General features: G+C 42.4%; 2 protein-coding genes across 2 annotated transcripts in view; both read right to left on the bottom strand.

The window, feature by feature from the left end:
• Positions 1-19,436: 19,436 nt before the first annotated feature.
• On the bottom strand, positions 19,437-29,664 carry LOC134576947 (protein kinase C theta type-like). Its single transcript, XM_063435611.1, has 11 exons — positions 29,535-29,664; positions 28,858-28,940; positions 25,654-25,824; positions 25,450-25,541; positions 24,378-24,513; positions 22,838-23,005; positions 22,103-22,231; positions 21,491-21,895; positions 21,068-21,247; positions 20,402-20,581; positions 19,437-19,550 (listed from the first exon to the last, which is right to left on the bottom strand). Exons 1-11 carry the CDS (start codon positions 29,662-29,664, stop codon positions 19,437-19,439), a joined length of 1,788 nt encoding a protein of 595 aa, XP_063291681.1.
• Positions 29,665-70,832: 41,168 nt separating this feature from the next.
• Positions 70,833-72,089, bottom strand: part of LOC134576946 (protein kinase C delta type-like) — a 9,090-nt gene continuing 7,833 nt past the window's right edge. Inside the window, exon 11 of the mRNA XM_063435610.1 lies at positions 70,833-70,904. Coding sequence (XP_063291680.1) covers positions 70,833-70,904 — 72 coding nt within the window. The remainder of the gene's footprint in view (positions 70,905-72,089) is intronic.

Genomic DNA, 72,089 nt, shown 5'->3' with positions numbered 1-72,089 from the left:
AAAGGCACATCGATAGGTCAAAACACCTGCCACAAAGAGACTCGAATATTTTCTGAGTCAGCTCCTGAATGCACCAAGGTTCCGGATCCCAAGGGGTAATAAAGGAGTGAGTTCTGGATAAGGTTGTCCCAAATAGAGTAAGGATAGAGTTATAGGGGCTCCGTATCTCAATGGTGATCCTCACATGTAATTGTAGAACATCACACCATTTCTTTTCTCTTATACGTTTATCACGTTTTTTGGGAGTTAACCGGGGTGTTGTTGACAACTAGGAGACTCACTATACTTCTTGTGCTTTTCAACCAATCTAACCATGAAATATCATTCATGTAGATAAACTCCATTAAAAAAAATGTCACAATGGAGAGCAAACACAAAAAAGCTAAAAAAAATAAATATAAAAAACATTTTGCTCCCTTCTGCTTATTCTTTAAATATCAGTTATAATTGGTATTTAATTGATTAAATTAACTGAACCCGGTGCCAGTACATTTTACAATGCTGCGGAATTTGTTGGCACTTTATAAATAATAATAATACAATACCTTTTGTACTTGTGCAAATTCAAAGTATGCAAGTTAGATGCCCCATTCATCAATACATATTCAAATTAGATGCTTAACATGAATATTATATATAAGCTATACGTTCCCTTATTATCTACTTGTGCATAATTAACAAATATTTATTATTAATTCTTATTTATAATCATTTTCATATAAACACCAATACATATGCATACATCCACATACGTACATAATTAGTGCTATATAATGAAAATAAATACCAAGTGCTTGTAATTTCTTAATTTCTTATCATTTGATAATTTATAGTAGAGTTACCGTATATACTCGAGTATAAGCCGGCCTGAATATAAGCCGAGGCACCTAATTTTACCACAAAAAAACTGTGAAAACGTATTGACTCGAGTATGAGCCTAAGGTGGGAAATGCAGGTACATCAAAAGGCCAGGTTATGTACAAAAAGCAATTCTAAAGGCAAAGTTCTGAAAGTGAAGCTATAACCATGGAAACCAACAAAATGTTCCACCTGATTTTTTCACTTGAAAACATGCCCCACAATTGCACTTTACGTAAAACCCACATTATGTGACCTACGGAGGAGGCCACCACTAAATCATAAAAATATAAGGATATAGCGATCAATATAAAAAGGTGCTAATCTAAGAGAATGTTTTGAATATTGAAACTTATTTTATTGATTTCCAGAGTAGCGTCTATCTGTACCATGGTCCAAATCAAACTACTCTTATTACAAAGGTTTCTTTGGGATTTAATGATTTCATATTGTGTTAAATAATTGCCTCATTCTGGCTTCATATTTATGGTTTAAGGATAGTCAGTACTCGGGACTCCTGAAAATGTGAACGCGAGTGCTATGGGAGTTAGGCCCATGGCTGCGGGAATGTCTGAGATTCTTTCTATCTCCAATACATTTCCAAACAAGGGGACATAAGCAAACTACCTGCTGCTCATCCACTCCTACAGAAGTGATAGATGGAGAGCACTGGGCTTACCCACTTCCAATGCTCTCAGCGTGACCGGGCCCTTTGCTTTTCGGCAGCCGGCTGGGAGGAAGTGATGACCGCGCGTCACTTCCTCCCACAAAGAGAGGAGTGTGCACCAGAGGGAAGAGTAGGAAGATTGGAGGGGGGCAGACTGCACCAGAGAACAGGTAGGTGGGACCCTCACTCGAGTATAAGAAGAGGGGGGCTTTTTCAGCATAAAAAAATGTGCTGGGGGGGCGAAGCCTGAATGCAGACATGATCAGATGCCATAATCTTGAGCTCCTCCGGAGTTACCCTAACCCGCCTGAGAATAGCGAAACTTACCCCAATCCAGCCTGAAAACCCACAGCAATAGAACCAGCAAGCAAAGCTGAGTCGGCTGATGCCTTTTTTCCAGCCTCAAAAGCAAACTAAGCGGCGCCGCCGGGTTGAGGCCTACCGCCCGCTGACGGCCACAGACCTCGAGGCCCTCCTGTGGAGTAACTTCACAGACCACCCAGGAGCGGAGTTGCCGACACACGAACCGGGTATGGGCCGCAGATCGCAGAAACCCGCTGCAGGGTCTGATAATAGAGACATAGGGACTATGCTGCAACGGACGGCACCACATAAACCACCACCGGAGGACCAACAGAGCGAGACCGAAATTGGGCCGGACAGACAGGAACCGTAGGCAGCACCAGCCCCTCTGACACTGCCGCTCCCACCCGCGGACACCACCGATGACTCCACGCCAACCACAAAGGGCGACTTGAAAATTCTCCTTGCCAACATCCAGAAACTTCTGGAGGCAGACTCTGCTAAGCTCAAAACAGAGCTGCAGGAGGTCAGAGAGAAAGTGGGAACAGTGGAGGAAGGCGTGGCAACAGCACACACTACACTTAATGTTCTGCAGGGCACCGTCCACCAACTGCAACAGAACCAGAGAACCCTTATGGGAAGGCTTGCAGTCATGGAAGACCGACAACGCCGCACGCATATAAAAATCAGGGGGATCCCCGCAGCAGTAACTGCAGAGGAACTGCCTCACTACATGAGGCGCCTCTTAGCTACAATACTGCAGCCAACCGCAGCACGCAAGCTGACAGTTGATAGCATATACCGCATTCCTACAACAGCTCACACAAAATCTAACGTGACTCGAGACGTTATTCTACGCTGCAGTTATGGTAGGGTGTGGAACTGCACTCTATCCCTTTAAGCAGTATGTAGCTGGGTGCAACTCAGACAGTCTCAGTACCAGAGACCAAAATGCTGAATAACAAAATAGAAAAGTCGAGGCACTCCAAGGTACAAATCAGGCAATTTTATTGAACCCACTCCAATGCGATGGAGTGGGTTCAATAAAATTGCCTGATTTGTACTTTGGAGTGCCGCGACTTTTCTATTTTGTTATTCTACGCTGCATCACGGTCCAAGAAAAGATACAGATAATGCAAGCCATAAAGGGTAAAACACCACTTGACTTTGAAAACTCAACACTGTCCTTCTACCAAGGGCTACCCTGCTGTGGAGAAAATCCTGTGGACCCATTACCACCCAACTACGTGCGGCAGGCCTGCCATACAGGTGGGGGACGGGTAACTCCATTATGGTTGTGTGAGCTGGTACCACGCATGTCCTGCACACCATGGACGAAGCCAAACCCTTCCTACAACAACTGGGCATACCTACCTTACCATCAGCTCCGGGGCCAACTGCAAGATCCTGGGACCCAGCCACGTTAACACCCTTTGTCCCGCGCACCAGAGAAACGCCACCACCGGACACATGAAGAACCGAATTGAGAATGCCCGGATAGCGAAGATCCTCCCTCCGGCGAAATAACAGGGACTCTGATAAAACCATACGAGACTGGCTCACACCAATTTTCCTTTTTGTGTTTTCTTTAACCTCTATTCCCTCTCCCTAAAAGTTCTGATTTGTTTTGTTAACACTAACTCCAATGAGACCTACATCTAAAACTGTACCACAGCCTCCAACCTGGCCGCCCGACAGGAACCGACAGGCATTAACCCCACGTACAAGAGATTAGCAACCTAGAATCACCCACTCCTCCAAGGGCACACGCCAGACCACTCAGGCCAAATGGTGTCACTCCTCCCCACCCCCCACAGCCTCCTTCGAGTAGGGGACTTTCACCCACCCGCATCTGCACTCACCGGGTTACGCCAAACACAAGGCCACAGAGCCACCACCGCCCCGACAACCCGCATTGCTCACCTGGTAGATCCCTTACACGATGCGACTAAACCCTGGAAACGAACATAACCCACACACCGGCATGGATCAATAACCGCCTGACCTGACACCCATACACTTACACATCCCTCATTGACCATCCATAAACACCCACCATAGGACCATCACACCAGTGACAAATATATGCCTGCTAACACTGCAACTAAACCCCAGGTCACTTGCTTGCCCTATGTGACTGACAACCCTGATGAACAAAATAAAAAAAAAGAGTGCTCACTGTCCAACACGTATGGCAGATGCAAACTCCACTTCGCACTACATGGAAAACGCTAGCCTTCACCACTCTAAACCTATACCATACAAGATGTAATGCTGTCATGTTCACGCATTTGTTATACTATGTCTGATTACCTGACTGCACCTGTTGTTGTGGCAGCGCAGTCACAAATGTTTACCTTATGCACTAATAAAATAAAGAATAAAAAAAAAAAATGTGCTGGAAAAGTTGGCTTATGCACGAATATATACGGTAATTAATTAAGGTGCTTTATGATGATGATAAATTATCTTATGCTTGTGCTTTCTTAATTTCTCATCACCCATACATTTGACGTGTAATAGTGAAAAATTTGCCTTTTTTAAGTCAAATGTATTGTCACATTTTTAACCTTATGAATTGAATTCCTTATGTAGAGTGTACGTATATTTTATATTTTAAAGTGCCAAATGGTGAAAAATATGGGAAGGAAGAAAGAGGAGAATGAAAGAAAAATAAAGGGGAAGGGGGTCTTTTAATAAAGCGGCAGCTATCATTTTTAAAGGGACATCATAGACACACTGACAACTTCAGCTCATTGAAGTAGTTTGTGTGCAGTCTCCCAGGTTCCTTAACCCTACAACGGTAATTATTGCAGTTTTTAATAAACTGCAATAATTACCTTTGAGGGTTAACTCCACCTCTAGTGGTTATCTAAGTTATCTGGTTATCAGACAGCCTCTAGAAGGACTTCCGGGTCTTTAGGTGACTTTTGGCCTTATACAATTCTTTCCTATCAGGAGGTCCTAATGCGAGCACCGCCATCGCCAAGCATGCGCATTAGGTCGCCTCTGCCGGCTGGCGTCGGCAGGGAAGCAGTGGAGGCGGAGCCTGAACTAGCGTTCAAGGACATCGGCGCTGGAATCAGGTGAGTTACAGAGGGGGTGGTAGGCGCGTGACCGAGAAGGCACCATAGGGAATTATAGTGCCAGGAAAACAACTTTGTTTTCCTGGCGCTATAGTTTCCTTTAAGTTAATTGGTCAAAGTTAATCTACATCAGGATATCAGGTTTGGTGTAAGTTAGAGGTGGAGTAAAGATCTGTACTCAAGATCCAGTCCAAAGTATGATATCTAGAAATCGTATTTTCAGTTTAAATATTACATACCTTTCCGTAATTGCCTTCTCCTCCGTATATATGATCATTTATTACATACTGTTGTAATAACTGTATTCAGTGAAATTAGGAGTTCTGCATTATACTGCATTATATTGTCATTGGTTGTGCAAAGTTTAATCATTAGTTCCCCTACTTCTACCTCTAAGCTAAAAAGGAAAACACACTGGGGAAGATCTAAAGTGTTTTGCTCTAAAAGTGGCCTAAAGTACTAAAAGTGGGGCTGTCACCATAGAAACCAGAAGAACAACCAGGCACATGCCATCGGTGAATCGTCCAGTTTTACAATTTTGCACCACTTTTAGAGCACAGCTTTTTGATAAACCCCCCTCAAGGACCATGAAATGTGTAAGGGGCAAACTATTCAATGGAAGTGATGGTCAAAACCAATTTACTGTGAGCACTGTGTGGAGTGTACACAATGTATATACAACAAGGATAGTAAATGGGAGTGTCCCAGTGATAAGGCATCGAGTAAACACCAAAATTGACTAAAGACTGTAAATAAGTGCATTACATATTTTATCTTAACTATCCTGTGATCTGGGCATTCAACTAGTAATTGTGGCATTGTGAATATGGTAAGCCTATGGCGGAGAGGGAGCCCTCCATGGTAGAGGCGAGTGTGAAGTGGGGGTGGCTCTGTTAAATGCACTATAAGCTAATACGGAGCAAGGGCAGCGTGTATGTAATATTAAACTATTACTATCTGCTAGATTGCTGTATTTTACACCGGAAAATCTAATTCATGGATAGTGTCAGTGTGCAATATTTGTATTTATTTCATGTGCCCTACACTATAACTACACTATTTATTACTCTATGCTCTAACACACCCAGCGATGCTCTAAAACGTGCAGATATAAGATAAAAGTAATTATAACCTTGCAATCTAATAGTCACTGGATCTACAGGACAGTAAGGCCCTAATCCTAAGAGCTTACATTCTGCTGGAATGTGTCACTGCAGGATATATGGCATTACATGGCTATCGCTTTATGTAGTTTGCATTGGGATGGACCAATACTTTGTTAAATTGTTTTAGATGACAGTATTCACTATATGAAATATAATATGATTATTTCTTTGATTCTCACCTTTGAGGTTCTTATTTCCCGTTTGCTTTCTACTCTTTGCATTTCTGCACGGCAGTTTTCCTCTTGTTTGCTGTTTCTTTGGATTATTAGTCTTTTCCTTCTTTCCCTTTATCTTTTTGTTCTTGCCCTACGTCATTATTGGTTGTTAAATAATTCACCAAAACCAAGACAAATAGGCAAAAAAGCTCAGCAAGAAAATGTCCTCGTTATCACTGTAATTACTCGCCATATGGGGGGGGGGGGGGCGGGGGGAATTAGCATTTGTGGGATCTAACAGAGAGCAGGCTCTGGTGGCCCTTATAGTGAAAGTTTATATACAAAATAGACGGTTGCAGGGGATATTACCGGAGGTACATAGGCAGAAACCAGGCAACAGGTGTTAAAAACAATAGCTTTAGCATGGCTGTGACCACTGAAGTGGTCAAACCAGAGCAGTGCCACCTCTAGCTGTCGTCCAGTGTCTGCTGGGCCTGAATAGGAGGTTCTCTAATGGCTGTTGTTGACTCATAGGGATCTATAGTGATTATAGAATTTCGTCTAGGTACTCAAATGAAACAAGGATAAACATAGAAACAATAAAAACTAAAATCGAACAGTGCGTGTGAGGTACGACACAGGGGTACCAGTCGTTAAGGCGGCTCAGTTTGTGTTCAGGTCCCAGGTCATGGGGCTGTTTGGTTCCGCGGTGTGAAGGGGACTACGTTTGTCGGATCCCAGACATGAGCTTCTCTTTGGCTTCCCGTGTCTTTTGCAAGTAGAGATAGTCCCAGTGCCCTCAGGCTGAAGATAGCCTATGTGTTGTCCCGTTGTGGGTCACCACGAGCGATTGTGGATTAGTCCATCTGTAGGTGACTTCTGCCATTCTCAGCTGGCTTGTAATCTGTGTGCGCAATCTTCGCCACTGCAATGTGGACCCCGAGAGGTCTTGGTAAAAGGACAGATCGGAGCCTTGGAATGAGTACGGGGTCTTGTTCTGTAGAGCCATCAGTTTGGCTCTCTCACTATAGGCACCCAGACCACTTCAGCTCAATGAAGAGATCTGGGTGCCAGGTCTCTCTAGTTTTAACCCTGCAATTTAAAACTAGTTTTAATTCTGCTATGTTTCACTGAGAGTTAACCCAGCCTCTAGTGGCTGTCTCACTGACAGCTGCTAGAGGCGCTTCCGCAATTCTCACTGTGAAAATCACAATGAGAAGACGCTGGACGTCCATAGGAAAGCATTGAGGAATCTGGCTTGAATGCGCGCGCGGCTCTTGCCGCGCATACGCATTCGGAGCTGACGTCGGCAGAGGGAGGAGAGTTCCCCAGCACTGGGCTCCCTCAGCGCTGGGGTACTCTACTCCCTCTGCTGACGTCAGCTCCGAATGCGCAGCAAGAGCCGCGCGCACGCATTCAAACCAGATTCCCCAATGCTTTCCTATAGACATCCAGAAAGGTAAGGTAAGGTAAGTGGCTGAAGGGTTTTTAACCCCTTTTAGCCCAGCGGGAGGGGGGCCCTGAGGGTGGGGGGGGACCTAATGACCCTATAGTGCCAGGAAAATGAGTTTGTTTTCCTGGCACTATTGTGGTCCTTTAACTTGTGCGAGGGTGCAGCACACTATTATGTCGCTCACTGCTGTGGTTAACACTCTAGGCACGTTTGGGAGGCAGAATACGCTATCGAAGTTGGTCTTTTTGGCTTGTGTCAGGGACAGTCTGGCAGTTCTGCAGAGGTGAGGTCTTTTTTTTCTTTTTCCAATCTCTGACTGTCTAGAAAGCTAAGCAGGGAGAGAGGCTGTATCTTATCTCTATGCTGCATTTCTTTCAGCTAGTTAATAAGTGCTGTTTCAAGACATCACTATACCAAGATATAATTACATGGTATATGCCCCATGGCAAATATCTACTATCTTAGATTTTCTATCAGCCTAGCCTCAAATTATGTTCACATACCGTAGTGAACATTCACCATAGAAAACTGACTATCTCCTTCTACCCTTAGGATGCCCCTTAGCTTGGCCAATTTCAAATAAAGCCTTTATCATAGGGATTCCAATAGGGTTAGTTTTCAGTCAGAGAAAAGCAATTTTTGCTTTAGAATTCACCCTGACTCTTATATTTTTGGTTTCATAATTTCCAGACTATATCAACATTTATAAGCAGTCTGTTTGTTCTGTTTTGAATGAGGATATTATGTATAGTTCTTTCTGTTTTTTGCGATAGCCTCCCCATTGTTATTGGCGGTTCTGGTGTGGTGGAGTGCGGTGCACATTCCTGCTCCTGTGCACTCTCATGGTGGAGCCGACCGCAATAGGTCATTCAGGCCGAGGCTTACAGGTATGTAGTAGGCCACTGGCTGTCTCTTCTACTGCTTCTGTCTGGATTTTAAAAAGAACGGCATATGCCGGTGCGAGGAGCCCCCCCAGAGGTGAGTACTGTGCTTGTAATTGTTGGATAGGCTGTATGGGTCTTGATGTTTAAGGGATTAACCAGATTTCTGCCTGAGCTGTGCGAGATGGCGTCTGTTCATCTTGCCTCCAGTATCTTAATGACTGTATTTCCCATTGCCACTATTGCCTATATTTCTTTTTATTACCTACTCATCCTATGTCAATACCTGGATGCCTCCATTTTGTTCTCTTCTGTCCATGATGTCTTCAGTTTGTCCGTCTGTGGGATTCTTTTTCTTTTGACTGATGGATTGTGACTATTCCTCATCAGAACATCTGTACACACACAGGGCTATTAACTAAAGTGAGAATGCTGGGAATTTAAAGTGTATTCCAAGCGAATTTCAATTTGAATAACTCTGTGTTTGTTGAGAACAGAAATCCAAATCCCTTCATGGACGTGGCCGAGTCTGAAACTTTTATACAGCAACAAAGCATCACAGATCACTCTCTGTAGGTTACCACAGACATATTCCACAAGATACTCAATTTACAAACCAACGCAGGTAGTTCATCGATGCTTGTTCCGTGAAATCCGGCGACCAAATTAAAATTCAACTTCACTCAGATGTCACTTACAATTCCATGTGGATACTCCATGAATGGTGACAAAATCTCCCTTTTCAAATGAATTTACTGCTTCTCCTTCCTTTTTTAATTGCCTTTTATTGTAGTGGTTTATTATTATTATTATTTTATTATTTATATAGCGCCATCAGATTCCGTAGCGCTGTACAATGGGTGGACTAACAGACATGTAATTGTAACCAGACAACTGGACGTACAGGAACAGAGAGGTGGAGGGCCCTGCTCAATGAGCTTACATTCTAGAGGGAGTGGGGTATAGTGACACAAAGGGTAAAAGTAGGGGTACGAAGTATGTTGTTAGAAAAGTATTCACTGAGGGCTTAGTAGGTAATTTTTGACAGTTATCACCATGATGAGAGTGGGGGCATGTATACTAAACAAAAATGCCCTTTATGGCTATCATAAAACACTAACAACTGTGCAGCAATTGCTGCCTAGTCGGTAATAACATACAGCGTGGACCTGACACAGGTCCCCCATGGGCATTGGGTGGGGGCTTCATATGAAATAAAAGGGTGTTGACAGATCGCTGTCCACATTCCCGTGTTTCAACTGGAGGGGGCAACTATTAAAATTAAAAAGCTAGAGGACATCCTAATGCCCCTAGTGCCCCTCCTGCCCGTATGACATGGACATTTCCTGAAATATTAAAGGAGAGAACTTAGTTTCCCCCTGCCTCCCACCTGTGGTCAGTGGGTGGGGGAATAATCTGGGGGGACCCTTCCCATAGGAAGTGGGTGGGCCACTCAATTTACCTGGAAATGGTGTCCATGTTCACCCTCCCAACCAGCCAGAGCTCTCTGATTGATTGGTGTTCTGACTGGTATTTATCAAACTATTTTGATATGTTAGAATTAAATCGAGGCCTTAGTTTATCATTACTTTACAGCTGTAAAAATGACTATACCATACATTGTTATCTACTTTTATAAGTCTTTGTGGACAATGAGGCAGACTTTAATTTAAGTGGTGTGGCAGGAGGTGTGGCCAGGCACTGGACTATTCTGGGTGTGAGTGGCATTGTGGCCAGGCATTGAACTGTTCTGGGTGTGAGTGGCATTTTGGCCAGGCATTAAACTGTTCTGGGTGTGATTGGCATTTTGGCCAGGCATTGGACTGTTCTTAGTGTGAGTGGTGGTGTGGCCAGGCATTGGACTGTTCTGGGTGTGAGTGGGGGTGTGGCCAGGCATTGAGGTGTTCTGGGTGTGAGTGGGGGTGTGGCCTAGGCTGAGACTGTTCAGAGAAATATAGGTAAATAGCTGATAATTTGTAGAACTAAAATGTAATTTAGAACAAGAACAATGTATCTTATTCCTAAATACATTTATTGAAGTTTAAAGACACATTATTGTGAGTTTTATTATTTTGGAGCTCTGTTATTTACTCAGACACACCAGCCATATGGAGCTCCTAGAAAAGAGAGACATTAGGACAGAAAAGAGGGATAGAGGATTTATCCTAAAATACGGTCTGTCTTCCTTAGTAGGGATACTCGGGAGGTATGTGTTAAGTTTCTAGTGATACACAAGAAATACAGTGTATAAAGAGTACTTGACTAAGGTTGCTACGGGTGATGATTGTGTGTGCAGTGTAAGCACACTGCACACTGAATAAATAAGGCCCCTTACTTCCATAATAGACAACTGAGATTCAGACTGCCCATGAGTTTTCGAATTATAAAACACAATCTTACGCACTAAATAGTGAATGGGGCTCTGCATAAACGAATGAGTACCAAAGATCCAAATGCTCTTTGGGAAAAAAGATAACTACTTGTGATGGAGCTCTTGTACTGCGCCCGAGTACCTCCACCCTATCCGCTTCCTAGCTGCTTGCATGGACCCTTGAACGCTTCCACCTCAGTTGCCGAAGCTTTACTCTTCCACTAGACCAGGCTGCAGCTCTCCTTTCAGGCAGGTATCCCAGGGCTAAAGGGATTGTGCAGCCAGCAAACAGGTCCAAAGGCTATGTCACTAGGTTCCCTAAAAAAAACCACACAGGACACCCAGATTCAAATGGAACTAACATACAAAATGTTATGTACGGCAACCGAGTACCTCCATCCAGTCCGCTTCCTAGCTGCTTGCAGGGACCTTTGAACGCTTCCACCCCAGTTGCCGAAGCTTGACTGAGGTCTCTTAGGAGCTCTTCCACCTGACCAGGCTGCAGCTCTCTCCTTTCAAGCAGGTATTCCAGGACTAGAGGGCTCGTGCAGCAAGAAAACAGGTCCGAAATCTCTGTCACTAGGATCTTTAAAAATACACTCAGTACACCCAGTTCCAAACTGAACTAAGATACAAAACTTTATTTTAACTTTGGACTAGCCCATATGTTCATTACACTTAGATTGCTGTGACAACTTCAAAAAAATACAAATATTCAAATCATTGCAGACAACATACAGCAACTTATTATAACACAATGACATATTTATAAAGGGGTGGGGAAGAAAATAATTAACACAAACTATCTCTCCGGTCTGCATAATTAGCAAATCTACCCGAATATGCAAATTGACAAAACTTGCTGTTCAGGTAGTGCATATAGGTGTTGCTACCAACAGAGGGTGCTATACAGGAACCATAGCCAAATCCACCTGGTTGGTAGCAAGCATCAGCAGGACAGGAGAGCACACAAACAATCAACAATACACACCTTGCAATTATAATGGGCACAGAGTGACTTTGACATAGGAGAAGTCCAGTGTCCTACATAAAATGTTCGTATGAAGCTCCAGGTGATGATGACTACCATCACACTGCTTATCCGTTAAACCCATATTCTGTAAAGTGATCATGGGATAGGAGCAGTAACCGTAGAGAATAAAGCTTTCTTGATGATTGGAACATCTCATCTTGGTGAGAACGGGGCCTGCCTACAGCTGGACACGTTACATGGTAAACTTTTTTAGTTCAATTTCTGTTTTTGCTAATAATTTTTTTCTTGTCAATCTTTCTTTTATCAAGGTTTTACGGCATGGTACAGACAGGAAAAGAAAAAGGAGGTAGTCTGAATGACAATATATATGTACATAGTAAAATTAGCAGTAAACAGTATCAAAACAGTAGGCAAGACGTAAACCAGTTATCTCCCTCTCCTGGTGCAGTGGCGGATCCAGGGGGGGGGGGGCAACGGGGCAATTGCCCCCCCCCGAGATTCTCCCCTGCCGGCTAATGCAGGGCTGACATTGCCCAAGTGCCAGCCCTGCATTGTGCCTGCAGACCGGGGAGGGAGATCAGTGATCTCCCTCCCCGGTCTGCAGGCACATTACTGACAGCCGACCGGCAGGGGAGGGAGAGAGGACCCGGGAGCTGTTACCAGCAGCTCCTCCGGGTCCTCCTCTTGCGAGATTTGGAGCGTTGCCGCGGTTACCACGGCAACGCTCCAAATCTCGCGAGAGTGAACTCTAGCCCTGGAGCGAGGGCTAGAGTTCACTCCTACCACTGGGACCACCAGGGAATCCCCACTGGGACCACCAGGGAAAGAAAGATGTCCCCCCTCCTCCCAGTAAAGTTAAGAAGGGAGGGGGGACATAAATTATATATTAATTTTAATTAAATGTTAAAAAAAAAAACACACACACATAAAAAAAAAGCCCCCCCCCCCTATCCTTCTTCTACACACACATTGCCCCTGCCCCCCATACACACACACACACACACATACACACACATTGCCCCTGCCCCCCATACACACACACACACACACACACATTGCCCCTGCCCCCATACACACACACACACATTGCCCCTGCCCCCCATACACACACACACACACACATTGCCCCTGCCCCCCATACACACACACACATTGCCCCTGCCCCCCATACACACACACACATTGCCCCTGCCCCCATACACACACACATTGCCCCTGCCCCCCCCCCCCCACACACACACACATTACCCCTGCCCCCATACACACACACACATTGCCCCTGCCCCCCATACACACACACATTGCCCCTGCCCCCCATACACACACACATTGCCCCTGCCCCCCATACACACACACATTGCCCCTGCCCCCGATATACACACACATTGCCCCTGCCCCCCATACACACACATTGCCCCTGCCCCCATACACACACATTGCCCCTGCCCCCCATACACACACACACACATTGCCCCTGCCCCCATATACACACACATTGCCCCTGCCCCCCATATACACACACATTGCCCCTGCCCCCCATATACACACACATTGCCCCTGCCCCCCATATACACTCACATTGCCCCTGCCCCCCATACACACACACATTGCCCCTGCCCCCCATACACACACATGCACACACATTGCCCCTGCCCCCCATACACACACACACACACACACACACATTGCCCCTTCCCCCATACACACACACATTGCCCCTGCCCCCATATACACACACACACACATTGCCTCTGCCCCCCATACACACACACACACATTGCCCCTGCCCCCATACACACACACACATTGCCCCTGCCCCCATACACACACACACATTGCCCCTGCCCCCATACACACACACACATTGCCCCTGCCCCCCATACACACACACATTGCCCCTGCCCCCCATACACACACACATTACCCCTGCCCCCCATACAAACACACACATAGCCCCTGCCCCCATACACACACACATTGCCCCTGCCCGCCATACACACACACACATTGCCCCTGCCCCCATACACACACACATTGCCCCTGCCCCCCATACACACACACATTGCCCCTGCCCCCCATATACACACACATTGCCCCTGCCCCCCATACACACACACACATTGCCCCTGCCCCCCATACACACACACACGCATTGCCCCTGCCCCCCATATACACACACATTGCCCCTGCCCCCCATATACACACACATTGCCCCTGCCCCCCATACACACACACATTGCCCCTGCCCCCCATACACACACACATTACCCCTGCCCCCCATACAAACACACACATAGCCCCTGCCCCCATACACACACACATAGCCCCTGCCCGCCATACACACACACACATTGCCCCTGCCCCCATACACACACACATTGCCCCTGCCCCCCATACACACACACATTGTCCCTGCCCCCCATATACACACACATTGCCCCTGCCCCCCATACACACACACACATTGCCCCTGCCCCCCATACACACACACACGCATTGCCCCTGCCCCCCATATACACACACATTGCCCCTGCCCCCCATATACACACACATTGCCCCTGCCCCCCATACACACACACATTGCCCCTGCCCCCCATACACACACACATTTCCCCCACCCCATACACACACACACACATTGCCCCTGCCCCATACACACACACAAACACACACATTGCCCCTGCCCCCATACACACACACACACATTGCCCCTGCCCCCCATATACACACACATTGCCCCTGCCCCCCATATACACACACATTGCCCCTGCCCCCCATATACACACACATTGCCCCTGCCCCCCATATACACACACATTGCCCCTGCCCCCCATACACACACACATTGCCCCTGCCCCCCATACACACACACATTACCCCTGCCCCCCATACAAACACACACATAGCCCCTGCCCCCATACACACACACATAGCCCCTGCCCGCCATACACACACACACATTGCCCCTGCCCCCATACACACACACATTGCCCCTGCCCCCCATACACACACACATTGCCCCTGCCCCCCATATACACACACATTGCCCCTGCCCCCCATACACACACACACATTGCCCCTGCCCCCCATACACACACACACGCATTGCCCCTGCCCCCCATATACACACACATTGCCCCTGCCCCCCATACACACACACATTGCCCCTGCCCCCCATACACACACACATTTCCCCCACCCCATACACACACACACACATTGCCCCTGCCCCATACACACACACAAACACACACATTGCCCCTGCCCCCATACACACACACACACATTGCCCCTGCCCCCCATATACACACACATTGCCCCTGCCCCCCATATACACACACATTGCCCCTGCCCCCCATATACACACACATTGCCCCTGCCCCCCATATACACACACATTGCCCCTGCTCCCCATATACACACATTGCCCCTGCCCCCCATATACACACATTGCCCCTGCCCCCCATAAACACATTGCCCCCACATACACACACTGCCCCCCATAAACACACTGCCCCCACACACATACATTGCCCCACACACACACTGTAACTGTCACACACACATACTGACCCACACACACACTGCACCCCTGACATATACTGCCGCCCTCACGTACACACTGCAACCTTCACACACACACACTGCTAATACACTGTCCCCCTCACACACACACACACACACTGCACCCCTCACACATTGCACCACTCACACATACCACTGCTTCTCTGCCCTACTACAGCCCCATTCCCAGAGGACCTCAGGTAAGTTGTCAAACAGTTCTTAAACAGTTTGACTACTTACTCTGGGAGGGGGTCTTGGCATTATTGGCACTATAACCACTACACTGAGCTGTAGTGGTTATTGTGTCTGGATTATTTATTTAAATAATCTACAAGTGCCCCTCCCGAGATCAGGCTCTGGATCCGCCACTGTCCTGGTGGTGGTGGCCTCTTTTAAAACATTTATTTTATAGGGGTTTTGTAAGTAAAGGCATATAACCGATTTAAAACTAATGTGATCTGTGAACTGGGCCCTAGTGGCCAACTTTGATTACAGCTGCTTGCCTTTTTAGTATGGGTTTGTAACAGCGTTATTCACTACAGCCTGTGCTGCGTGGGTCATTAGGTTGTGCTAAAGCCTTCGGGTCCGTGTAAGCCCTGGCTAATAGTGGAGGGTCTAATATATTTTAAACATAGAGCTGGTTACTGTCCGTGGTGTGGTGTGATGTTGTTGCTAATACATTTTAATACCTTCTCTATGTAATGCATTATTATAGACTTAGTGCAATGAATTGTCAGATATAAGAGTTGTTTATATATATATATAGCAGATTTTTTTTTAAAGGATTAAAGTAAAGAAAAATATTATGCATATTTAAATAGTTGTATTAGTAGGAATTTGACAGATTATATGCACTAAGAGTGATGAGTGAGTAACTGTAGAGGTTAACAGGTTGACATGCAAATAAGCCACTAGGACCAACCCAAATGTCAAGCATAAAATGTAGAAAACATAGGCCACAGAAGCTGCTGCCATTATGAGCATAATGAGAGAATAGTGAGGGAGCCGTCTAGAACGAGGCGTATGTCTCCGCTGTCCCACTCTGGGTGTCACAAACTGGTGAGATCCAACTGGTTTCGGGTCGGGGGTTCTGACAGTGTATGCCTGTAGTGTACTTTCCCTCTCCGCACTTCTTGTAGCTTGACGGTTAAATTTAGCAGAGAATTGCGCCCACAGTCAATGAAAGACCTACGTAATGTGCAACTCATGGAAGGCCCAGGATGTTGTGGTGGCCATCTAGGAATAGTGTTTGACCCGCTGAACTTTTCTCACTCAGGCGTCTTTCAGTCATTTCAGGTTGGCACACTAGTGTAGACTGGGATAACCCCTACTGGTCCAAAGGGAGGGGAAGAATGCTGAAGTTCACAATGTGTAGTACAATGCGGTTTATGGACAGCGGGGGTCCCTCCAATGCCTGTCAAGCTTCAAGGCCGCAAACAGTGTAGAGAGGTTTTCCCAGGTCAGGGAAGCACCGATGATTCACCCGGATCTCCACTGTGCGGTAACATTTGTTTTGCGGTGTAAAACTGCAAATTGGCAGGTATTAAAGTTATTTGTCTGACTTTGCTCAGAAGCCCATCTAGCATGTATCTACTCTGCTTGCCCATCAGCCCCACCCCCCTATGATAATACATTTTAATAGTAAAACATCTCAAGTTTTATACAGATATATATATATATATATATATATATATACATTTATTTTTTTTAAATCCATTTTGTTCCACTCTTCAACTCTTTTTTTTTTTCTCCTTTTCTTTGCACTCAGTGTAGATGACTTTCCTGGAAATTCTGCCTCCAGGTGTATTGGAGAAGATGCATGTTCTGTATATTCTCCTGAAAGACAATTAATTAAAAATAGAACAGTTAATATCATCCCTAACTATAGCCATTTAATATTGTCGGATACATTTCCAAATTTTTTAATATTTTTAGATAAACGTTTAAAATTATTTTTTTTAGCAATAAAATCTAAAAGTGCCAAGAAAAACAAATAACTAACAAAATTGATAATTCCTGTTGGTCTCCAAAGGAATGGAAATGTAGAAAATGCTCTAAACCAATAGTATATATCTTCTACAACCACTATATGGATATCTACTCCATGTTTTAGGTTTTAGAATTGATTTTCTTTTTCCTGTGTATAATATTAAATGGAGGCCTATGTATTAGACAGCAGTTATAATAGCTATGCATGGTATTTTATAGATGTTTATCCAGAAAAAAGTTTAATAACTGACATTACATACTATTTGTCATTACATTATATTCAACCAATTAATATAATAACTGAGAATAAAATCAGCCCACTCCCACCTTGTGATCTACCCGATGCCAGAGCTCCGACACTCTCAACTAATCATTAAAATCCAAGGATGGACTAACTATCACTTGATAAGGTAGAAGTGTAGTTTCTGTATTCCCACTACAGCTGCAGAGGGGGCAGATATAGATAATGCGGAGAGTCTTTCTTTTGTCAAACAACTCCATACTAGACAAAACCATGGAGACTGTTCCCATATGCTCATAGCACATAACCATTACAATGACCTGTAGTAGTTATTGTTCTTACAGTTTACCTCATATATGCCCACCTTTCTCCTATCAGCCCACACTTAACAATATCAACATACCTGTTCGTGCTTCTTCCACACAGAAAGCACACAATTCTAATTTATTGAAGAAATGTTAATAACACCTTATTGTCATACCTTTTGTGTGGCAATATTGGATGTTCTTCCTACACCTGTTGTCTCCTTAACAAAGTCCTAAACGGTTCTTCCAGTTCAGATTTTCCTTATCTTTTTAAGACTCACTCTGGTCCTCCTTCTTTTTCTTTCTTTTATTGTCTCTCTATGCTGATGATACTTCTGGGATTGTCGTCCCCTGCTACAGGGGAATAGAGGATGAGAATTACTGCAAACCGTCTACAATGAAAAGCAAAACCCGTATATTTCAGATTTGGGTCTTTATTGGACAGTATCCTGATTACATATCAAAACAAATGTGCAAGATTTCAGGGTCAAGTTTTAAAATAGTTTGTTATTTATATTAGAAAGCCCAGGATTCTAATTAATTAAAGCAATGCTAATAACATCTTATTTTTGTACCTTTTGCGTGGCAATGTTGGATGTTCTTTCTACACCTGATGTTCTTCCTGCTCGGCCAGTTCAGATTTTCCTTATCTTTTTAAGACTCACTGTGGTCCTCCTGCTTTTTCTTCCTTTTATTGTCTCTCACTGCTGATGATATTTCTGGGATTGTTGTCTCCTGTTACAGTGGAGAAGGGGATGAGATTTACTGCAAACCGTCTACAATGAAAAGCAAAACCCGTATATTTCAGATTTGGGTCTTTATTGGACAGTATCCTGATTACATATCAAAACAAATGTGCAAGATTTCAGGGTCAAGTTTTAAAATAGTTTGTTATTTATATTAGAAAGCCCAGGATTCTAATTAATTAAAGCAATGCTAATAACATCTTATTTTTGTACCTTTTGCATGGCAATGTTGGATGTTCTTTCTACACCTGATGTTCTTCCTGTTCGGCAAGTTCAGATTTTCCTTATCTTTTTAAGACTCACTGTGGTCCTCCTGCTTTTTCTTCCTTTTATTGTCTCTCACTGCTGATGATATTTCTGGGATTGTTGTCTCCTGTTACAGTGGAGAAGGGGATGAGATTTACTGCAAACCGTCTACAATGAAAAGCAAAACCCGTATATTTCAGATTTGGGTCTTTATTAGACAGTATCCTGATTACATATCAAAACAAATGTGCAAGATTTCGGGGTCAAGTTTTAAAATAGTTTGTTATTTATATTAGAAAGCCCAGGATTCTAATTAATTGAAGCAATGCTAATAACATCTTATTTTTGTACCTTTTGCATGGCAATGTTGGATGTTCTTTCTACACCTGATGTTCTTCCTGCTCGGCCAGTTCAGATTTTCCTTTTCTTTTGTAGAGTGAATTCCAACTCACTCTGGTTCTCTCTCTGCTTTGTCTTCCTTTTATTGTCTGTCACTGCAGATGGCACACCTGATACTGTTGTCTCCTGTTAAAGGGTAGAAGGGGATGAGTTTTGCTGTAAAACGTATACAATAAACAAAAAAAAGTCAATTTTAGGTTGGTCATTTGGGTCTTTATTGGACACTATCCTGACTACACTTCAAAACAAATCAAGCTTTAAAATATATTTAGTTACTCATATTGGAAAATGTATTGAGTCACTGCTTATAACACCTGATTTGTACCTTTTGCGTGGTGGTAGGTGATGTTTTTCCAGTGCCAGATGTCTCCTCAGATTCCCTTTTTCTTTTTTGATGCAAATTCGGACTCACTCTCTCTCTTCCTTTTATTGCCTCTCACTGCAGCTGACACACCTGCGATTGTTGCCTCCTGCTGCAGGGGAGAGGAGGATGAATTTTTCTGCAAACCGTCCACAATAAACAAAAAGAAAAAACTTCCATTTTAGATTGTCCATTTGAGTCTTTATTGGACACTATCCTGATTACACATCAAAACAAATGTCCAAGATTTCAGGGTCAAGTTTTTCAAGTATTCATATTAGAATAAAGTAAACAAACAATACAAAGTCCCAGTATGTGAATCCTATTCTGCTCAGCTAGGAAGTGGGATCCCTCCTAATATTCCCACCAGCCTGCACATTGAACCTAACGTTGTTGGCTCTGTACTTGTGAGTACAATACCTATCGAGTATTATATATGTATATGTACCAGACCACATTGCACTAGGTTGTGTCTCTTTATATATTTTCAGCTATCTGTGATACCTGAAACCAAGGTCCACCTTACACTCCACCTAATATGTATGTAAATATTCATATTAGAATGTCCAGGATTCAAATTTATTGAGTCTTTGCGAATAACACCTGATTTTTGTACCTTTTCCATGGTGGTAGGTGTAGTTCTTTCTATGCCAAATGTCTCCTGAGAAGGTCCTGGTGTTGGTTCATCCAGTATAGATTCTCTTTTCTTTTTTGGAGCAAATTCGGGCTCACCCTCTCTCTCTCTTTTCCTTTTATTGGCTCTCACTGCAGATGACACACTTGACATTGTTGTCTCCTGTTACGGGGGAGAAGGGGATGAGTTTTGCTGTAAACCAGCCACAATAAACAAACAAACAAAAAAAACAACTTACATTTTAGATTGTTCATTTGGGTCTTTATTGGACACTATCCTGATTATACATCAAAACAAATGTCCAAGATTTCAGGGTCACGTAAACAAACAATACAAAGTCTCAGTATGGGAATCCTATTCTGCTCAGCTAGGAAGTGGGATCCCTCCTATTATTCCCACCAGCCTGCAAATTGAGCCTAACGTTGTTGGCTCTGTACTTGTGAGTACAATACCTATCGATTATTATATATGTATATGTACCAGACCATATTGCACTAGGTTGTGTCTCTTTATATATTTTCAGCTGTCTGTGATACCTGAAGCCAAGGTCCACCTTACACTCCATCTAATCTGTATGTAAATATTCATATTAGAATGTCCAGGATTCAAATTTATTGAGTATTTGCTAATAACACCAGATTTTTGTACCTTTTCCATAGTGGTAGGTGTAGTTCTTCCTATGCCAAATGTCTCATGAGAAGGTCCAGGTGTTGGTTCATCCAGTTCAGATTCTCTTTTCTTTTTTGGAGCAAATTTTGACTCACCCTCTCTCTCTCTTTTCCTTTTATTGGCTCCCACTGCAGATGACACACTTGACATTGTTGTCTCCTGTTACGGGAGAGAAGGGGATGAGTGTTGCTGTAAACCAGCCACAATAAACAAACAAACAAAAAAAAAAACTTACATTTTAGATTGTTAATTTGGGTCTTTATTGGACAATATCCTGATTACATATCAGAACAAACGTCCAAGATTGCAGCATCAAGTTTTCATATATTTTTTAGATATTTTTATTAGAGAGTCCAGGATTCTAACTAATTGAAGCAATGTAATGACATCTTATTTTCATACCTTTTGCATGGTGGTAGGCGATGTTTTTCCTATTCCAAATGTCAGATGAGAAGGTCCTGGTGTTGGTTTGATCACTTCAGATTTTCTTTTCTTTTTTACAGTGAATTCTGACTCACTCTGTCGTTCTCTCTTCCTTTTCTTTGCTCCCACTGCAGATGACACTGCTGGAGTTGTTTTCTCCAGTTGCAGGGGAGAAGGTGCAGGTCCAACAGATGATCCTCCTCCTGTTGATATTTCTGCAGATTGGGCTGCAGGAAACTTGGCTAAATCAATCCATTTGGGGTTGATGTAACTGAACCCATCAAATAGCCTTTGATCTTCTGAATCAAGGGATTCCTCTGAAGACTCATCAGAAGATAATTCGAGCTCCATGCTCCCAGATTCTTCTAAACTCTCTGATGATGCCTATATACAAAAGATATAAACAATGATGTTCGTATATGTTAGGCAAACATCTTGCCATGCCCCCACTAACTTTAGCTCAACACAATTTGGAGCTCAGAGTTCTCTTAAAGTAAAACCATTGAAGCAGAGGAAGGTCTTTTCAAAAATATGGGACCCCACAAGTGACAGTTCTGCTTTAAAGGTTCAGAATTGTATTCATGTACTTACTCTGCACAGACTTGAAGGGGGGGTAACTCTTCCGGCCTCTAGTTCCTTCCAGTCAATTGACTGGAAAAAGGGATGGTCTCGAATATTGCCGTTTTTTCCCAGGCGTTCAGATGGTATTTTGCACAGAAGCTGTAATGACGGCAAAATAAAGTAAAATCACTTCTGTCATTAATCATATACAACACATGCATTATTTCCATATAATAAAATATCAGTTTAAGTTCTAAATCACTGAAAATAAGTTGTATTTTTAAATGAATTATCTTTCAATAACACGTTGGTAAACATTTGTATTATCAGACTATTTATGTTACCCCAAATTACTTTATAAAGTAAAAAGGAAACATTGAGATAATATAATTAAATGAACACTATACTGTCAGGAATACAAAAGTGTATAAATATAATTTAGGTCCCAGCCCCCCTGTTAGAAAAGTAATAGGTGTGCACACTGTGCAGCACTGAGCCAGGAAGTACCTCTAGTGGCTATTTGAGGAGTTGCCACTAGAGGTGTTCCTAGACTGTAATGTAAACACTGCCTTTTTGTCTGTGAAAAGGCAGTGTTTACATTAAAAAGCCTGCTGGTACGGGCTATAGACACCAGAATGATTACATTAGGCTGTAGTTGTTCTTGTACTATAGTGTCCCTTTAAGGCTTTTTTAGGATATAATAAATGTAATATTTAATATCTTTCTTTTTCATGATATTATCCTATAATATACAATTAAACCCACCCTTTCTAAGATATCTCGTTCCTCAGGGCTGAGATCTGCTGGATAACTTGGTGTATCTTCATCTGAAACACTGCAGCCAAAGACATCATGCCCTGTAATCATCCTATACAAGATGACTCCAAAGGACCACCAGTCAGCACCAGCATCATAACTTTCGAACCTCAGCATCTGTCAGAAATATTGAGAGAAGAATAATTGACAAACTAGACACAGAACAGAACATCTTTCACAGTCACAAAACATTAATATATTGTAGAGCAAAGATACAGAGTGGGAGATTACAATAAGACCTGGTATTTTGTAAAAGAACTGAAATATTATCTAACAGATATACTTCTCTTTTGAAAACTTAAAAAAAATATTAAACCGCCCAGACTCTCCTCATGGACTCGATGGTGCTTGAGTCATGTCCTTATAGGATAAGCCATTAAAAAACATGATTTCCTCCCTTTCTATAATTTATTAGAGATTATTAGTGACCATAACAATAAAAGCAAAAATATGGAAGTGTAACAATATATAGTGCATTAAAATATATTATAAAATGCATAACATTGAAAATGGTAAAAGTGCAAAATTCAAGACATTAATCCATAAAACTATATCCCCATATTAATTAGTGTATGGATTAATTAATTGTGCATATTTACCATATTCTATATTGTGCACTTAATGGTATATTTTTATGCACTACATATCATTGCACGTTTGCATTTTTTGCTCATACTTTATTATATTGTGGCCATTAAACATGTGGTCTCTTTAAGATTGTCCTACTTGTTACATAGCAAATGTAAATATTTATAGCTATTGGGCGTACTCTCTTTCCTATGTTAATCTCTGATACACCTATTCATTGCACAACTATTGTATTGATTCACTTAGGGCTGAGAGAGACCCCTACATGGGTTGAAATGTTTCCCGTATTGTGTTCTGTTACCCAACACATTGGATTGATGATCACTCAAAAAATAATTGGTCCCTTTGTTATTTAGATGCCTTTTTGGTTTTCGGCAAAATCAGAGTTAATTTTGTATCATTGATTTTTTTTTTTAAAAAAGGCTTTTGCTGTCACTTATAGATATACACTGGCTACTTATTGTTATATTTAGTGTCACTTTAAAGAAAATACAATTTCATTTCCCTCCCTCTAAATAGAATGAAAGGTTGTTTGAGCAGGGCCCTTAACACCCTCTGTTCCTCTGCGTCCAACTCGTCTTTTAGCAAATACATGTCTGTTAGTCCACCTATTGTACAGCGCTATAGAATTTGTTGGAGCTTTATAATATTGTCTTGTTAGCCAAATGGTTAGATAAAAACCCGATTTAGCTTTGCATTAATTTGAGCTTTCTAATTGTTTCCACCATGCTGTTGGCATAGCAGTAAAGATGGCATCTAATGGTGCCGAGAGTTGTAGCCATTCAGGTTTTGTTTGTTTTTTAAAGTCAAGGACTTTACAAAGTATTTGTTTTCCCACTGGCTTTATTAGTTAGTTATGTTTCAAATTAACATTTTACATCATTTACAGTTTGTCCCCTACCTCTGGAGCCATGTATCCCATTGTGCCGGCACCGTATGTGTCAGTGTAGTCAAACACATTTTCTATTGCCAGACCAAAATCCGCTATTTTCACGTGACCTGATCTGTCTAATAAAACGTTCTCCGGCTTAATGTCTCTGTAAAGAAAGAAGACCTTACAATGAGTGATAAAGCATCGAGATTGAGAAATAATTACACAAACATTAAATAGAAAGGTAAAACAGATTACCTATGGATTATTCCATTCCCGTGTAGGTATTGCAGCCCACACACAAGTTCAGCGGCAATAAACCTGATAGAAAGAAACATGAATAATCTTTAGCCACATTTCATTTTAAAGCATTAAAAAATGTGCCAATCACAATGCTGCAGCGAAAAGATGGCTACAATATTGCCGGCCTAATGGTTGCACAATTTTTGCAATGCCAATTCTGAGTTGCCAAAATTAGATGATTATATATCTGGATTAAAGCAATAGTAACTAAAAGAGCTTAGTTTTATAATGACTGAATATAATCGATTTCTTTTTGCTATCTTGTATTAATGAATGATGGAGCAGGAGTTGTTTTAAGTAGCAAAAAGGTGATTTTTCTAAAAATGAAAGGAAAAAGTCAGTGGTTAGTTGATCTCCCATTCACCGCACCCACAATGAGAAGAAGCAGGTTTCCCCATACATCCAGTCTGTAGTATGAGTGACCATTCTTCAGTGTGAGGATAAGACATTGCCCTGTCAGCTTATACTAACTGCATATGTGGAGGTAGCAGGCATAGCAAGACTCAGCCACACAGGGCAAAACCACTACAATAAATGGCATTAAAACAAATGTCTGGAGTAGTGGAGGAAAGAGTGATATAATCATATTTTTAGCCACCAGAACCAGACATTGGGGACACTACTTGGGTACTCTAAAGTAAAGGGTGTCTCTGACGGCACAGAAAAAGTCTTCAGAAAAAAATAAATATATACTTTAAACTGTAAATTGCCAACCTATTCTCATACTAGGAGATACTACTGCTCCCCATGTTTCCCTCTATTTCTCTTTTACTTTCATGTATCCCCCTTCAAGCATTACCTCACTGCTTCTCTGTCCAGGTTCCCATGCCTTTCCATGATTTGTTCCAGATGTCCTCCGTTCACGTATTCCATGACAAAGAATAGACGCTTCTGTTTGGAAAGAGCGATCAAACTAGTTAAACGAAGAGTCTACATAAAATCATACGTGTTGTATGTTTCTTGTAATTAACGGGTGGCTAGACATTAAATATTGTTTTCTTACCTCTGTCTGAAAAGTGGCGAAAAGGTTGGTAAGGAAGCGGCATCCAGTTGCAACTTCCAACACTCGGCGTTCTAGTAGAGTGTTGTCCATATCATCATCTAGCAGCATATTCTTTTTAAGAATCTTCACTGCCACACTCTGCTTAGTGACATTATCTGTTGCCAACATCACCTGGAGAAGACACAGAGGAGTTTAGGACTGAAGAAGATTACTGGGCAACTTATTTCAATTATACTTAGCAAAAACTAACATTTTGGAGGATCTTTATGATGAAAGGTAGATCATTGTATATAAAATACAATAACTTCTATCTGGATATTATCAGTATCTGATATATAGACTCTGACCTTTGATTTATCATCCATGAAAGCTGGGTGGGGAACATGGTATAACTAAAACACCTATTGTAGCTAGTTTGGCAATCATTTCATTTAGTAAGAGACTTCACTTGTATGATTAATTATTAGCTACATAGTGTACCCCAAACAGTTTATCTGAATGTGGATTGACCACAGATAGAAGTGCCTAGGCCCTCCTACATTATTCAGTCCGTCATTAAGAATAAATCCAGACATACCTGCCGTATAGCTTCTACGTCTATTCATTATTTTAACTATTTATTGACTTTGGCTAAATCGTTTTTGCTTTTTTAACCCCTTAAGGACTGGACTTTTTTTGCGATGTTGTACATTTGCGACCAGGCATCGTTTTACACTTTTGTGGTGTTTGTGTTTAGCTGTAATTTTCCGCTCTCTCATTTACTGTTCCTATACAAATTATATATTGTTTTTTTCAGGACAAAAGGGGCTTTCTTTACATACCATTATTTATATAATCTCATGTAATTTAATTTTTTAAAAATGAAAAAATATGATGAAAAATTGAAAAAAATACATGTTTTTTTACTTTTATGTGAAAAATCTTTTATTCATCTACAAAAGCGAATGAAAAAAACTGCTAAATAGATTCAAAATTTTGTCCTGAGTTTAAAAATACCCAGTGTTTACATGCTTTTTGCTATTTTTTTGCATGTTATAGGACTATAAGTACAAGTAGGATATTGCGGTTTCAAAACATACATTTTTAAAATGTATCAATAGTGACATTGTAACACTATTATCTGTCATAAATCGCTGAATAACACCCCACATGTACATATTTTTTTTAAAGTAGACAACCCAGGGTATTCAATATGGGGTATGTCCAGACTTTTTTAGTAGCCACTTAGTCGCAAACACTGGCCAAAGTTAGCGTTCATATTTGTTTGTGTGTGAAAAAAGTAAAAAACTAAATTAAACGCTAATTTTGGCCAGTGTTTGTGACCAAGTGGTTACTAAAAAAGACTGGACATACCCCATTTGCAATACCTTGGGTTGTCTTCTTTCGCAAATGGTATGCCATCATGGGGGTAATTCTCATTCCTGGGCTACCATACGCTCTCAAAGGCAACGTAACCAACCTGGCCATTTTCAATGTAAAAATATTTGACCCATATATTTGACCCTGTAACTTTCAAAAACGCTATAAAACCTGTACATGGGGGGTACTGTTATACTCAGGAGACTTTGCTGAACACAAATATTAGTGTTTCAAAACTGGAAAATGTATCACAACAATTATATCATCAGTAAACGTGCTGTTTATGTGTGAAAAATGCAAAAAAAGTCACTTTCACTGACAATATCATCGCTGTGATATGTTTTACTGTTTTGAATCACTAATATTTGTGTTCAGCAAAGTCTCCCGAGTAAAACAGTACCCCCCATGTACAGGTTTTAGGGTGTCGTAGAACGTTACAGGGTAAAATACAGTGCTAGCAAATTAAATTCTCTAGACTTTCGGCCTGGGTTGGCAGGCAGGTCCCTTAAATTGCAATCAATAAAATAACTTAATTATGTAAAAATATTACATAAATACGCACGTAGAATTTAAATATATGTGCATATTTATATATTTGAAGTCTTCATGTATATTTATATAATTATTTATGTCATTTTGTATATGGACATATGAATAGTTCGTATTCTTTTTATTTATTTATATATACATAGATATATATACAATTTCATTCTAAGTGTATTTTGATATAAATATATATATATTAATATCAAAATACAGTTAGAATAACATTTCGTATAGATATATAATTTTTTTTGAATTTTTATTATTATTTTTAATTTTTTTAATTTAATTTAAATTATTTATTATTCGTATTTTATAATAATATATATATACAATATATATATAGTTATTATATATATTATATATATACGTGTGTAAATTAATTATAAGTGTATTTTTATATTAATATATGTACATATTAATATAAAAATACACTTAGCATGACATTATATATATGATATATAGACATATATTATATAGGTATAATATATGTCTATATATCATATATATATACACATATATAATAATATTTTTTTTTTTATTAACTTTCACTTTAAATTTTTTTATGATTTTACACTTGCAGGGAGACTGCCTGTCAGCACAGACAGTCCCCCTGCAGGCAGAGACTAGGACACCTATTGTGACCATGTGGTCGCCCTGTTGGGCGATCACATGGCCCCAGGGGTCCTAATCCGCCATGGGGAGACTGTCTGGGCTGCAGGCAGTCTCCCCACAACGGGAGCAACGCCGATCGCCGCCGGGGGAACGACGGCGATCGGGTAAGTACATTTTAAATTTAGGACGGTTCAGGACCGTCGTCGGTCGGCAAGGGAAAAATGCCGATGACGGTCCTGAACCGTCTTGCGTCCTTAAGGGGTTAAATTAAATTTTCTTAGAAATATTATGGGGACAATTTAACAACACAAAACAGACGCAGTTCCATGTGTAAAGTACTTATTGTTGATAAATATCCTATTGATTTCTATGTGATTGTTCTTATTTAGTATTTTGCCCTAAAAAAGTAGCATATATTTGCGTTTTGAAAAATCTCCTCTGTAGCTATTAATTGATTAATTGATTAATTTATTGATTGATTGATGGATCAACTAGAAATATCCATTTTTATATATGCCATAGCTATTACAATATAATGTTGCTGAAAGCATTCTGAAATATTCCTTTGAGAGTGGGAACAAAGCTAAAAGAAAAAGTTTACACTAGAGGGGGACAAAGTAGAAGTTTGAATATGTTACAGGTTGGAGTCTGGGGACCTGTAGAGAGAGAGGTTTAAATATGACATACCTTTCCGTAATTGCCTTCTCCAAGGAGTTGATGGAATGTAAACCTGTCTAATGAAAGAGCAGGCTGTTTCTCTTTATTTCCATCTATTGTAGGGGGAAAATATGGACATTTTAACAAACGTATATATAGATTCTTTGATATATCCTGAATAATGTATTTAGGCTCCGCATATATGATCATTTTGCTCCAAAAGGGGCCTAAAGTGCTAAAAGTGGTGCAGTCACCATAGAAACCAGAAGAACAACCAGGCACATGCCATCGGTGACTCGTCCAGTTTTACAATTTTGCACCACTTTTAGAACACAGCTCTTTGATAAACCCCCCTCAAGGACCATGAAATGTGTAAGGGGCAAACTATTCAATGGAAGTGATGGTCAAAACCAATTCACAGTGAGGACTGTGTGGAGCGTACACAATGTATATACAACTAGGAGGGTACATGGGAGTGTCCCAGTGCTAAGACACCAAGTCAACACCAAAATTGACTAAAGACTGTAAATCAGTGCATTACATATTTTATCTTAACTATCCTGTGATCTGGGTTGATGACAGTATCTAGATGACAGTATTCACTATATGAAATATAATATGATTATTTCTTTATTAATTTCCCTTTATATCACTAATAGAGACACCTACATCTATATCGTCCCTTCTTCCAATCTATAGATTCTCACCTTTAAGGTTCTTATTTCCCGTTTGCTTTCTACTCTTTGCATTTCTGCACGGTAGTTTCCCTCTCGTTTGCTGTTTCTTTGGATTATTAGTCTTTTCCTTCTTTCCCTTTTTGTTCTTGCCCTTCGTCATTATTGGTTGTTAAATAATTCACCAAAACCAAGACAAATAGGCAAAAAAGCTCAGCAAGAAAATGTCCTTGTTATCACTCAGAGGCACTAGAGAGGAATGTCAGACTACTGCAGCTTTGCATGATGTCAACCAGACTTGACTTGTGATGTCACTGAACAATGCAAGTGCTATGCTGCATCTGGACAATATATTTATCTGTATATATATATATATAATGAAAAAATAGAACTCCTGCGCTCCAACTGTCAAAATGTTGTACCCTGGTGCCAAGTCACAATAATAGTATAAAAAAATAGAAAAAATACCAGCACTCTGGGCTTTTCCAAATGTTGTTCTTTATTTTTCTGTCAATCCAGAGGGTCAACGTTTCAGCTCCAGTTCCTGATGAAAGCTCCGAACAGGGGCTGAAACGTTGACCCTCTGGATTGACAGAAAAATAAAGAACAACATTTGGAAAAGCCCAGAGTGCTGGTATTTTTTCTATTTTATATATATATATATATACCTCTCAAAATTTGGAATTTATTGTATCTGTTGCCCGATAATAAAATAAGCCAAAAAAGATCTGATTTATAGGAATTTACATTTTTCATATAGCTGAGTGCATGTGAATTGACTGAATATCAGCCATAAACTTGTTTTACCAACAGCTGGAAGATGTTTTTGTATCAAATTCTCTTTATTATATTTTCTTTAAACAGTACAACATTTCTCCCACCTTATTTCAGAATGATAAAACAATAAATACCAAAAGATTTTAGCTTCATTACATTACAATTTTCTATTATCAAGACGACATAGAAAACACTAAATTACATTAATTGTACATGTTTTGATTGTCTCAAAATTCCGTTTTATAGGAGCTTAGTTGACATATCAATAAGTATATGTAAGTGATGTAGAATTATTAAAAAATCTTATTGTATTTATATTGAATTGCTGCTCTAACTCTGTATTAACCTAATACTGTGACAAATCCTCCATTTTGTCCTCATAACCTGACTTCTTCATATGAAAACTACATTACATGACAGTATTTCTCAGCACATCTAATACAATAGACAAAGACTGTATTCTCCATAAGGATATGACTAACCCAGGAACTGTTGAATTTCCCCTAACTCGCAACACAGTATAATTTAAAGGCCATGAGAACACAGTAGTAATGAAATGTTCTATTCATAAGAGACCTTGCACCTAACCACGAGATTTGACATCACCGACCGAGTAAAATGACGCTCAAGACCCCTTGTCCCCCACCCGTGTCCGAAAAAGTACCACCTCTTGGTGGGTGGACACGGAACTAACCACTTAGCTTTTGATCCAATTAATTATATTGATAGGTGGACACTAACCCAGACACTTAACAATTAATCCAATTAATGATGTTTATTCACTGATATCTTGATAATCAATGATGACGAAAATGTCTCTTAAAAGGGCCTGCGCGCCCGCTGATTCTGCACTTGCCAATAAATTTCCTCGAAGTTATTTTAACCTGAACTCCGTGTGTCAGACTGAATTACTTCAGCGTATATACGCAATTCAATTCTCTTTAATTTGGACAGGAACAGATAGACACTTAAACATTTTGGTTTACTGAAAAAGTACCATAACAACTTTGGCGCCCGAACAGGGACTCCGGGCTATGTCTGGCCGGTGAGCCGTCCTAAGGAAGACAAGGGTGGACGGAGGAATCCAGGGGGAAGGAAGGGAGATTGATCACCTCCAGATACACGGTAGAGACTTCTGCAGAGCCACCGGTATGTTCCGGCCCCTTTGATTGACCCGTCCACGTGTCTGTGACTGCTTCCCGGGAGGACATCAAAGACAGGTAATATCTTGCCCGGAGTCTTATTACCCATTTGTTACCTGCATTTAGTCTATCTGTTGCCTGGGTGTGTCTAGTTTGGTTGCCCGGGCTGAATGTTTATTTGTTTCCCCTTTTTGGGATAAAGGGGGGGGTGGACCAGTGGTAGTTTGCTTGAGGGTCCTGTGTTTGTCTGTTTTCCCCTTTTTGGGATAAAGGGGAGGGTGGACCCGGGGGATTTGCCTGGAGTCCTGTTGCCTGTTTTACTCCTTTTAGGAGCCACGTGTTTGTGGCTGTAGGGAAAAAGGGGGGTTGACCTGTGGATGTGTTCCTGGGGGTCTTCTTTGCCTGTTTACTTCTTTTAGGAGCCTCGTGGCTGTGGCTGTAAGGAAAAAGAAGTTTGTGGAATTGTGGGATCTGTGTAGAATCATAGTTTCCTGTGATCCAATTTTGTGTCACTTTGATAGCCTAGCTAGCTTCACTGTGTGCTTTCGGACCATCCAGCTCTAGTTGAGTTGGGGACGTCCTGACCCGGACCATCCAGCTCTAGTTGAGTTGGGGACGTCCTGACCCGGACCCTTCGGCTCTAGTTGAGTTGAAGGTCCACTGATTATTTTAACTGTGGTAGGAGACTTAGCCTTGTGGCAGGGGACTCAGTTTCCTGGGGGGATTCAGGCAGGCATTGCTTGTTTTCCGCATCACGTGGTAGTGAGACTTATAGAGTGGGTTTTATAAGGGCACTACGGGAGTGAGGGTGGCGTGGCCACTTTAAGTGGACTGCTGTAACGAGGGAGGCTAGAAAGGATTTCGGACCGGTGTTAGCTGTTATCCTTGGCCGCTGGTAGTGAGACTTGAGGAAGTCATTCTCCGAGCGGGGACACTACGAGGTTGAGAAAGGTGACTTTGGAGTAAGCACATGTAGAAGGAAAGGGATTACTGTTGATTTCATTTGAACTGTGATGCATGCACTGTATTTCAACTGTACTGTTGTCTTGTTTGTTTAATGTGGAGTCATTTAAACTCCTGTATCTGTCTCTAAGGATTTTTCTTCCCTTACTCTTTACCTTTTCTACACTTCCTGTACTATTGTACTATCCACTCCCATTCCTCTTAATAGAGAAGTGATTGGTCACACACTTCTCACCTCGCTCCAATCCGTGTCTACCACCCCGGGTAGGCGGATTCAGTGACTAGTCTACGTTTTGGGAAGACGCACTTGAGAAAGACCCACGATTCTCAGGTGGCAGTCGAGCATTGTAGACGTTCCGGTTCAATTTTCCTTATCTTTCCCTATATCTGGGACGCTGGTGTAGGGGAGAAGGGATCATGGGGCAGGATTTAAGTAAGCCCAGTAAGGGCTGGTTAGCATGTGATTTAGTTGATGACAGAGAGGGTGAGGAGATGGTTAAAGGTGTTGAAAAGATTGCAAAAGTATGTAAAATTGCTGTGCCGACATGTGGTAGATTACAACCAGAAAGTTGGCGTAGATTGTTGATGGAAAAGAAAGGCAAGCTTGCAAATTATGATTTATTAAAAACAGCTGAAGCATGGTACAGAGTAGCAAAGGCTATTCAGCAAGAAGGTTGGGTTGAAGAAGAAATAATTCACAAGGGTGTGAAAATGTTTGTGTACCATAATAATTGTGTTGCTGGGGCTCTTCCTCAGCCAGCGCCCCAAAATGGCGCCCGGGGGATGTCTATCCCAAAGATCCAGTCAGTAATGGGAGATTGCCAGCTGATTAATCCTCCCAATCCCCATCCCGTCACCTCTCCCGTTTGCCCGGTCCTAAATTCTGATGGATCCTACTTTTCCCCTTCTCCCTCCCTAACATTCCCATCATCCTCATCCATCCCCAAGCCACCTTCTGAGTCTAATGCTAACATCTCATCTGCCATTCCTTCCTCACACTTTGTCTCCGTAGATAATCCTACCCTCCCATCTGCATCTGCCCAGTTCACTAACCCCTCCTCTCCTGCCACTGTCAATCTTGCTGATCCCATTCCGGCTCCTCCTCCTTCAGGCACCTTTACTGACTCTTCCCCACCCTCTCCCTCACCCGCCCCGACCACAGCCCAGTTTCCCACCCCCTCTGCTAATCCCTCCCCAACCTCACTGCCCACTCCAGGTTCCGCCCCAACTCCCACCCAAATGGCCTGGCCATACCCCTTCTCATACCCCTATCCTCACTGGCCATACCCCTTTCCCCAAGTCACTCCCCAGGTTCCGGTCATGCCCAGTCCGGTTCAGTCTGCCCCGGATGTGCCCACATCCAACATGGCCGCCACGTCTTCCCTTAACCCCAATGCAACTTCCTTCCCCGCCTCCAATATGGCGGCCCCCAGCCATTCAGCACCCCTGATGCCGGTGCTTCCCGGTGATTACCGGTCCCAAGGTTATGACCCAATGGCAACTCCCGCCTCCGGAGCTCCCTCCTATCCCCCGGCCCTGTCTCCTCAGGTGCTCCCCTCACGCAGAAGGTCCCAGATAATAGAGCTAGATGAGGAAGAGGATGACAGGCTGTCCCAGGGTTCAATGGAGGCTGCGAGAGCCCACCGTTCTATTGAAGATCCCTTCGGCCATCAGGGTCGGGGAGAACAGGCCCCTCCTAAATATGTCGCTTTTAACCCCACACAAGCTAGTGCTTTAATGAAATCTCTCCCTGACCCAGAGAAACAGCCTATGCCTTTTTACCGAGGGATAGTTCAGATACAAAAGACTTATTCCGCCGCCTGGCGTGACCTACTGAGCATTTGTGCTATTAAAGCAGGGGATGCATATTGGCCCAGCATGGCCCGCCACCTCAGTACAGATCTGCTTACAAGTGATGTTGATTATCCCTCCGGAGTAACCTTTTGCAATCAATTGAGAGATTGGGCTAAGGATAAACTTGCAGATCAAGCTGCTGGCCTTACTGATGTTGTGCAAGACAAAGGAGAATCAGTGGAAAGGTTTCATGCAAGATTATATCAAATGTTTACAGATTTGGGATTTGATCTCACTGACAAAATTCATTCACAAATGCTATCAGGTGCGTTTGTCCAAGGTGTTAAAGATTCCATACGCAAGGGAATCATTGCTGCACGCCCTGAATACAAGGTTGTTCCCCTAGATACGTTACTCCTAGTTGCTAGAGGTTTGGAATCTGCCCAAACCCCCAGAAGACCCAATTCAGCTCCTCTCATGGTGGCCCGTGCCACCCCCATCACCCCTGGCACCAAGGGTGTCAAGTTAGAGGACGTAACATGTTTTAATTGTGGGGCTAAGGGACACTACAGAAGTGACTGTCCAGAACCCAAAAGGGAACCGGGGGAGCCCAAAAAGTTTCCTACAGGGGAGCCCAAAAAGTTTCCCAAGCCTGCCCCGGCCCCTAAGACCATGAAAACGGTTCAAATTGTTGAGGAACCAGATGATGATTAGGAAATTGGCAAACCTGTGTCATTAACCCCTGTCATGGCAGTGTTTACAGGGGATAAGGGGGGGGGGGGCACTTGCCACAGTGACTTTACCCATTGAAGGCCAACCTACCACATTTCTTATCGACACAGGCGCAGCCCGAAGTGTTCTCAGAGAACAAGACCTGCCAGACCCATCTTTCTTGTCAAGTATTGATGTCTCCTGTGTTGGAGTGGATGGCCAACCGAGACACAGTCCTCTAACAACCCCTCTGCGGGTTGGCACAAGCTTACTTGCTCGTTTTGTAGTTTCCTCCACATGCCCAATTAACCTGTTAGGCGCTGATGTCCTTTCACGCCTGCAGGCGTCTATAACCTTCACTCCAGATGGACAGGTAGAAATGTCTACACCTCTATCTGTTTCTGACACTTCAGCCCTGTGCTCCTTACCTTTGATGCTGCAATTAGATATACCCAATGAGCAAGCAGCAGAACCTAGGTCCAATTTCCCAGAAGAGTTAAAAACTCAGGTGCCTGCTAAGTTATGGTCCTCAGGCCCAGAGGATATAGGTCATCTAAATGTCCCACCTGTGGTGGTTAAGCTTATCCCTGGAGCTAAGTTACCAAGGAAACCACAATATCCTCTAAAACCAGCACAGGCTGCAGCCATTTCTATTCACATCAAAGCACTCCTGGAAAAGGGTGCTTTAGTGGAGTGTAAATCAGAATGTAATACTCCATTATTTCCTGTGAAGAAGAAGACTCTAAAAGGTGAGCCAGTAAAGTACAGGATGGTTCAGGATCTCCGTGCAATCAATGAAGCCACTGTCCTGGACACCCCTCTTGTACCAAACCCCCATACCCTGCTCTCTGGCGTCCCACCTTCTGCAAAGTATTTCACAGTCATTGATCTAGCTAATGCCTTCTTCAGTGTTCCACTAGATCCATCCTGTCAATACCTGTTCGCTTTCACCCATGAAATGCAACAATATACATGGACTGTCATGCCCCAAGGGGCACAAAATTCTCCAAGTCAATTTGCCAAAGCCATGTGTACTATTCTTGACCCATGGCAAGCTGAACACCCAGAAGTTGTTTTACTCCAGTATGTGGATGATTTGTTGCTCTGTGGAGATGATATACCCACTACTGAAAAATGTTCAATTAGTCTGCTTTGCTATTTGGCAGAACAAGGATGTAAAGCTTCGCTTCTCAAGCTGCAATTCTGTCAACCCTCTGTGATTTTCCTTGGACATTGCCTATCTCAAGGTACCAGACATCTCACTCGGGACCGAGTCAGAACAATTCTGGACATTCAACCCCCAAGGACTTCAAAATCTCTTCATGCCTTCTTAGGCCTCATTTCCTACTGCAGAGCATGGATCCCAGAGGCCTCTCTGCTTATGCAACCTCTCTACGATGCACTCAAGTCAGATCCATTCGGCCTGACCAACGAAGCTCTGGACAATTTCAAATCTCTTAAACGTGCCATTGTCTCTGCTCCTGCCTTGGGCCTACCAGACTATACCAAGCCTTTCAAATTATTTGTCTCTGAAAGACTAGGTCATGCTACAGGAGTTCTTACCCAAACTAATGACTTAAAAGGCCGCCAGAGGCCTATTGGATACTTTTCATGCCAACTGGACATTGTGGCTAGAGGGACCCCTTCCTGCCTTAGGGCTGTTTTTGCTGCAAGAGAACTTATTGAAAGAACTTCAGACCTGGTCCTTGGCCACCCGTTGGTTGTTTTGGCCCCTCATGACATCTCTGCCATTATCAACCAAGTCCAGCTCAAGCACGTGTCTCCCGCTAGACACCTACGTCTGCAATGTCATCTTCTTCTGCCTGACAACATCTCTATACAAAGGTGTCAAGTTCTTAACCCATCCACTCTTCTTCCACTCCCTGAGGGGGGTATCTACTATGGGTTTGTCACAGATGAAACCTACATTTACCTTCTCTGTGGATGTATCAAGAAAATGCATCCACATTTAACTTTTCACGAGGACAAGACACCTCTCTGTGAAGGTCCAGATTACGCCTTCTGTACCATGTGGTACAAGCCAGACATTACTCCTGAACCTTGCTATGAAGATGAGCTCTACCACTGGTTTGAAGTAAAGCTCACTGCCCAAGATTTCTATTGTGACTCGGAAGGCAACAGCATGGTCCTGATCCAACTGCCCCCAGAACTCAATTACCTATACCATCATTGGGATACTGCTATTCCACATATTCCTGTTACCAAGTTAAAGACAAGATCATGGAATGACCTTGGGCCCATGGCAAAATTATGGGCCACCATGGATGAATCACAACTACAGGAAAATGGCATTGCCAAATACCCAGCAACTGACCTTCTTGAAGCATGGCCACGACATTTCCTGGAAAAAGAATTTAAAGACCTAGTTATAACAAATGACTATGACCCAGAAACTCCTCATGACTGTTTCGAACAGATGAAAATGGAAACAGTACACTTACCAACTGTACATGAGAATCCATTACCGGATCCGGATTTTACTCTGTTTGTGGACGGTTCAAGGTATGCTGATGAAGAAGGAAAATACCATACAGGATATGCCGTAACCACAACAGGGGAAGTTCTCAAGTCATCACCTTTACCGCCAGCAATGTCTGCGCAAGAAGCTGAATTGCAAGCCCTGACTTCAGCATGCAAGATTTCCAAGGGAAAGCGTGCCAACATCTATACAGATTCAAGATATGCTCTGGGTGTGGCACATGACTTCGGCCTCATTTGGAAGACAAGAGGATTTCTTACCACTGCCGGTACACCAGTCAAACACAGCTCTGCAATCAAGGAACTAATGGATGCCCTCCTACTCCCTGAAGAAGTGGCCGTTTTGAAAGTAAAGGCACATGGGAAATTGGATTCAGATGAAGCAAAGGGCAACCATTTGGCCGATCAGGCTGCTAAGCAAGCAGCCAGAGATTTGCAGGAAGTGGATGAAGAAGTGTCCGGTCAAGAAGAAGAAGTTCCTATCTTTACCTTACAAACTCTTCCTACCGACCTAAGAATTCTACGAGAACAACAAGCTATAATTACCCCTGAAGAAATCCAGAAATGGAAGAAGAAAGGAGCTGTCCTAAAGGACGGAATTTACTACAACAATTCTAAATTTTGCCTTCCAAAAAACTTATACCCAGCAGTTGTCCAATGGGCCCATGGGCCTGCACATCTGTCAAAAGACCTAATGGCCGCCCTCATTCAAAAATATTATGAAGCACCTGGAATCACAACCCTGATCAACAGCTTCTGCAGGGCCTGTGTCATTTGTGCAAAATGTAATCCAGGAAGACCAATCAAGGTGCCTGCAAAGCACCTAGCAAAACCCATGTACCCATTCCAGAGAATTCAAATTGATCATATCCAAATGCCCAAGAGTGGGTCTCATGAATATGCACTAGTAATGGTGGATATGTTCTCAGGCTGGCCAGAAGCCTACCCTGTAGCCAATATCACTGCAAAAACAACCGCAAGACGCCTACTCACAGACATTGTATGTAGATTTGGACTTCCAGAAGTCATTGAAAGTGATCAAGGCCCAGCTTTTACAGCAACAGTGACTAAAGAAATTTGGACTGCTCTGGGAGTGACCCTAGCCTTCCACACCCCTTACCACCCACAAAGTAGTGGTAAAGTAGAGCGCATGAATGGCACTCTAAAAGCCAGAATGTTAAAAATGTCACAAGAAACAAAAATGCCCTGGCCAGAAAGTCTGTCAATAGCTTTGTTCAGCGTTAGGCACACACCTAGAGGGAAACACTCGTTATCCCCATATGAAATTCTATTTGGGACAGCACCCAGGCTAGGTTGTTATTATCCACAGCAGTTACAGCTTCAATCAGATGTTTTAGTAGACTATGTAACTGAACTTGCAAGTGCCTTGAACAAAATACATGCCCAAGTTTTCTCTTCAATTCCAGATCCTGATCTGAACACAGGTACCCATAACCTGCTTCCCGGAGATTGGGTTCTGGTTAAGAAGTTCGTGCGGAAAAGCACCCTGGAACCAAGATTTGACGGGCCATTCCAAGTTCTCCTGATCACCGCAACTTCCGTCAAATTGGCCGGCAGGCCACATTGGATCCACGCTTCCCACTGCAAGAAGTCTCCTGCCCCAGAGGAAGCAGATACCGCACAACCATGTACCTCTGGTACATTGTCTCCTTAATTAGTTTAATTAAGGCCCAGCAAGTAGCCATCACTAAAGATGCTAGTGGGTACACCTTCTGGTATAATTCATCATGTACCCGTGTGGCTACCTATACCTTTGATTATTGTGACATCGTAGAATGCCCATTCACTACAACACAAATCCAGAATATCTATAGAGATATCCCTCATGTAAAAGATCCATATGTTTGTGTAGTTGACAAACAATGGGGGCATAATTGTGGCCATTGGGGGGCGGCGGGATGGAATGCCGGACCTTCCTGGGGCTACAAGCCAAAAAGTGCCTTATCTAAAGTAGATGATCATGGTAGGTCCCTCCTTCAAAGAATGACTCTGAGAAAGCCTGGAGGAGGCACACCAATGAAATTAATTCTTAATGTTGAGCATCCAAGCCCAACAGATGCAGACCAGTATGTATTGGGAATGTACTGGAAAAAGGGTTCCTATACTAAATTAGGGCATTTCTACCTTAAAGATATGTGTAATTCCCCTGAGTGGCAAGGAGCTACTCATATGGTCACAAACCCATTAAAACCACACATCCAGTCCTTTAAGGACATGATGGCCATTGCTAACCCCACCTTTGAAGATACTATGGCCGCTGAAACAGGTTTTAATGATGTTAACCTATGGTTAGAATGGATGAAATATAATGCCAACAAACATAACCGAACCGCATGCTATGTGTGTGGTGGTGCCCGGCCTCATCTGGGCACTGTACCTTTAACCCTGCCAGTAGATGAAGAAAATTGCATTTTAAGTCTTTTTGCCTACCAATATAATTTCAACAGGTCTCAATGTCAAGCATGGACAGCGGAGTATCCTCTTATAGCCAAAAATGTAAGACCTCCTCATGGTGTTACCGTATATAAAGGTAATTACACTTGCTATGTCAAACATGATGGGATTGGTAAATTTGTGGGTAACTTTCCCGCAGGTTATTGTACTACATATAGAACTGTTCCTGTACGTTTGCTGCAGCAGCACACTAGGTCACTGGGAGATATTTACTGGTTGTGTGGGGATTTACAGTTAAGATCCAGAATGGACACAGAGTGGTGGGGGGAGTGTACATTGGCCAAGGCCATTATGCCTATACACATTATTTCTGACACACACACCAACACCCATGAGTCCAGCCACACTAAGGCCAAGCGTGAAGCCCCAGTAAAAGGAAGTTTTGACCCTCACATTTACATTGATGCCATTGGGGTGCCTAGGGGGGTACCCAATGAATTTAAAGCAAGAGATGAAGTTGCTGCAGGATTTGAATCAATTTTTACCATAGTTACTGCAAACAAGAACTTAAATTGGATAAACTACATTTATTACAATCAACAGCGTTTCGTTAATTACACCAGAGATGCCCTCCAGGGATTAGCCGAACAATTGCAGGCAACATCCCAAATGGCCTTCCAAAATAGAATAGCCCTGGATATGATCCTAGCCGAAAAAGGAGGGGTATGTAAAATTTTGCCCGACACCATGACATGTTGTACCTATATCCCAGAAAACACAGGTCCTAATGGTAAAGTTACATTAGCCATAGCAAAATTAAATGACCTCTCAGAAGAATTAAAAAGGAATTCCGGGATAAAAGATCCCTGGGACAGATGGTTTGGTTGGATGACGGGTTGGAAAAAGGCTTTAATGTATATTGGTATGGCAATACTAATTTCTTTTTTTATCTTTGCTCTTCTCTTTTGTTGTGTCTTCCCCTGCCTGAGGAAAGCTCTCACGAAGACTATTGACCAAGCGGCACCCACTTTCACACTACTTGATGTCGATGACCAAGATTTCCAGGATCTCAACTCACCCTGTTTGCCGCTGCAATCCATCCCTTTTGATGATAAAGTGCGAGAGTTCTAGGAAGGGACCACCTTAGGGACAGCATCTGTCAGTGAATGGTAAAGGCCCCGTGTGGAGAAGCGGTGGGTTAGCTGCCGTGGGATACCCGTGGGTGTGAAGTGTTCGAGAGCCATACTGACAGATGAGCTAGCCTAGTAGGGTCAGAAAATAGGGACAGACTTGCACTTTGCATTAACACCTAGCTAGCGGCCACGGGGTTTCTGTGCCTTTGGGCTAACACGTCTTCTGGTATTAACAAATAAAGTTTTTATCTCTTAGAATCTAACATTTCATAGGGGGGACTGATGTAGAATTATTAAAAAATCTTATTGTATTTATATTGAATTGCTGCTCTAACTCTGTATTAACCTAATACTGTGACAAATCCTCCATTTTGTCCTCATAACCTGACTTCTTCATATGAAAACTACATTACATGACAGTATTTCTCAGCACATCTAATACAATAGACAAAGACTGTATTCTCCATAAGGATATGACTAACCCAGGAACTGTTGAATTTCCCCTAACTCGCAACACAGTATAATTTAAAGGCCATGAGAACACAGTAGTAATGAAATGTTCTATTCATAAGAGACCTTGCACCTAACCACGAGATTTGACATCACCGACCGAGTAAAATGACGCTCAAGACCCCTTGTCCCCCACCCGTGTCCGAAAAAGTACCACCTCTTGGTGGGTGGACACGGAACTAACCACTTAGCTTTTGATCCAATTAATTATATTGATAGGTGGACACTAACCCAGACACTTAACAATTAATCCAATTAATGATGTTTATTCACTGATATCTTGATAATCAATGATGACGAAAATGTCTCTTAAAAGGGCCTGCGCGCCCGCTGATTCTGCACTTGCCAATAAATTTCCTCGAAGTTATTTTAACCTGAACTCCGTGTGTCAGACTGAATTACTTCAGCGTATATACGCAATTCAATTCTCTTTAATTTGGACAGGAACAGATAGACACTTAAACATTTTGGTTTACTGAAAAAGTACCATAACATAAGTAATGTATAAATAATGAGTCCTTATGTTGGATCTTTACTCATTCTATCACACAAGCTAATACCTTATAGATACTCCACCTCTATAGATACGTTCATTCCCATCATCCATCCATTCCCATCATCCATCCATTCCCATCATCCATCCCCATCATCGATCCATCCCCATCATCCATATCCATCGATCCCCATCATCCATCAATTCCCATCATCCATCCCCATCATCAATATCCATCCATCCCCATCATCCATCCATCCCCATCATCCATATCCACCCCCATCATCCATCCATTCCCATCATCCATATCCATCCATCCATCCCCATCATCCATAACCATCCATTCCCATCATCCATATCCATCCCCATCATCCATCCCCATCATCCATATCCATCTATCCCCATCATCCATATCCATCCATTCCCATCATCCATATCCATTCCCATCATCCATCCCCATCATCCATATCCATCCATCCCCATCATCCATATCCATCCATCCCCATCATCCATATCCATCCATCCCCATCATCCATCCATCCCCATCATCCATATATCCCCATCATCCATATCCATCCACATCATCCATATCCATCCATCCCCATCATCCATATCCATCCCCATCATCCATTCCCATCATACATATCCATCCCCATCATCCATTCCCATCATCCATATCCATCCCCATCATCCATATCCATCCCCAAATCCATCCACTCCCATCATCCATATCCAGCCACCCACTCCCATCATCCATATCCATCCACTCCCATCATCCATATCCATCCATCCTCACCCACTCGCCCTCAGTCACCCACCCACACTCAATAAATACGTTTACTTATGGTTTGAATCCTCTCCTCCTCCTCGGTCTTCGGTCTTCAGCCTGTTAGCTCAAGCCACTCCCACAGCAGTGCTGACAACCTCAGCACACAAAGCGCGTTCACAGTGCTTTGTGTGCTGATAGCACGTCTGAAGTATTCACCCATGCGTGAATACGTCAGACGTGAATGAGGCCTTTTTAGGGCTTCTGAACTCGGAAGTCCCTCTGGTGGCCGTCTGATTGACTGCAACTGGAGGTGTTCCAAGCTTCCAATGTAAACACTGTATTTTCATTTAATTTAAATAAGCAAACGTAATGTTTGGTTAGATTTAGCCCAAAAAGGAAGGGGTTACATATATTGTATTTTGTATGTTTATGAACTCCTGATAAGGATCATTCTGTCTTTTGAACTACTGACCACGGCATCCATGTCTCCTGAAATTTAGAAGTAGTAGCACTTTTAGTTCTCTTACTGAATATGACGGAAACATTGCTGAACAGCAGGTACCGTATAATGTTTTTTGCAGGGGTGCAATGTTCTCCATACATCATCGAAGTTATTTTTACTATACAGTTAGAAAATTGCTGTGCTTTTATTTTCAATCTAGGATCAATATTTAGATACACTCTTCTCTAATCCCACTTCTATAAAGCCATTCCAATCACCACCCAGTAGTGATATGCCCTTATTTAGAGTGGCCCATTTATCCATTAGAATATTAGAAAAAATATAATCAGGTATTTATTGGGGGCATAAGCATTTACCAGGATACATTCTATATCGTTAAGTTTAAAGGTAACAATAACATATCTGTCTTTCTCATCTGTTTCATGGTATATATGCTCAAGTTTGATTCGATCTGAGACCAAGATCACTGCTCTTTTATTCCTAGGATTTAAATTAGAACAAAACTTAATAGGATATTTGTTTATACTTCCACAGAGATTCTCCCTCTACAGTCCCAATGTGTCTCCCTAACAAAGCATACATCTATGTGTCTCTGTACCAATCTTCTCATATAGGTATGTTTTCTTCTGTGGAGAGTTCAACCCCCTGGAGTCCAAACAATAAATATCAAAATTATGGCTTGAACAAGCTTCAAAGCCATAATGTGTTATCTCCCCTTCTGGGGGGTCTCGCCTCCTCTAGTCCCACCATAACCTCCATTTGCTGGCATACCACTTCTACATGGAAAAAAACTCTTGAGCTTCTACACTTTTTTTCACACTTAACTTTCAACCAATCTAAAAGGCAAAAGAAATTGTGGTGTGCTGCAATTACATGTGTGAGGATCACCAATGAGATAATATACATACACTGGTTATCGGTCTCTCGAAATATACTGGTAGTATTCCAGTTGGGAAATGATATTCCAGCTTTTAATCACTTAAAAACATAAACATAAATCAAAACATAGTGTATAACTGTTGGTTATAATGATAAACGATAAGGTGATTAATGCACTCAGAAGTGGTCCACCACTAACAGTGGCCAGAAAGGCACATCAATAGGTCAAAAGACCTGCCACAAAGAGTCTAGAATATGTTCTGAGTCAGCTCCTGAATGCACCAAGGTTCCGGATCCTAAGGGGTAATAAAGGAGTGAGTTCTGGATAAGGATGTCCCAAATAGAGTGAGGATAGAGTTATAGAGGCTCCATATCTCATTGGTGATCCTCACACATGTAATTGTAGAACATCACACCATTTCTTTTGTCTTTTATGTTTATCACGTTTTTTGGGAGTTAACCGGGGTGTTGTTGACAACTAGGAGACTCACTATACTTCTTGTGCTTTTCAACCAATCTAACCATGAAATATCACTCATGTAGATAAACTCCATTAGAAAAAATGTCACAATGGAGAGCAAACACAAAAAAGCTAAAAAAAAATAATATAAAAAAACATTTTGCTCCCTCTCTGCTTATTCTTTAAATATCAGTTATAATTGGTATTTAATCGATTAAATTAACTGAACCCGGTGCCAGTACATTGTACAATGCTGCGAAATTTATTGGCACTTTTTAAATAATAATAATACAATACCTTTCGTACTTGTGCAAATTCAAAGTATGCAAGTTAGATGCCCTGTTCATCAATACATATATTTAAATTAGACGCTTAACATGAATATTATATATAAGCTATACGTTCCCTTATTATCTACTTGTGCATAATTAATAAATATTTATTATTAATTCTTATTTATAATCATTTTCATATGAACACCAATACATATGCATACATCCACATACGTACATAATTAGTGCTATATAATGATAATAAATACCGAGTTCTTGTAATTTCTTAATTTATTATCATTCGATAATTTATAGTGGAGTTACCGTATATACCCGAGTATAAGCCGACCTGAATATAAGTCGAGGCACCTAATTTTACCACAAAAAAACTGTGAAAACGTATTGACTCGAGTATAAGCCTAAGGTGGGAAATGCAGGTACATCAAAAGGCCAGGTTATGTACAAAAAGTAATTCTAAAGGCAAAGTTCTGAAAGTGAAGCTATAACCATGGAAACCAACACAATGTTCCACCTGATTTTTTCACTTGAAAACATGCCCCACAATTGCGCTTTATGTAAAACCCACATTATGTGACCTACGGAGGAGGCCACCACTAAATCATAAACATTTAAGAATATAGCGATCAATATAAAAAGGTGCTAATATAAGAGAATGTTTTGAATATTGAAACTTATTTTATTGATTTCCAGAGTAGCGTCTATCTGTACCATGGTCCAAATCAAACTACTCTTATTACAAAGGTTTCTTTGGGATTTAATGATTTCATATTGTGTTAGATAATTGCCTCAATCTGGCTTCATAATTATGGTTTAAGGATAGTCAGTTCTCGGGACTCCAGAAAATGTGAACTCGAGTGCTATGGAAGTTAGGCCCACGACTGCTGGAATGTCTGAGATTCTTTCTATCTCCAATACATTTCCAAACAAGGGGACATAAGCAAACTACCTGCTGCTCATCCAGTCCTACAGCAGTGATAGATGGAGAGCACTGGGCTTACCCACTTCCAATGCTCTCAGCGTGACCGGGCCCTTTGCTTTTCGGCAGCCGGCTGGGAGGAAGTGATGGCCGCACGTCACTTCCTCCCACAAAGAGAGGAGTGCGCACCGGAGGGAAGAGTAGGAAGATTGGAGGGGGGCTGACTGCACCGGAGAACAGGTAAGTGGGACCCTCACTTGAGTATAAGAAGAGCGGGGCTCTTTCAGCATTAAAAAATGTGCTGAAAAAGTCGGCTTATGCACGAATATATACGGTAATTAATTAAGGTGCTTTATAATGATGATAAATTTTCTTATGCTTGTGCTTGACAGGTGTATAGTCGCCATTTGGGCAGTCGGAATCCAGGACAAACCACCCCCATAACCTAACCCAATAACACACGGACACTAAGTATTATGGGGAAATTTGTCCACAGCTTTATTAACCAATAATTATAATAATAATAATAATTATAATAATAATAATAATAACAATAATAAATTAACATATTAAACATGGGTCATTGCCCCCCATACTCCGCCCCCTCGCATCCTGTTCCTTCGGCTACCATACAAAAGGCAATGACCCCCATATAATAACACCTATACATATTTATAACATATTTATAACATACACCAACATTCCAAAGTGCCAACCATCCATTAACCACGGCAGGGGTATACCCGGATACCCCTGCCCCACCAGGTTCTGAGTCACCTCCAGGACTCGAAACCTCTCAACCACCGATGACCACAATCTGTTTATTCCACCTCACGTTCATCCAGGGGAGCCTATTTCCTCTCCTTCGGCTCCCCGTCCCGCCGCTGTGAAAGAAACGGGTTAAATAGACACATAACAAACAAAGGGAGGGTGGGTGGGACAAACTCAACCAGGTAGAAAGTTAGAATGACTCACCTAAAATGGCTGCTCATTTAAATAGCCAATCCTACTTACCCATAATCCAACCCTTGCTTACTTCCTCCTAAGCCCGCCTCCTAACCCCTGTCAAGGCCTTTTTCCGCTTAGCTGCGCTCTAGCTACATGGGGCTACATTCTTAATTTCTCATCACCCATACATTTGACGTGTAATAGTGAAAAATGTGCCTTTTTTAATTCAAATGTATTGTGGCATTTTTAACCTTATGAATTGAATTCCTTATGTAGAGTGTACGTATATTTTATATTTTAAAGTGCCAAATGGTGAAAAATATGGGAAGGAAGAAAGAGGAGAATGAAAGAAAAATAAAGGGGAAGGGGGTATTTAATAAAGAGGCAGCTATCATTTTTAAAGGGACATCATAGACACCCTGACCACTTCAGCTCATTGAAGTAGTTTGTGTGCAGTCTCCCAGGTTCCTTAACCCTACAACGGTAATTATTGCAGTTTTTAATAAACTGCAATAATTACCTTTGAGGGTTAACTCCACCTCTAGTGGTTATCTAACAGACAGCCACTAGACGGACTTCCGAATCTTTAGGTGACTTTTGGCCTTATACAATTCTTTCCTATGAGGAGGTCCTAATGCGAGCACCGCCATCGCCAAGCATGCGCAATAGGTCGCCTCTGCCAGCTGGCGTCGGCAGGGAAGCAGTGGAGGCGGAGCCTGAACTAGCGTTCAAGGACATCGGCGCTGGAATCAAGTGAATTACAGAGGGGGTGGGGAGTGTGGGGGGGGGCAAGAAGGCTCCATAGGGAATTATAGTGCCAGGAAAACAACTTTGTTTTCCTGGCGCTATAGTTTCCTTTAAGTTAATTGGTCAAAGTTTATCTACATCAGGATATCAGGTTTGGTGTAAGTTAGAGGTGGAGTAAAGATCTGTACTCAAGATCCAGTCCAAAGTATGATATCTAGAAATCGTATTTTCAGTTTAAATATGACATACCTTTCCGTAATTGACTTCTCCAAGGAGTTGATGGAAGGTAAACCTGTCTAATGAAATAGCAGGCTGTTTCTCTTTATTTCCATCTATTGTAGAGGGAAAATATGGACATTTTAACAAACGTATATAAAGATTCTTTGATATATCCTGAATAATGTATGTAATGTATTTCGGCTCCGTATATATGATCATTTATTACGTACTGTTGTAATAACAGTATTCAGTGAAATTAAGAGTTCTGTATTATACTGCATTATATTGTCATTGGTTGTGCAACGTTTAATCATTAGTTCCCCTACTCCTACCTCTAAGCTAAAAAGGAAAACACACTTGCGAAGATCGAAGTGTTTTGCTCTAAAAGTGGCCTAAAGTGCTAAAAGTGGGGCTGTCACCATAGAAACCAGAAGAACAACCAGGCACAAGCCATCGGTGACTCGTCCAGTTTTACAATTTTGCACCACTTTTAGAGCACAGCTCTTTGATAAACCCCTCTCAAGGACCATGAAATGTGTAAGGGGGCAAACTATTGAATGGAAGTGATGGTCAAAACCAATTCACAGTGAGGACTGTGTGGAGTGTACACAATGTATATACAACAAGGATAGTACATGGGAGTGTCCCAGTGCTAATGCACCGAGTCAACACCAAAATTGACTAAAGACTGTAAATCAGTGCATTACATATTTTATCTTAACTATCCTGTGATCTGGGCATTCAACTAGTAATTGTGTCATTGTGAATATGGTAAGCCTATGGCGGAGAGGGAGCCCTCCATGGTAGAGGCGAGTGTGAAGTGGGGGTGGGGGCTCTGTTAAATGCACTATTAGCTAATACGAAGCAAGGGCAGCGTGTATGTAATATTAAACTATTACTATCTGCTAGATTGCTGTATTTTACACCGGAAAATATCATTCATGGATAGTGTCAGTGTGCAATATTTGTATTTATTGCATGTGCCCTACACTATAACTACACTATTTATTACTCTATGCTCTAACACACCCAGCGATGCTGTAAAACATGCAGATATAAGATAAAAGTGATTATAACCTTGCAATCTAATAGTCACTGGATCTACAGGACAGTAAGGCCCTAATCCTAAGAGCTTACATTCTGTCGGAATGTGTCACTGCAGGATATATGGCATTACATGGCTATCGCTTTATGTAGTTTGCGTTGGGATGGACCAATACTTTGTTAAATTGTTTTAGATGACAGTATTCACTATATGAAATATAATATGATTATTTCTTTATTACTTTCCCTTTATATCACTAATAGAGACACCTACAACTATATTGCCCCTTCTTCCAATCTATAGATTCTCCCCTTTGAGGTTCTTATTTCCCGTTTGCTTTCTACTCTTTGCATTTCTGCACGGCAGTTTTCCTCTCGTTTGCTGTTTCTTTGGATTATTAGTCTTTTCCTTCTTTCCCTTTATCTTTTTGTTCTTGCCCTACCTCATTATTGGTTGTTAAATAATTCACCAAAACCAAGACAAATAAGCAAAAAAGCTCAGCAAGAAAATGTCCTCGTTATCACTGTAATTAAACCGGCGGGATTATACAAGCAGGATACCGATTGAAAAAGCCTTTCTACAAGGCGAAACGCGTCTCGGACGAGGACTCATCTCTTCACCATTATTTTATGGGACTTTTATTTTGTATTTTATGTAAGTGTTTTACAATAAATTAGTTTTATATTGTTTATATGAGCCTACGACCTGCATCTATTCTCCTGCAAACAAAGAAGAGTAGTGCCCTCTTAAAGGCACATTACTTATTACACTGAGAGCCCAGTTTGGATTTGCTCTCTCAAAGGTGAGCAAGCACTTGTACTTGTTTTGCTGCCACATTGGGTTGAAGATAACACACTAGTGTTATGGTACTTTTTCAGTAAACCAAAATGTTTAAAATGTCTATCTGTTCCTGTCCAAATTAAAAAGAATTGAATTGCGTATATACGCTGAAGTAATTCAGTCTGACACACGGAGTTCAGGTTAAAATAACTTCGAGGAAATTTATTGGCAAGTGAAGAATCAGAGGGCGCGCAGGCCCTTTTAAGAGACATTTTCGTCATCATTGATTATCAAGATATCAGTGAATAAACATCATTAATTGGATTAATTGTTAAGTGTCTGGATTAGTGTCCACCTATCAATATAATTAATTGGATCAAAAACTAAGTGGTTAGTTCCGTGTCCACCCACCAGGAGGTGGTATTATTCTAGACACGGGTGGGGACAAGGGGGTCTTGAGCGTCATTTTACTCGGTCGGTGATGTCAGATCTCGTGGTTAGGTGCAAGGTCTCTTATGAATAGAACATTTCATTACTACTGTGTTCTCATGGCCTTTAAATTATACTATGTTGCGAGTTAGGGGAAATTCAGCAGTTCCTGGGTTAGTCATATCTTTATGGAGAATACAGTCTTTGTCTATTGTGTTAGATGTGCTGAGAAATTCTGTCATGTAATGTGGTTTTCATATGGAGAAGTCAGGTTATGAGGACAAAATGGAGGATTTGTCACAGCATCAGGTTAAAATGGAGTTAGTGCAATAATTCAATACAAGTACAATAAAGATTTTTTAATAATTCTACATCAGTCCCCCCTATGAAATGTTAAATTCTAAGAGATAAAAACTTTATTTGTTAATATCAGAAGACGTGTTAGCCCAAAGGCACAGAAACCCTGTGGCCGCTAGCTAGGTGTTAATGCAAAGTGCAAGTCTGTCCCTAATTCTGACCCTAATAGGCTAACTCATCTGTCAGTATGGCTCTCGAACACTTCACACCCATGGGTGGCCCATGGCGGCTAACCCACCACTTCTCCACACGGGGCCTTTACCATTCACTGACAGATGCTCTCCCTAAGGTGGTCCCTTCCTAGAACTCTCGCACTTTATCATCAAAAGGGATAGATTGCAGCGGCAAACAGGGTGAGTTGAGATCCTGGGAATCTTGGTCATCAACTTCAAGATGTGTGAAAGTGGGTGCCACTTGGTCAACAGTCTTCGTGAGGGCTTTTCTCAGACAAGGGAAGACACAACAAAAGAGAAGAGCAAAGATAAAAAGGAAAATTAGAATTGCCATACCAATATGCATTAAAGCCTTTTGCCAACCCGTCATCCAACCAAACCATCTGTCCCAGGGATCTTTTATCCCAGAATTTCTTTTTAACTCTTCAGAGAGGTCATTTAATTTTTCTATGGCTAAAGTAACTTTACCATTAGGGCCTGTGTTTTCTGGGATGTAGGTACAACATGTCATGGTGTCGGGCAAAATTTTACATACCCCTCCTTTTTCGGCTAGGATCATATCTAGGGCTATTCTATTCTGGAAGGCCATTTGGGATGTGGCCTGTAACTGTTCGGCTAATCCCTGGAGGGCGTCTCTGGTGTAATTAACAAAATGCTGTTGATTGTAATAAATATAATTTATCCAGTTTAAATTCTTGTTTGCGGTAACTATGGTAAAAATTGATTCAAATCCTGCAGCAACCTCATCTCTTGCTTTAAACTCATTGGGTACCCCCCTAGGCACCCCAATGGCATCAATGTAAATGTGAGGGTCAAAACTTCCTTTTACTGGGGCTTCACGCTTAACCTTAGTGTGGCTGGGCTCATGGGTGTTGAGGTGTGTGTCAGAGATAATGTGTATAGGCATAATGGCCTTAGTCAAAGTACACTCCCCCCACCACTCTGTGTCCATTCTGGATCTTAACTGTAAATCCCAACACAACCAGTAAATATCTCCTAATGACCTAGTGTGATGCTGCAGTAAACGTACAGGAACAGTTCGATATGTAGCACAATATCCTTCGGGAAAGTTACCCACAAATTTACCAATCCCATCGTGCATGGCATAGCAAGTGTAATTACCTTTATATATTGTAATACCATTAGGAGGTCTGACATTTTTGGCTAGAAGAGGATACTCCGCTGTCGATGCTTGACAAAGAGACCTGTTGAAATCATATTGGTAGGCAAAAAGACTTAAAACACAATTTTCTGCATCTACTGGCAGGGTTAAAGGTACAGTGCCCAGATGAGGCCGGGCACCACCACACACATAGCATGCGGTTCTGTTATGTTTGTTGGCATTATATTTCATCCATTCTAACCATAGGTTAACATCATTAAAACCTGTTTCAGCGGCCATGGTATCTTCAAAGGTGGGGTTGGCAATGGCCATCATGTCCTTAAAGGACTGGATGTGTGGTTTTAATGGATTTATGACCATGTGAGTAGCTCCTCGCCACTCAGGGGAATTACACATATCTTTAAGGTAGAAATGCCCTAATTTAGTGTAGGAACCCTTTTTCCAATACATTCCCATTACATATCGGTCTGCATCTGTTGGACTTGGATGCTCAATATTAAGAATTAATTTCATTGGTGTGCCTCCTCCAGGCTTTCTTAGAGTCATTCTTTGAAGGAGGGACCTACCATGATCATCTACTTTAGATAAGGCACTTTTTGGCTTGTAACCCCAGGAAGGCCCGGCATTCCATCCCGCCGCCCCCCAACGGCCACAATTGTGCCCCCATTGTTTGTCAACTACACAAACATATGGGTCTTTTGCATGAGGGATATCTCTATAGATATTCTGGATTTGTGTTGTAGAGAATGGGCATTCTACGATGTCACAATAATCAAAGGTATAGGTAGCCACACGGGTACATGATGAATTATACCAGAAGGTGTACCCACTAACATCTTTAGTGATGGCTACTTGCTGGGCCTTAATTAAACTAATTAAGAAGACAATGTACCAGAGGTACATGGTTGTGCGGTATCTGCTTCCTCTGGAGCAGGAGACTTCTTGCAGTGGGAAGCGTGGATCCAATGTGGCCTGCCGGCCAATTTGACGGAGGTTGCGGTGATCAGGAGAACTTGGAATGGCCCGTCAAATCTTGGTTCCAGGGTACTTTTCCGCACGAACTTCTTAACCAGAACCCAATCTCCGGGAAGCAGGTTATGGGTACCTGTGTCCAAATCAGGATCTGGAATTGAAGAGAAAACTTGGGCATGTATTTTGTTCAAGACACTTGCAAGTTCAGTTACATAGTCTACTAAAACATCAGATTGCAGCTGTAACTGTTGCGGATAATAACAACCTAGTCTGGGTGCTGTCCCAAATAGAATTTCATATGGGGATAACGAGTGCTTCCCTCTAGGTGTGTGTCTAACGCTGAATAAAGCTATTGGCAGGCTTTCTGGCCAGGGCATCTTTGTTTCTTGTGACATTTTTAACATTCTGGCTTTTAGAGTGCCGTTCATGCGCTCTACTTTACCACTACTTTGTGGGTGGTAAGGGGTGTGAAAGGCTAGGGTCACCCCCAGAGCAGTCCAAATGTCTTTAGTCACTGTTGCTGTAAAGGCTGGACCCTGATCACTTTCAATGACTTCTGGAAGTCCAAATCTACATACAATGTCTGTAAGTAGGCGTTTTGCGGTTGTTTTTGCAGTGATATTGGTCACAGGGTAGGCTTCTGGCCAGCCTGAGAACATGTCCACTATAACTAGTGCATATTCATGAGGCCCACTCTTGGGCATTTGAATGTGGTCAATTTGAATTCTCTGGAATGGGTACATGGGTTTTGCTAGGTGCTTTGCAGGCACCCTGATTGGTCTTCCTGGATTACATTTTGCACAAATGACACAGGCCTTACAGAAATTGCTGATCAAAGTTGTGATTCCAGGTGCTTCATAATACTTTTGAATGAGGGCGGCCATTAAGTCTTTTGACAGATGTGCAGGCCCATGTGCCCATTGGACAACTGCTGGAAATAAATTCTTCGGAAGGCAAAATTTAGAGTTGTTATAGTAAATTCCGTCCTTTAGGACAGCTCCTTTCTTTTTCCATTTCTGGATTTCTTCAGGGGTAATTGCAGCTTGTTGTTCTCGCAAAATTCTTAGGTCAGTAGGAAGAGTTTGCAAGGTAAAGATAGGAACTTCTTCTTCTTGACCGGACACTTCTTCATCCACTTCCTGCAAATCTCTGGCCGCTTGCTTAGCAGCCTGATCAGCTAAATGGTTGCCCTTAGCTTCATCTGAATCCAATTTCCCATGTGCCTTTACTTTCAAAACGGCCACTTCTTCAGGGAGTAGGAGGGCATCCATTAGTTCCTTGATTGCAGAGCTGTGTTTGACTGGTGTACCGGCAGTGGTAAGAAATCCTCTTGTCTTCCAAATGAGGCCGAAGTCATGTGCCACACCCAGAGCATATCTTGAATCTGTATAGATGTTGGCACGCTTTCCCTCGGAAATCTTGCATGCTGAAGTCAGGGCTTGCAATTCAGCTTCTTGCGCAGACATTGCTGGCGGTAGAGGTGATGACTTGAGAACTTCCTCTGTTGTGGTTACGGCATATCCTGTGTGGTATTTTCTTTCTTCATCAGCATACCTTGAACCATCCACAAACAGAGTAAAATCCGGATCCGGTAATGGATTCTCATGCACAGTTGGTAAGTGCACTGTTTCCATTTTCATCTGTTCGAAACAGTCATGAGGAGTTTCTGGGTCATAGTCATTCACTATAACTAGGTCTTTAAATTCCTTTTCCAGGAAATGGCGTGGCCATGCTTCAAGAAGGTCAGTTGCTGGGTATTTGGCAATGCCATTTTCCTGTAGTTGTGATTCATCCATGGTGGCCCATAATTTTGCCATGGGCCCAAGGTCATTCCATGATCTTGTCTTCAACTTGGTAACAGGAATATGTGGAATAGCAGTATCCCAATGGCGGTATAGGTAATTGAGTTCTGGGGGCAGTTGGATCAGGACCATGCTGTTGCCTTCCGAGTCACAATAGAAATCTTGGGCAGTGAGCTTTACTTCAAACCAGTGGTAGAGCTCATCTTCATAGCAAGGTTCAGGAGTAATGTCTGGCTTGTACCACATGGTACAGAAGGCATAATCTGGACCTTCACAGAGAGGTGTCTTGTCTTTGTGAAAAGTTAAATGTGGATGCATTTTCTTGATACATCCACAGAGAAGGTAGATGTAAGTTTCATCTGTGACAAACCCATAGTAGATACCCCCCTCAGGGAGTGGAAGAAGAGTGGATGGGTTAAGAACTTGACATCTTTGTATAGAAATGTTGTCAGGCAGAAGAAGATGACATTGCAGACGTAGGTGTCTAGCGGGAGACACGTGCTTGAGCTGGACTTGGTTGATAATGGCAGAGATGTCATGAGGGGCCAAAACAACCAACGGGTGGCCAAGGACCAGGTCTGAGGTTCTTTCAATGAGTTCTCTTGCAGCAAAAACAGCCCTAAGGCAGGAAGGGGTCCCTCTAGCCACAATGTCCAGTTGGCATGAAAAGTATCCAATAGGCCTCTGGCGGCCTTTTAAGTCATTAGTTTGGGTAAGAACTCCTGTAGCATGGCCTAGTCTTTCAGAGACAAATAATTTGAAAGGCTTGGTATAGTCTGGTAGGCCCAAGGCAGGAGCAGAGACAATGGCACGTTTAAGAGATTTGAAATTGTCCAGAGCTTCGTTGGTCAGGCCGAATGGATCTGACTTGAGTGCATCGTAGAGAGGTTGCATAAGCAGAGAGGCCTCTGGGATCCATGCTCTGCAATAGGAAATGAGGCCTAAGAAGGCATGAAGAGATTTTGAAGTCCTTGGGGGTGGAATGTCCAGAATTGCTCTGACTCGGTCCCGAGTGAGATGTCTGGTACCTTGAGATAGGCAATGTCCAAGGAAAATCACTGAAGGTTGACAGAACTGCAGTTTGAGAAGTGAAGCTTTGCATCCTTGTTCTGCCAAATAGCAAAGCAGACTAATTGAACTCTTTTCAGTAGTGGGTATATCATCTCCACAGAGCAGCAAATCATCCACATACTGGAGTAAAACAACTTCTGGGTGTTCAGCTTGCCATGGGTCAAGGATAGTACACATGGCTTTGGCAAATTGACTTGGAGAATTTTGAACCCCTTGGGGCATGACAGTCCAGGTATACTGTTGCATTTCATGGGTGAAAGCAAACAGGTATTGACAGGATGGATCCAGTGGAACACTGAAAAAAGCATTAGCTAGGTCAATGACTGTAAAATACTTTGCAGAAGGTGGGACGCCAGAGAGCAGAGTGTGGGGGTTTGGTACAAGAGGGGTGTCCAGGACAGTGGCTTCATTGACAGCACGGAGATCCTGAACCATCCTGTATTTCACTGGCTCACCTTTTAGAGTCTTCTTCTTCACAGGAAATAATGGAGTGTTACATTCTGATTTACACTTCACTAGGGCACCCTTCTCCAGGAGTGCTTTGATGTGAATAGAAATGGCTGCAGCCTGTGCTGGTTTTAGAGGATATTGTGGTTTCCTTGGTAACTTAGCTCCTGGAATAAGCTTAACCACCACAGGTGGGACATTTAGGTGACCTATATCCTCTGGGCCCAAGGACCATAACTTAGCAGGCACCTGTGTTTTTAATTCATCTGGGAAATTGGACCTAGGCTCTGCTGCTTCCCTATGGGGTTCTTCTAATTGCAGCATCAGAGGTAAGGAGCACAGGGCTAAAGTGTCTGAAACAGATAGAGGTGTAAACATTTCTACCTGTCCATCTGGAGTGAAGGTTATAGATGCCTGCAGGCGTGAGAGGACATCAGCGCCTAACAGGTTAATTGGGCATGTGGAGGAAACTACAAAACGAGCAAGTAAGCTTGTGCCAACCTGCAGAGGGGTTGTTAGAGGACTGTGTCTCGGTTGGCCATCCACTCCAACACAGGAGACATCAATACTTGACAAGAAAGATGGGTCTGGCAGGTCTTGTTCTCTGAGAACACTTCGGGCTGCGCCTGTGTCAATAAGAAATGTGGTAGGTTGGCCTTCAATGGGTAAAGTCACTGTGGCAAGTGGCCCCCCCCCCTTTATCCCCTGTAGACACTGCCATGACAGGGGTTAATGACACAGGTTTGCCAATATCCTAATCATCTGGTTCCTCAACAATTGGAACCGTTTTCTCGGCCATAGGGGCCGGGGCAGGCTTGGGAAACTTTTTGGGCTCCCCTGGTTCCCTTTTGGGTTCTGGACAGTCACTTCTGTAGTGTCCCTTAGCCCCACAATTAAAACAAGTTACATCCTCTAACTTGACACCCTTGGTGCCAGGGGTGATGGGGGTGGCGCGGGCCACCATGAGGGGAGCTGGATTGGGTCTTCTGGGGGTCTGGGCAGATTCCAAACCTCTAGCAACTAGGAGTAACGTATCTAGAGGAACAACCTTGTATTCAGGGCGTGCAGCAATGATTCCCTTACGTATGGAATCTTTAACACCTTGGACAAACGCACCTGATAGCATTTGTGAATGAATTTTGTCAGTGAGATCAGTGAGTATGGATAATTTGGATAGGGCATGGACATGGGGTATGGGTAGGGGTATGGCCAAGCCATCTGGGTGGGGGCTGGGGCGGAACCTGGAGTGGGCAGGAAGGTTGGGTAGGGGTTAGCAAAGGGGGTGGGAACCTGGGTCGTGGTTGGGGCGGGCAAGGGAGAGGATGGAGAAGAATCAGTAGAGGCGGGTGAAGAGGGAGGAGCCGGGGTGGGATCAGCAAGATTAACAGTGGCAGGGGAGGAGGGGTTAGTGAATAGGGCAGATGCAGATGGGAGGGAAGGATTATCAACGGAGACAAAGTGTGGGGAAGGAATGGCAGATGAGATGTTAGCATTAGACATAGAGGGTGGTTTAGGGATGGATGAGGATGATGGGAATGGTAGGGAAGGAGAGGGGGAAAAGTAAGATCCATCAGAATTTAGGACCGGGCAAACGGGAGAGGTGACGGGATGGGGGTTGGGAGGATTGGGAGCGGGATACATAGTCAGCTGGCAATCTCCTATTGCTGACTGAACCTTGGGGAGAGACATCCCCTGGGCGCCATTTTGGGGCGCTGGCTGAGGACAAGCCCCAGTGACACAATTATTATTATGGTACACAAACATTTTCACACCCTTGTGAATTATTTCTTCCTCAACCCAACCTTCTTGCTGAATAGCCTTCGCTACTCTGTACCATGCTTCAGCTGTCTTTAATAAATCATTATTTGCAAGCTTGCCTCTCTTCTCCATCAATAATCTACGCCAACTTTCTGGTTGCAATCTGCCACATGTCGGCACAGCAATTTTACATACTTTTGCAATCTTTTCAACACCTTTAACCATCTCCTCACCCTCTCTGTCATCAACTAAATCACATGCTAACCAGCCCTTACTGGGCTTACTTAAATCCTGCCCCATAATCCCTTTTCCCCTACACCAGCGTCCCAGATATAGGGAAAGACAAGGAAAATTGAACAGGAACGTCTACCATCCCCGACTGCCACCCGAGAATCGTGGGCCCTTCTCAAGTGCGTCTTCCCAAAACGTAGACTAGTCACTGAATCCGCCTACCCGGGGTGGTAGACACGGATTGGAGCGAGGTGAGAAGTGTGTGACCAATCACTTCTCTTTTAAGAGGAATGGGAGTGGATAGTATAATAGTACAGGAAGTGTAGAAAAGGTAAAGAGTAAGGAAAAAAAAAAATCCTTAGGGACAGACACAGGAGTTTGAATGACTCCTCATTAAACAAACAAGACAACAATACAGTTGAAATACAGTGCATGCATCACAGTTCAAATGAAATCAACAGTAATCCCTTTCCTTTAATCATGTGCTTACTCCAAAGTCACCTCCCTCAATCTCGTAGTGTCCCCGCTCGGAAGAACGACTTTCGTAAGTCTCACTACCAGCGGCCAAGGATAACAGCTAACACCGGTCCGAAATCCTTTCTAGCCTCCCTCGTTACAGCAGTCCACTCAAAGTGGCCGCGCCACCCTCACTCCCGTAGTGCCCCTATAAAACCCACTTTATAAGTCTCACTACCACGTGATGCGGAAAACAAGCAATGCCTGCCTGAATCCCCCCAGGAAACTGAGTCCCCTGCCACAAGACTAAGTCTCCTACCACAATTAAATAATCAGGGAACCTTCAACTCAACTAGAGCCGAAGGGTCCGGGTCAGGAAACCCCCAACTCAACTAGAGCTGGAGGGTCCGGGTCAGGATGCCCCCAACTCAACTAGAGCTGGAGGGTCCGGGTCAGGATACCCCCAACTCAACTAGAGCTGGAGGGTCCGGGTCAGGATACCCCCAACTCAACTAGAGCTGGAGGGTCCGGGTCAGGATACCCCCAACTCAACTAGAGCTGGAGGGTCCGAAAGCGCACAGTGAAGCTAGCTAGGCTATCAAAGTGACACAAAATTGGATCACAGGAAACTATGATTCTACACAGATCCCACAGTTCCACAAACTTCTTTTTCCATACAGCCACAGCCACGAGGCTCCTAAAAGAAGTAAACAGGTAAAGAAGACCCCCAGGAAACTTCCACAGGTCAACCCCCCTTTTTCCCTACAGCCACAGACACGTGGCTCCTAAAAGGAGTAAAACAGGCAACAGGACTCCAGGCAAATCCCCCGGGTCCACCCCCCTTTATCCCAAAAAGGGGAAACAGACAAACACAGGACCCTCAGGCAAACTACCACGGGTCCACCCCCCTTTTATCCCAAAAAGGGGAAACAAATAAACATTCAGCCCGGGCAACCAAACTAGACACACCCAGGCAACAGATAGACTAAATGCAGGTAATAAAGGGGTAATAAGACTCCGGGCAAGATATTACCTGTCTTTGATGTCCTCCCGGGAAGCAGTCACAGACACGTGGACGGGTCAATCAAAGGGGCCGGAACATACCGGTGGCTCTGCAGAAGTCTCTACCGTGTACCTGGAGGTGATCAATCTCCTTTCCTTCCCCCTGGATTCCTCCGTCCACCCTTGTCTTCCTTAGGACGGCTCACTGGCCAGACATAGCCCGGAGTCCCTGTTCGGGCGCCAAAGTTGTTATGGTACTTTTTCAGTAAACCAAAATGTTTAAAATGTCTATCTGTTCCTGTCCAAATTAAAAAGAATTGAATTGCGTATATACGCTGAAGTAATTCAGTCTGACACACGGAGTTCAGGTTAAAATAACTTCGAGGAAATTTATTGGCAAGTGAAGAATCAGAGGGCGCGCAGGCCCTTTTAAGAGACATTTTCGTCATCATTGATTATCAAGATATCAGTGAATAAACATCATTAATTTGATTAATTGTTAAGTGTCTGGATTAGTGTCCACCTATCAATATAATTAATTGGATCAAAAACTAAGTGGTTAGTTCCGTGTCCACCCACCAGGAGGTGGTATTATTCTAGACACGGGTGGGGACAAGTGGGTCTTGAGCGTCATTTTACTCGGTCGGTGATGTCAGATCTCGTGGTTAGGTGCAAGGTCTCTTATGAATAGAACATTTCATTACTACTGTGTTCTCATGGCCTTTAAATTATACTATGTTGCGAGTTAGGGGAAATTCAGCAGTTCCTGGGTTAGTCATATCTTTATGGAGAATACAGTCTTTGTCTATTGTGTTAGATGTGCTGAGAAATTCTGTCATGTAATGTGGTTTTCATATGGAGAAGTCAGGTTATGAGGACAAAATGGAGGATTTGTCACAGCATCAGGTTAAAATGGAGTTAGTGCAATAATTCAATACAAGTACAATAAAGATTTTTTAATAATTCTACATCAGTACAAGGCGAAACGCGTCTCGGACGAGGACTCATCTCTTCACCATTATTTTATGGGACTTTTATTTTGTATTTTATGTAAGTGTTTTACAATAAATTAGTTTTATATTGTTTATATGAGCCTACGACCTGCATCTATTCTCCTGCAAACAAAGAAGAGTAGTGCCCTCTTAAAGGCACATTACTTATTACACTGAGAGCCCAGTTTGGATTTGCTCTCTCAAAGGTGAGCAAGCACTTGTACTTGTTTTGCTGCCACATTGGGTTGAAGATAACACACTAGGACTCTGGTCCATTGTTCCCTTTCTCTCCCTTTCTTTGAGGATTACCACACAGCTATTGAAGAAGCTTGGTATTTGCTTTAAAATACCTCTGCGTTTATGATCTGAGCCTATCCCTCTCAGGCTCTGAACCATGTGAATTTGTTATATATACAGCTCTTCTCTCTAAGAATACCAAGTCCAGATATACTACACTATTGTTTCCATTTTATTTTTTTCTCTTTAGATTTTCTCGTATTCCATACCCCTTAATATAAGGGTGAGTCAAGTTATTTAGATTAGCGCTCCACTGGGTCTTGTTTGCTGTGACCTTTCTGCTCCACTTTCATTACCCCACTCTTTTGACTGTAATTACTCGCCATATGGGGGGGGGAGGGGTGAATTAGCATTTGTGGTATCTAACAGTGAACAAGCTCTGGTGGCCCTTATAGTGAAAGTTTATATACAAAATAGACAGTTGCAGGGGATATTACCGGAGGTTCATAGGCAGAAACCAGGCAACAGGTGTTAAAAACAATAGCTTTAGCATGGCTGTGACCATTGAAGTGGTCAAACCAGAGCAGTGCCACCTCTAGCTGTCGTCCAGTGTCTGCTGGGCCTGAATAGGAGGTTCTCTAATGGCTGTTGTTGACTCATAGGGATCCATAGTGATTATAGAATTTCGTCTAGGTACTCAAATGAAACAAGGATAAACATAGAAACAATAAAAACGAAAATCGAACAGTGCGTGTGAGGTACGACACAGGGGTACCAGTCGTTAAGGCGGCTCAGTTTGTGTTCAGGTCCCAGGTCATGGGGCCTTTTGGTTCCGCGGTGTGAAGGGGACCAAGTTTGTCGGATCCCAGACATGAGCTTCTCTTTGGCTTCCCGTGTCTTTTGCAAGTAGAGATAGTCCCAGTGCCCTCAGGCTGAAGATAGCCTATGTGTTGTCCCGTTGTGGGTCACCACAAGCGATTGTGGATTAGTCCATCTGTAGGTGACTCCTGCCATTCTCAGCTGGCTTGTAATCTGTGTGCGCAATCTTCGCCACTGCAATGTGGACCCGGAGAGGTCTTGGTAAAAGGACAGATCGGAGCCTTCGAATGAGTACGGGGTCTTGTTCTGTAGAGCCATCAGTTTGGCTCTCTTAAAGAACCACTATAGGCACCCAGACCACTTCAGCTCAATGAAGAGATCTGGGTGCCAGGTCTCTCTAGTTTTAACCCTGCAACTTAAAACTAGTTTTAATTCTGCTATGTTTCACTGAGGGTTAACCCAGCCTCTAGTGGCTGTCTCACTGACAGCTGCTAGAGGCGCTTCCGCAATTCTCACTGTGAAAATCACAATGAGAAGACGCTGGACGTCCATAGGAAAGCATTGAGGAATCTGGTTTGAATGCGCGCGCGGCTCTTGCCGCGCATGCGCAGTCGGAGCTGACGTCGGCAGAGGGAGGAGAGTTCCCCAGCACTGGGCTCCCTCAGCGCTGGGGTACTCTCCTCCCTCTGCCGACGTCAGCTCCGAATGCGCAGCAAGAGCCGCGCGCGCGCATTCACACCAGATTCCCCAATGCTTTCCTATAGACATCGAGAAAGGTAAGGTAAGGTTAGTGGCTGAAGGGTTTTTAACCCCTTTTAGCCCAGCGGGAGGGGGACCCTGAGGGTGGGGGGGACCTAATGACCCTATAGTGCCAGGAAAACGAGTTTGTTTTCCTGGCACTATTGTGGTCCTTTAACTTGTGCGAGGGTGCAGCACACTATTATGTCGCTCAGTGCTGTGGTTAACACTCTAGGCACGTTTGGGAGGTAGAATACGCTATCGAAGTTGGTCTTTTTGGCTTGTGTCGGGGACAGTCTGGCAGTTCTGCAGAGGTGAGGTCTTTTTTTTCTTTTTCCAATCTCTGACTGTCTAGAAAGCTTAGCAGGGAGAGAGGCTGTATCTTATCTCTATGCTGCATTTCTTTCAGCTAGTTAATAAGTGCTGTTTCAAGACATCACTATACCAAGATATAATTACATGGTATATGCCCCATGGCAAACATCTATCTATCTTAGATTTTCTATCAGCCTAGCCTCAAATTATGTTCACATACGGTAGTGAACATTCACCATAGAAAACTGACTATCTCCTTCTACCCTTAGGATGCCCCTTAGCTTGGCCAATTTCAAATAAAGCCTTTATCATACTGATTCCAATAGGGTTAGTTTTCAGTCAGAGAAAAGCAATTTGTGCTTTAGAATTCACCCTGACTCTTATATGTTTGGTTTCATAATTTCCAGACTATATCAACATTTATAAGCAGTCTGTTTGTTCTGTTTTGAATGAGGATATTATATATAGTTATTTCTGTTTTTTGCGAGAGCCTCCCCATTATTATTGGTGGGTCTGGTGTGGTGGAGTGCGGTGCACATTCCTGCTCCTGTGCACTCTCCATGGTGGAGCCGACCACAATAGGTCATTCAGGCCGAGGCTCGCGGGTATGTAGTAGGCCACTGGCTGTCTCTTCTACTGCTTCTGCCTGGATTTTAAAAAGAACGGCATATGCCGGTGCGAGGAGCCCCCCAGAGGTGAGTACTGTGCTTGTAATTGTTGGATAGGCTGTATGGGTCTTGATTTTTAAGGGATTAAACAGATTTCTGCCTGAGCTGTGCGAGATGGCGTCTGTTCATCTTGCCTCCAGTATCTTAATGACTGTATTTCCCATTGACACTATTGCCTATATTTCTTTTTATTACCTACTCGTCCTATGTCAATACCTGGATGCCTCCATTTTGTTCTCTTCTGTCCATGATGTCTTCAGTTTGTCCGTCTTTGGGATTCTTTTTCTTTTGACTGATGGATTGTGACTATTCCTCATCAGAACATCTGTACACACACAGGGCTATTAACTAAAGTGAGAATGCTGGGAATTTAAAGTGTATTCCAAGCGAATTTCAATTTGAATAACTCTGTGTTTGTTGAGAACAGAAATCCAAATCCCTTCATGGACATGGCGGGTCTGAAACTTTTATACAGCAACAAAGCATCACAGATCACTCTCTGTAGGTTACCACAGACATATTCCACAAGATACTCAATTTACAAACCAACGCAGGTAGTTCATCGGTGCTTGTTCCGTGAAATCCAGCGACCAAATTAAAATTCAACTACACTCAGATGTCACTTACAATTCCATGTGGATACTCCATGAATGGTGACAAAATCCCCCTTTTCAAATGAATTTACTGCTTCTCCTTCCTTTTTTAATTGCCTTTTATTGTAGTGGTTTATTATTATTATTATTTTATTATTTATATAGCGCCATCAGATTCCGTAGCGCTGTACAATGGGTGGACTAACAGACATGTAATTGTAACCAGACAACTGGACGTACAGGAACAGAGAGGTGGAGGGCCCTGCTCAATGAGCTTACATTCTAGAGGGAGTGGGGTATAGTGACACAAAGGGTAAAAGTAGGGGTACGAAGTAAGTTGTTAGAAAAGTATTCACTGAGGGCTTAGTAGGTAATTTTTGACAGTTATCACCATGATGAGAGTGGGGGCATGTATACTAAACAAAAATGCCCTTTATGGCTATCATAAAACACTAACAACTATGCAGCAATTGCTGCCTAGTCGGTAATAACATACAGCGTGGACCTGACACAGGTCCCCCATGGGCATTGGGTGGGGGCTTCATATGAAATAAAAGGGTGTTGACAGATCGCTGTCCACATTCCCGTGTTTCAACTGGAGGGGGCAACTATTAAAATTAAAAAGCTAGAGGACATCCTAATGCCCCTAGTGCCCCTCCTGCCCCTATGACATGGACATTTCCTGAAATATAAAAGGAGAGAACTTAGTTTCCCCCTGCCTCCCACCTGTGGTCAGTGGGTGGGGGAATAATCTGGGGGGACCCTTCCCATAGGAAGTGGGTGGGCCACTCAATTTACCTGGAAATGGTGTCGATGTTCACCCTCCCAACCAGCCAGAGCTCTCTGATTGATTGGCGTTCTGACTGGTCTATTTTGATATGTTAGAATTAAATCGAGGCCTTAGTTTATCATTACTTTACAGCTGTAAAAATGACTATACCATACATTGTTATCTACTTTTATAAGTCTTTGTGGACAATGAGGCAAACTTTAATTTAAGTGGTGTGGCAGGAGGTGTGGCCAGGCACTGGACTATTCTGGGTGTGAGTGGCATTGTGGCCAGGCATTGAACTGTTCTGGGTGTGAGTGGCATTTTGGCCAGGCATTAAACTGTTCTGGGTGTGAGTGGCATTTTGGCCAGGCATTGGACTGTTCTGAGTGTGAGTGGGGGTGTGGCCAGGCATTGGACTGTTCTGGGTGTGAGTGGGGGTGTGGCCAGGCATTGAGGTGTTCTGGGTGTGAGTGGGGGTGTGGCCTAGGCTGAGACTGTTCAGAGAAATATAGGTAAATAGCTGATAATTTGTAGAACTAAAATGTAATTTAGAACAAGAACAATGTATCTTATTCCTAAATACATTTATTGAAGTTTAAAGACACATTATTGTGAGTTTTATTAATTTGGAGCTCTGTTATTTACTCAGACACACCAGCCATATGGAGCTCCTAGAAAAGAGAGACATTAGGACAGAAAAGAGGGATAGAGGATTTATCCTAAAATACGGTCTGTCTTCCTTAGTAGGGATACTCGGGAGGTATGTGTTAAGGTTCTGGTGATACACAAGAAATACAGTGTATAAAGAGTACTTGACTAAGGTTGCTACGGGTGATGATTGTGTGTGCAGTGTAAGCACACTGCACACTGAATAAATAATGCCCCTTACTTCCATAATAGACAACTGAGATTCAGACTGCCCATGAGTTTTCGAATTATAAAACACAATCTTACGCACTAAATAGTGAATGGGGCTCTGCATAAACGAATGAGTACCAAAGATCCAAATGCTCTTTGGGAAAAAAGATAACTACTTGTGATGGAGCTCTTGTACTGCGCCCGAGTACCTCCACCCTATCCGCTTCCTAGCTGCTTGCATGGACCCTTCAATGCTTCCACCTCAGTTGCCGAAGCTTTACTCTTCCACTAGACCAGGCTGCAGCTCTCCTTTCAGGCAGGTATCCCAGGGCTAAAGGGATTGTGCAGCCAGCAAACAGGTCCAAAGGCTATGTCACTAGGTTCCCTAAAAAAAAAACACACAGGACACCCAGATTCAAATGGAACTAACATACAAAATGTTATGTACGGCAACCGAGTACCTCCACCCAGTCCGCTTCCTAGCTGCTTGCAGGGACCTTTGAACGCTTCCACCCCAGTTGCCGAAGCTTGACTGGGGTCTCTTAGGAGCTCTTCCAACTGACCAGGCTGCAGCTCTCTCCTTTCAAGCAGGTATTCCAGGACTAGAGGGCTCGTGCAGCAAGAAAACAGGTCCGAAATCTCTGTCACTAGGATCTTTAAAAATACACTCAGTACACCCAGTTCCAAACTGAACTAAGATACAAAACTTTATTTTAACTCTGGACTAGCCCATATGTTCATTACACTTAGATTGCTGTGACAACTTCAAAAAAATACAAATATTCAATTCATTGCAGACAACATACAGCAACTTATTATAACACAATGACATATTTATAAAGGGGTGGGGAAGAAAATAATTAACACAAACTATCTCTCCGGTCTGCATAATTAGCAAATCTACCCGAATATGCAAATTGACAAAACTTGCTATTCAGGTAGTGCATATAGGTGTTGCTACCAACAGAGGGTGCTATACAGGAACCATTGCCAAATCCACCTGGTTGGTAGCAAGCATCAGCAGGACAGGAGAGCACACAAACAATCAACAATACACACCTTGCAATTATAATGGGCGCAGAGTGACTTTGACATAGGAGAAGTCCAGTGTCCTACATAAAATGTTCGTATGAAGCTCCAGGTGATGATGACTACCATCACACTGCTTATCCGGTAAACCCCTATTCTGTAAAGTGATCATGGGATAGGAGCAGTAACCGTAGAGAATAAAGCTTTCTTGATTGGAACATCTCATCTTGGTGAGAACGGGGCCTGCCTACAGCTGGACACGTTACATGGTAAACTTTTTTAGTTCAATTTCTGTTTTTGCTAATAATTTTTTTCTTGTCAATCTTTCTTTTATCAAGGTTTTACGGCATGGTACAGACAGGAAAAGAAAAATGAAGCCCATGGAACAGCGCAGTCAGGGGAGTGGGCCTTGACAGAGCCAGGAGTAGGCAGGGGAGTAACCAGTTAAAGGGGCGTGGTTATTTGTAAATGGGGGTTGGATAATAGGAGTATATTAAGCAGCCATTTTATGAGTAAGGGACATTTTAACTAAACTGACACTTACCTGGTAATTGTCCCTCCCACCCTCCCTGTTGTTTTGGAGTTCCCGTTTGGTCACAGCGGCGGGATAGGGCTTGGGTAATTGGAAGGTAGGAGGAGTATAAATTGGTTAGGCTGGATTAGACTGGAGTGTGAAATGGTTTGTGGGTTCGAGCTCATCGGTGGCTCCGAACCAGGTGGTGTAGGGGGGTCTCGGTACACCCCTACAGTTAAAAAAGTTATGGATATGGGGCCTCTTTGGTAGGCCATGTGTTATGTGTTATTTGTTATTTATAATGTTATTTATTGTTATTGGGCGGGGTCATTGCCGGGGGTAATTTATGTACGGTGGGGGGTGGGGGTAAATTTACATTATGTGGCAATGACCCCAATTTGTTACCTTGTTTATAATAATAAATAAAGCTGTGGACTTTTATATTCCAACAGAAACGCAACTGTACAGAGGATCGTGATTATATAATACAAGCAAATAAAATCAAAAAACAATTTCTGCAAAAGGGGTACGAGGAAACAAAACTCCAAGCAGCCTTAGAAGACGTTCTCAAGATCCCACGAGAGAGCACTTTAATTTATAAAGACAAAAAGAAGAACCCAAAATGGGGCGGGCACAACACCCCATTTATATGTAGTTTTAATGGAAACAATAGGAAGATAAACAAAATTGTAAATAGATACTGGCACATCTTGAAAGATGATCCTGTCCTTAAAAACATTCTACCAGACAAACCTAAAATAATATATAGAGGAGCAAAGAATTTAAGAAACACGCTGGTAAAAAGTTGTAACAAGGACACAACACAAACCAATAAAACCTTTTTTAATATGAGCAATGGTTTCTATGGATGTGGGCAGTGCTTGGCATGCAGAAATACCAAAAGCAAAAAACGTCACATAATAGATGTGGAGCCCATTATAAACCAAAAGTTTCAAATAAAAGACCATTTAACCTGCCACTCAAAGGGGGTAATATACGTTTTAAAATGCCCGTGTAACCTTTTATACGTAGGCCGAACAATCCGCAATTTAAACACAAGAGTGGCAGAACATATAAGGAACATAAGAAATGGGGTAGAGACACACAGTGTCTCGAATCATTTTAAAAAAGTCCACAACCTTAACCCTGAAGGGCTAATTTTTATGGCGATCAAAACAGTGAAGAAAGATTGGAGAGGTGGCGACTTTATTAAAAAAATTGGAAGGGAGGAGATGAAATTCATTTACAATTTTAACACTATGATGCCATATGGGTTAAATAATGATTTTGAATTATGTCATTTTATGAATTAACATGGTACATTTTAATCAATGATTTTTTAAAGAAATGGGTTTTAAATTATCATTTGATTTTATCCATATATATTTTTAGGATATATATTAACATTGCTTTTATTGATAAGGTCTCTTTAAATGTTTTCTTTTTTAAAATATATTTAAAAGTATTATAACACACATGGATGTAAATGCAATAGTGGGAATATATATGAACAGGAATGAAGTCATTTTTGAAAGATACACAAATTAGGGATAATAGTAACATTATAAAAATAAGGTTTACCACTAAAGATTGTGTTATTTACATATAAAGTAAACCTCATGCATTAATGCCTAGAAGGTAAAACTAAGGTGACCGTGATAACACTCGCTGGAACGCAAGTGCGTTCCACTGACCGCGGAACCGGAAGCGGAAACAGAATACAAGGTGCGTTTCACCAGAATGATGATTCAGGAAGCGAGGACGCACAGTGGAACGCACGTGCGTTCCACAAAACGAAAAACCGGAAATGAAAGACCGGAAACACAAACAATTAACAACCTGAAGCGGGCGATTTAAAAACAGGAGAAGAGAGGAAGAGACAGAACAACCAACTGAGGAAGCCGTTTAACAAGGCGAAACGCGTTTTGGACATTGGACATTGGACTACTTAGTCTATCCAGGTATTTGCCTGGCACAGATTCATTTATTTATTTTTTACTCTTTGATTTTAAAGTAATAAAGCACTTTATTGGATTCACTACCCTGGACCTGGTGTATCTATTATTTCAAACCGGCAAACAAAGTGAGAGAAAGAATCCAAAGCACTGGAAAGAAGAACTACAGCACTTTAAAGGAAAACACCTCACACAGAAGGGGTTTGGACAACCTTGAATGGTCCAGAGGCATATACCACCGGAGTCATATGACGGTTTGACTCCAGGCTTGTGAGTGACACCATTATATATTTTTAAACCAAAATTTTACATGTACTGTGTTACACTATTTTGCTGCATTATCTTGTTTTTCAGAATATTTGCTGCATTGAGCTCCACCTTTTTATGTATGTATGCAACAGAAATACGGTGTCTGTAAGTTATTGGGGGTTGGGGTAAACAGCGCACCTGCCGAATAATCGACTGTGCGCATGTCAGGAGGTAGTCTGAATGACAATACATATGTACATAGTAAAATTAGCAGTAAACAGTATCAAAACAGTAGGCAAGACGTAAACCAGTTATCTCCCTCTCCTGGTGGTGGTGGCCTCTTTTAAAACATTTATTTTATAGGGGTTTTGTAAGTAAAGGCATATAACCAATTTAAAACTAATGTGATCGGTGAACTGGGCCCTAGTGGCCAACTTTGATTACAGCTGCTTGCCTTTTTAGTATGGGTTTGTAACAGCGTTATTCACTACAGCCTGTGCTGCGTGGGTCATTAGGTTGTGCTAAAGCCTTCGGGTCCGTGTAAGCCCTGGCTAATAGTGGAGGGTCTAATATATTTTAAACATATAGCTGGTTACTGTCCGTGGTGTGGTGTGATGTTGTTGCTAATACATTTTAATACCTTCTCTATGTAATGCATTAAAACTTGTGGTCATTTTTCACACAGGCAAACGTATTAAAAACAAGACCAATGATAATACTTTTTTTTTACTTTATTTTTGTTGTGCATATTAATAACAAGGATTGCATATTATAGACTTAGTGCAATGAATTGTCAGATATAAAAGTTGTTATATATATATATAGCAGATTTTTTTTTAAAGGATTAAAGTATAGAAAAATATTATGCATATTTAAATAGTTGTAGTAGTAGGAATTTGACAGATTATATGCACTAAGAGTGATGAATGAGTAACTGTAGAGGTTAACAGGTTGACATGCAAATAAACCACTAGGACCAACCCAAATGTCAAGCATAAAATGTAGAAAACATAGGCCACAGAAGCTGCTGCCATTATTAGCATAATGAGAGAATAGTGAGGGAGCCATCTAGAACGAGGCGTATGTCTCCGCTGTCCCACTCTGGGTGTCACAAACTGGTGAGATCCAACTGGTTTCGGGTCGGGGGTTCTGACAGTGTATGCCTGTAGTGTACTTTCCCTCTCCGCACTTCTTGTAGCTTGACGGTTAAATTTAGCAGAGAATCGCGCCCACAGTCAATGAAAGGCCTACGTAATGTGCTACTCATGGAAGGTCCAGGATGTTGTGGTGGCCATCTAGGAATAGTGTTTGACCCGCTGAACTTTTCTCACTCAGGCGCCTTTCAGTCATTTCAGGTTGGCACACTAGTGTAGACTGGGATAACCCCTACTGGTCCAAAGGGAGGGGGAGAATGCTGAAGTTCACAATGTGTAGTACAATGCGGTTTATGGACAGCGGGGGTCCCTCCAATGCCTGTCAAGCTTCAAGGCCGCAAACAGTGTAGAGAGGTTTTCCCAGGTCAGGGAAGCACCGATGAGTCACTCGGATCTCCACTGTGCGGTAACATTTGTTTTGCAGTGTAAAACTGCAACTTGGCAGGTATTAAAGTTATTTGTCTGACTTTGCTCAGAAGCCCATCTAGCATGTATCTACTCTGCTTGCCCATCAGCCCCACCCCCCTATGATAATACGTTTTAATAGTAAAACATCTCAAGTTTTATACAGATATATATATATATATATACATTTATTTTTTTTAAATACATTTTGTTCCACTCTTCAACTCTTTTTTTTTTTTTCTCCTTTTCTTTGCACTCAGTGTAGATGACTTTCCTGGACATTCTGCCTCCAGGTGTATTGGAGAAGATGCATGTTCTGTATATTCTCCTGAAAGACAATTAATTAAAAATAGAACAGTTAATATCATCCCTAACTATAGCCATTTAATATTGTCGGATACATTTCCAAATTTTTTTAATATTTTTAGATAAACGTTTAAAATTATTTTTTTTAGCAATAAAATCTAAAAGTGCCAAGAAAAACAAATAACTAACAAAATTGATAATTCCTGTTGGTCTCCAAAGGAATGGAAATGTAGAAAATGCTCTAAACCAATAGTATATATCTTCTACAACCACTATATGGATATCTACTCCATGTTTTAGGTTTTAGAATTGATTTTCTTTTTCCTGTGTATAATATTAAATGGAGGCCTATGTATTAGACAGCAGTTACAATAGCTATGCATGGTATTTTATAGATGTTTATCCAGCAAATCCTGATCTCCTAGACTCTCTACTGCTCAGTCAGCAGAACTTTACCTTCACTAAAAAGTTTAATAACTGACATTACATACTATTTGTCATTACATTATATTCAACCAATTAATATAATAACTGAGAATAAAATCAGCCCACTCCCACCTTGTGATCTACCCGATGCCAGAGCTCCGACACTCTCAACTAATCATTAAAATCCAAGGATGGACTAACTATCACTTGATAAGGTAGAAGTGTAGTTTCTGTATTCCCACTACAGCTGCAGAGGGGGCAGATATAGATAATGCGGAGAGTCTTTCTTTTGTCAAACAACTCCATACTAGACAAAACCATGGAGACTGTTCCCATATGCTCATAGCACATTACAATGACCTGTAGTAGTTATTGTTCTTACAGTTTCCCTCATATATGCCCACCTTTCTCCTATCAGCCCACACTTAACAATATCAACATACCTGTTCGTGCTTCTTCCACACAGAAAGCACACAATTCTAATTTATTGAAGAAATGTTAATAACACCTTATTGTCATACCTTTTGTGTGGCAATATTGGATGTTCTTCCTACACCTGTTGTCTCCTTAAGAAAGTCCTAAACGGTTCTTCCAGTTCAGATTTTCCTTATCTTTTTAAGACTCACTCTGGTCCTCCTTTTTCTTTCTTTTATTGTCTCTCTATGCTGATGATATTTCTGGGATTGTCGTCCCCTGCTACAGGGGAATAGAGGATGAGAATTACTGCAAACCGTCTACAATGAAAAGCAAAACCCGTATATTTCAGATTTGGGTCTTTATT

Source organism: Pelobates fuscus, chromosome 11 (genome assembly GCF_036172605.1).
Source record: "Pelobates fuscus isolate aPelFus1 chromosome 11, aPelFus1.pri, whole genome shotgun sequence".
NCBI classification, from domain to species: Eukaryota; Metazoa; Chordata; class Amphibia; order Anura; family Pelobatidae; genus Pelobates; species Pelobates fuscus.
This window is presented reverse-complemented; position numbering and strand designations above follow the sequence as displayed.

What these genes read in the sequence shown, in the direction of transcription:
- LOC134576947 (XM_063435611.1), bottom strand. Translation starts at nt 29,664, where the DNA reads ATGACGAAGGGCAAGAACAAAAAGGGAAAGAAGGAAAAGACTAATAAT. An exon ending in CTGGACAGAGAAGCAGTGAG is followed by an intron (nt 24,514 to 25,449) that starts GTAATGCTTGAA and finishes CTTTCTTTACAG; the next exon opens with AGACATTAAGCCGGAGAACG. An exon ending in CCCCTTCAAGTCTGTGCAGA is followed by an intron (nt 21,896 to 22,102) that starts GTAAGTACATGA and finishes TTTTGTATATAG; the next exon opens with GCATCATCAGAGAGTTTAGA.